The 72,089-nt window shown below is 32.9% G+C and overlaps 2 protein-coding genes and 1 non-coding gene across 3 annotated transcripts; 2 read left to right on the forward strand and 1 right to left on the reverse strand.

Moving 5' to 3' along the window:
* The first annotated feature begins 30,881 nt into the window (after positions 1-30,881).
* LOC139890782 (CHD3-type chromatin-remodeling factor PICKLE-like) lies at positions 30,882-33,731 on the forward strand. The gene is made up of 7 exons (XM_071873695.1): positions 30,882-31,388; positions 32,258-32,496; positions 32,581-32,676; positions 32,793-32,899; positions 32,997-33,171; positions 33,246-33,353; positions 33,455-33,731. The coding sequence occupies exons 1-5, from the start codon at positions 31,312-31,314 to the stop codon at positions 33,027-33,029; spliced, it is 552 nt and encodes a 183-aa protein (XP_071729796.1). The 5' UTR covers positions 30,882-31,311; the 3' UTR covers positions 33,030-33,171; positions 33,246-33,353; positions 33,455-33,731.
* Positions 33,732-37,627: 3,896 nt separating this feature from the next.
* LOC139890784 (zinc-finger homeodomain protein 3-like) lies at positions 37,628-38,789 on the reverse strand. The gene has a single exon (XM_071873697.1). It carries the CDS (start codon positions 38,787-38,789, stop codon positions 37,791-37,793), a length of 999 nt encoding a protein of 332 aa, XP_071729798.1. The 3' UTR covers positions 37,628-37,790.
* A 1,122-nt stretch (positions 38,790-39,911) lies between these two features.
* Positions 39,912-40,017, forward strand: LOC139895501 (U6 spliceosomal RNA). The gene has a single exon (XR_011775938.1). It is a non-coding gene; the product is annotated as a U6 spliceosomal RNA (small nuclear RNA).
* The last annotated feature ends 32,072 nt before the right edge of the window (positions 40,018-72,089 follow it).

The following is a 72,089-nucleotide window of genomic DNA, read 5'->3' on the forward strand; positions in this document are numbered from 1 at the left end:
GTTTTTAATTTATAAAGAAAGAAACGGATTCCTAATTTTGTTTTCTTACTAATAATTAATACTACTTGACAAATCTTAGTTACCTCATATCTAGGGCAGTAATAATGTTGATTAGGATGTTGATTTGATGTGTATATACCAATAGTAAATACGTATAGAAGCTGGGTATGATACGGGTACATATACCCTAGATATACGTATAGAAATCTTGAGGAAACGGAACGAGAATTCAAATATAGCTATCTTTTGTGAATATACTTATATTGTTTTATGTATTTAAGTCCTTAAAAAGTGATTAAATACATTATATATACGATACGTGTATAAGCATTATATATTATAAGTATATATATCAAAGAATGTTACGTATAATTATCGTTTTGAAAACTTAAGTTAGTAGTTTCAAAATATACTTATAACTCATTGTCATTAGTACACAATGAGATGTTAAACCATCCTTAGATCATGTTAAATATATATAAATACATATATATACACAAACGTATAATTATCGTATGTTATATAGTTCGTGATATCATCGATCATATTGGACGGTCAAACGTTGTGTAAAACTCTTTTCAAAAACACAAGTCTCAACAATTTAGATTGCTTATCATGTTGGTATGGTTTAATTTATGTAAATATTAATCTCATAAGTATAATTTGGTCAAAAAATTCCGGGTCATTACAAATTCTTATCTTAGCATATCTGTTATTGCGAACTTTGACTGATATCTTTTCAAAGATTCTTCGTAATTTACGGGATTTTGGTATTATATATACATATGTAAATTATGTATTGAAGAGTACCAAATCTAACTCCTATAATCTATTCCATACCAAAAATTCATTTTCCCCATTATACAAGATGGATTCCGCATCTAGTTCGAATTCTTCAGATTCTGACAGTTATGCCGATATGGATTTCCATTCGGGCTCTGAAAGCAGCGTCACCGGAATGGATCAACCAATTTCCCATCATCTATTCTAGATGAATTGGGGATGGGTTCGTAATATACTAAATCACTGGAGACAAGAAGAAGGTGATCCATTCCATCCACCAATTTGCCCTCTTGGCGATGAACCTGAAGCACTTACCGGCGAACCTATTCGAAACACTATTTTCTCTCTCATTTCTAGAGTATCTCGTCACGATTATATACTATCCCATATTACAAATCTTGTTCATTCGCTCGCTCCAACCGCCAATCATCCCGGTGTATTAGTAGAAGTTAACGAACTTCGCGCTCGTGTGACGGCTTTGGAGAACATGGTGCGAAGGTTGCAAACACCAGCAGCAGCACCAATAGCATAATCAACACCACTCAATAACATCAACAATACCATCATCACCACTAACAAACAACATCCGCATCACACGTCTCGACATCATAATCTGTCCCACAAACATCAACATCATACGCACCATAGATACCAAGGAGTGCCAACAATAATGAACGATGAAGTATTGATCCATAACTTCATTGATATTCTGCGAAGAATATGTGGTTTCAAAAAGTTTTAGAGATTTCTTATTCTAGCTCAAACCGAAAAGCAAATGAGATTAATATCATATTAACTCATTAAATTCATGATTTCATCTGAAGAAAATATATATGTATATATGTTTTCATAAAGATTGTAATTAAAAGTTCTTTTGTACAAAATATTAATGGTGAATTTTTTTTTTTTTAACGGGTAGGTAATACCCGAGGAATAATTAGATTTCATCTTAATAAGTTACATTGTACATTCGTCGAAGCTGATTCAACAGTCATTTACTATCCTACTTACAACCACCGATATACGTATCCGTTCACCGCAGAATAACCATTTTCATTCAATTTCATATTTGGATTTTGACTTCCCTGAATCCAACAAGTGGCATATGAAGAAAACATATGACAAAATAAAATCTGTTAGAAATAAACAAATTAACTATGAAAATTTTTGTTAAGAATCCACGCTAACTGTTCCAGCTAACTGTTCCTAGCTAACTGATTACATTTTATTTATCGCAGTTTATTTATCGCAATTTAATTATCGCACTTTTATTTATCGTCATTTAATTTCTGTAATTATTTTACGCACTTTAAATATCGGGACACGTATACAATGTTTTGACATATCATATCGACGCATCTATATATATTATTTGGAATCACCATAGACACTCTATATGTAGTAATGATCGAGTTCTCTATACAGGGTTGAGGTTGATTCTACAATAATATATATAGTTTGAGTTGTGATCGAGTCTGAGAGGTATACGGGTCACGACACGTATTAATTAATTCGTATATTATATATTAAACTATATATGAATTATTGGATTGTTACTGTGGACTATCGACTGTGGACTAATGACATTGGACAATTAAAATGAATTAAAATATTGATTATAACATATGAAACTAAACATTTCTTCAAGAATGCCACTTGATTTCATCTTAAACCTCATTGTATCTCGACGATTACAATCAGCGTTCAAATCTATCATGAATCTTAAAAACACCTCAATAGAGAGGATAAACCAACCGCACTTCATCTACGGAAGAAAAGATTGATGCATATAGTTATGCACTTGAAAAACCCTCGGAAACTGAGTAAACGTTTGACACGTATCTGTTCTAGTTCATTTGACATTTTTATTACCGAATATCGTTTTGCAATCCCTTTCCAAAGTAGCTAATTTTGTCACAGCTCCAGCAAGTCAACTCCGACTTTTCATCCGAAACAACTTTATTATAACCGCGATATATATGCGTACTCTTTATTGTTACTGGGGAACCTTTTATATTCCACAATATTACCATCAGTGATTAATCATTCTAAAAACATAATTCTCCTGAAACTACCTCGGTTTGATAACCGATGACCCAGATCAGTTAACTTTGAAAATGCTGACGAAGCAGCATGTTGTAGATGATCTTAATGGCCAAAAGTTTGATGATAAAGAAAGGAGTGTTAGGAACGCTCGATAGAAAATTTAGTCCCGAAAAGCGGATTATGTGAAACTATGAAGAAAGCCGTGGACAAATCACAAAGAATAAGTTTGCCTTCAAAGAATCTAAATGATTCTGTGCCTGCTGAAATCGTTAGCAAACATCTTATTTCTCATTCTAAACCTTCACAGACAAATCTTATTCATCATCCATTGATATTAGAAATTCTAAGATATTCTCGTATATTCTATTATAAATATCCTCCATATTTCTGGCGATATTTTCACAACTATTCTTATCTGAGATCATTTATCTCTCCGTAATATCTGCAACATAAAAGAAACTGTGTTAGTTTCTAAATTCTGAAACCTTCGAGTTTAAAATATGAATGTTTTGAAGTAGTGTTGGGAACTGAAGCATGGATTAGTATAATATAATGACACTTGATCAACGTCATTATATTACAGTAAGTCATGCTGAGTTTCTAATGAAGCATGATGATTCACAGTACCGTCATCATGTGCCATTTACACGACTCTTACATTCTATCTAATCTCTAAACATATCAAGAGAATATTTTTCTGGATGACTCGGTCTTCTCCAGGGTATTCTGGTAATTTAACAAATCAGAATCGTTCTATTACCATTTTCTTCTTAGAGCATTAGCTATGTTCATTCCGAATTTCATATCTACGAATTCCGGACCATTACTCGCTTGACTCGAAGTCGGGAAGAGAAAACGAAAGCATGAAGCTCCGAAAAATAATGAAGAATATAAACTTCGATAATAACCCCGAAATTACAAACCGTGTATATCGATGCAGATAGCAATATAGAGACACGGGAGAATTAGAAATACTATAAACACAAGAGTATAGTAGAAGTAAATAGATTCTTCTGGTGGTAGATGAAAAAGAAGAATGACAGATATAAAAGTTAGGAGAATATCAAGAATTAGGACTGGATTGAGCATATTGATGAATACTTTAAAATAAGAATCAAGGGAGAAAGAATAGAAGGTGTGAGTCGTGAAAAATAAGGAAACGAAGGGGTGAATTTATAGTGAAATATCCGACAGAGCAATCGAAACAGATTATTGCATATAATCAAAGAAGATCCTGATTTCCTTAATTACCAAAGAACCAAATCTTATTACGTAAGATTCTCTTTAAATACCTTAAATCCCGGAAATCAATCATAACTACGTCATCGGTTAAGACGAATATATTTTACTCATCTCACTCTTTTACGATAGTCTCATTTATATTCTTCGCATAATCGAATCGTTTTATCTACATTACTCAATGACGATAAAACTCCATTATCACCTTATATTTGTCATGAAAACCTTCTTATTGTTATCCATAACAACCTCTATCAAATTTCGGGGATGAAATTTCTATAACGGGTAGGTACTGTAATGACCCGGAATTTTCCGATCAAATTATACTTATGAGATTAATATTTACATAAATTAAACCATACCAACATGATAAGCAATTCAAATTGTTGAGACTTGTGTTTTTGAAAAGAGTTTTACACAACGTTTGACCGTCCAATATGACCGATGATATCACGAACTATATAACATATGATAATTATACGTTTGTGTATATATATATATATTTATATATATTTAACATGATCTAAGGATGGTTTAACATCTCATTGTGTACTAATGACAATGAGTTATAAGTATATTTTGAAACTACTAACTTAAGTTTTCAAAACGATAACTATACGTAACATTCTTTGATATATATACTTATAATCTATAATGCTTATACATGTATCGTTTATATAATGTATTTAATCACTTTTTAAGGACTTAAATACATAAAACAATATAAGTATATTCACAAAAGATAGCTATATTTGAATTCTCGTTCCGTTTCCTCAAGATTTCTATACGTATATCTAGGGTATATGTACCCGTATCATACACAGCTTCTATACGTATTTACTATTGGTATATACACATCAAATCAACATCCTAATCAACATTATTACTGCCCTAGATATGAGGTAACTAGAATTTATCAAGTAGTATGAATTATTAGTAAGAAAACAAAATTAGGAATCCTTTTCTTTCTTTATAAACTAAAAACATTTTTATAAATGAACACCATTTCTTCACTCCATTTTCTCATACCTACACCCTCATTTCTCTCTCAAAATACTCCTAACTTCATACTTGATCATCTCCAAGCATTTTCCCCATCATTTAGCTTCAATTACAAGCCTTAAACACCATAAGAAAACTCTTTCAAGAACATATCAAAATAACCAACCATTTGAAGAAGTTTACTTCCAACCTTTTGATCTAACTCCACCACTCTTTGATTCCAAGATTATTTCTTATCTTTTGTAGTAACTTTGTCCAAGTAACTTGAGGTAGTAACCTTGTTCATAATCTTATTCAATTCATATTCATATAGCTATCTTATTTTGTGGTATAAAATTTTAACAACAAGAACATAGTTTGAATGATTTCAAACTTGTTCGCAAACTAAATAGATCCTTCTAACTTGACTTTTAAAATACTTTAAGACCTGTAATATATCATAATGATATGCTAACCTAACAAGATATAACTTGGTTTTACAAAGAACATCTTAAAAACTGAATCTACGTCGTCAGAGTGCAACCGGGGGCTGTTTTAGGTTGGATAATTAAAAACCATCTTGAACTTTGAATTAGAAGTTCATGTTCTGGAAAAATGATATTTCTTATGAATATGTTAACACATAAAAATTTCATGGTTTAACTCAAAGTGTAAGTATTTTTATAAAAATGATCATTAAATGTTGTTTTTATGATGGAAAATGATCACTTTCATAAGTTTCACCAAAGTTTGACCTATAACCTATAATTTTGAATACAAACTAAGGTATTTTCAGTTCATATTCTTAAAATTTGACTCGATCCAAGGAAGTGGCAAGTTGAACCAACAAAAACGGAGTTGTAATGAAGAAACTACGACTAAAACAAGATTGAGTATCTGAAGCTAGTTTAGCTACGAAAATATTTGGAGAAAAAGTAAATTAATCATATTTTTTCTAATTAATATGATATTTTATATATAATTGCTTATGATTTGATTTTATATATTTCAGGACCACCCGTAAACAACACGAGAAGATTAATCATAAGACCTCATGATTGTACGCAACACGTCATTTGACAACATGGTACTTTATGTACGCAACACGTCATTTGACAACATGGTACCATGGGTCGATATTAATTCTGATCAATACAAATACGATGGGGTCTTTATTTATTTTATTTAAGCAACTAATTGTGGACCACTAACATCGGATTGCTAACTACGGACTAAGAAAAATATTAAAAGTATTAAAAGTTTATATATATGTAACGATTACTTAAAAAGAAAATATGTTGATATATTATATATATGGTTAGGTTCGTGATATCTATCGAAGACCAAGTCGAATTAAATACCTTCAAGGCAAAAGTGAGTTTCATTTGCTCCCTTTTTAATTGCTTATGCAATATATATTTTTGGGATGAGAATACATGCGCTGCTTTTATAAATGTTTACAAAATAGACACAAGTACTTAAAAATATATTCTACGTTGAGTTGTACCACTGGCATATTTCCCTGTAGCTTGGTAACTACTATTTACATGGGTATTGTAAACGTGAATCCTGTTGATAGATCTATCGGGCCTGACAACCCCAACCGGACTGGACGACCAGTATTCAACGGTTGCACAGTACTTCGTTTTGGTGACTACACTTGGTACGGTGTAGTGAGATTTCATAATAAAAGGAATATGCGACGTTGATTAAATGTTAAGTATGGTTACCAAGTGCTCAACCACTTAGAATGCTTTACATACACTTGCGAGTGTATTATATTTATGATTATGAAATCTTGTGGTCTATTAACATATTGAAATGATTGTTATGATAAACCTATGAACTCACCAACCTTTTGGTTGACACTTTAAAGCATGTTTATTCTCAGGTACGAATTAAGTCTTCCGCTGTGCATTTGCTCAATATAAGGACATTACTTGGAGCCGATCATCGCAATGGGACCAAATGTTGATGACTTCATCCAGGTGGATTAGGACGGGTCCTTTCAATTGCAAATTCATCAACCTAACCATGAACTATTATGAACCTATTGCTTATTTTATGTGGTTATGTTCGACCACCCAAAGAAAAGAAAATCGACATATGTTACTGCTTTCATCATCAACTTATTATCTCCATTGAAAACATCACTTTCGTAAACTATCATTATGAAAAGCATCGTTAATTTCTTGCTACTACTTGATAGTTTTTGCTATTGGTTGTTATTACTGCCGTCCTTCATTTCTACTTCATGCGTTATCTAAACTCACTTCTATCTTTATGGTTCGATATGCAACACAAAACAAAACCCATTTGTGGTTTTACTATTGCTCAACTGCTATTACTATTCAATACATGAAGATAAACACCATCGTTGAACCGTCCCACCACGAGCTTTCACCACCAAACCACACACATCAAACCTTGCTCGACTTTTATTTGTTTTTGTTTCAATAACTAAAACCACCCCAGGATCACTTTAAAACCCAAACACCAACACTTGTCTACGGTTAAGTGATCCTGTTTCAACTGCAACACCTTCGAATAGAATGTTGGACTGTTTGCAGCGCGTGTTTCTGTCTCACCCAATTAACAACTACGAACCCCACCATCATCAACATACTACTGCTACGTACGTATTTTTTTATTTTAAAGCCTGCAACTGTACGATTACCTTCATAATTACAGCTAGGATTACAAGGTCGTGGGCTTCGAACTATTTAGAATTGATGTAGACTGATAATATTAGAATAGATTAAAATTAGTGGAATGTAAAGTTGATTATGGGAAATAATAGAATTGTGCATAAAGTTAGAGTAGGCCACGATGTCTCATGCCGTTTACAAATAAACAAGGAATGCAAATAATTAGATAGTGGGCCGTGGATACTTAAAGCATTAATATAAAAAATAAATGGCCGAGTTGGTTATGGACTGTGGGACGAATAGGAAGACTATATTGATGAATATTGTAACGACCCGCACTTTTTCGATCGTTCTATACTTATAAGATTAATATTTACATAAATTAAACCTTACCAACATGATAAGCAATCCAAATTGTCGAGACTTATGTTTTTCGAAAAGAGTTTTACACAACGTTTGACCGTCTAGTTTGACCGATGATATCACGAACTATACAATATATGATAATTATACGTTTGTGTATATATATGTATATATACATATTTAACATGACCTAAGAATGTTTTAATATCTCATTTTGTATTAATAACAATAAGTTATAAGTATATTTTGAAACTACTAACTTAAGTTTTCAAAACGATAACCATACGTAACGTTATTTGACTTAAATACTTATGACCTATAATGTTTATACATATATCGTATAAGTAATGTATTTAATCACTTTTAAATACTTAAATACATAAAACAATATAAGTATATTTACAAAAGATAACTATATTTGAATCCTCGTTCCGTTTTCTCAAAGATTTCTATACGTATACCTAGGGTATATGTACCCGTATCATACGCAGCTTCTAGATGTATTTACTATTGGTATATACCAATAAAAATCTGCTCCTTAGCAGCCTTAAATGATTAAGAAACATGTGGAACTAACCATTTGTCAAGTAGCATGAATTATTTAGCAAGAAAACAAAGTTAGGTATCTTTTTTTTCCTTTATAACCTAAAAACGTTTTTATGCATGCACACCATTTCTTCACCCCATTTTCTCATACTTACACTCCCATTTCTCTCTCAAAATACTCTTAACTTCATACTTGATCATCTCCAAGCATTTTCCCCATCATTTAGCTTCAAAAACATCACTTAATCACCATAAGAAAACCCTTACAAAAACACTTCAAGAATCCTTCCAAGAACACAAACTTACTTCCAATCTTTCATCCAATTCCATCACCCTTTTAGTTCTAGGTTCTTACTCCTCTTTTACAGCAACCTTATCCAAGGAACTTGAGGTAGTAACTATGTTCATAACCTTATTCGATTCATATATATATAGCTATCTTATTTTGTGGTATAAAATTTTAACAACAAGAACATAGTTTGAAAGTTTTCAAACTTGTTTGCAAACTAAATAGATCCTTCTAACTTAACTTTTAAAATACTTCAATACCTATAATATAACTTAATTACATGCTAATTTAACAAGGTATAACTTGGTTTTTCAAAGAACACCTTAAAAACTGTTTTTACGACGTCGGAGTGCAACCGGGGACTGTTTTGGGTTGGATAATTAAAAACCATCTTAAACTTTGAATTGGAAGTTTATCTTCTGGAAAAATGATTTTTAATATGAATATGATAACACATAAAAATTTCATGATTTAATTCAAAGTATAAGTATTTTTAGAAAAATAATCATTTAAGGTTGTTTACATAAAGGAAAATGTTTAACTTCATAAGTTTCACTAAAGTTTCACCTATGCCGTGTGATTTTGAATACAAACCAAGGTATTTTCAGTTCATAGTCTTAAAGAGGAACTCGATCCAAGGAGATGGCAAGTTGAATCAACGAAAACGGATTTGTAACGAAGAAACTATGACCGAAACAAAATTGGTTATCCAAGACTTGTTTAACTTCGGGATTAATTGGGAAAAATTAAATAAAATCACATCTTTCTAAGATAACATGATATTTTATATATATGTACTTATAATTCAATTTTATATGGTTCAGGATCACCCATAAACAATACGAGAAGATTAATCATAAGATCCCATGTTTGTACGCAACACGTCATTTGACAACACCGGTACTTTATGTACGCAACACATCATTTGACAACACCGGTACCGTGGGTCAAGATTAATCTCGACCAATACATATACGATGGGGTTTTATTTATTTCGTTGGGGGTTTTATTTATTTCATTGCGGGTATATTAAACATCTACAAATGAACCATTAAAATTGAATTACTAACAACGAAATGCTAACTACGGACTAAGGAATTATTCAAAGTATTAAAAGTATAACAAGTATATATATGAGACGTTTGTTTAAAAAGAAAAGGTATTGATATATTATATATGGATAGGTTCGTGATATCAACCGGAAGACCAAGTCAAAAATATATATATCTTCAAGACGAACGTGAGTATATAGTCCCACTTTTAAACTCTAAATATTTCGGGATGAGAATACATGTATTTTATGTTTTACGTTATGGACACAAGTAACTGAAAAATATATTCTACGTTGAGTTGTACCACTGGCATACTTCCCTGTAGCTTGGTAACTAATATTTACAGCGGTATTGTAAACGCGAATCCTGTTGATAGATCTATCAGGCCTGACAACCCCAACCGGACTGGACGACCAGTATTCAACGGTTGCACAGTACTTCGTTTTGTGACTACACTTGGTACGGTGTAGTAAGATTTCATATTAAAGGGAATATGCGACGTGATTAAATGTTAAGTATGGTTACCAAGTGCTCAACCACTTAGAATATTTTTATTAAACTGTTTATATACGAAATCTTGTGGTCTATATATATATATTGCTGCCGGCACTAAACCTATATCTCACCAACTTTATGTTGACCTTTTAAAACATGTCTATTCTCAGGAGATTACTAAAGCTTCCGCTGCATAATGTTGAATTTGAGCAGGATCTTGCGTACGCATATTTGTGTCAAAAATAAAACTGCATACCCGAGGATCTGTGTTGTAAAATATGCTAGAAACCGTGTTGTTATCATTATATGTAAAGTTTGTAAGTCGAAGATTATCGCTAAACGATAATCATTTTTATGTTGTCCAAAGCTTGTAACAAAAATAAGAATCATGGTTTGTAATGTATAATATATGCAGTTTTTCTTTTAAAAATGTCGCATATAGAGGTCAATACCTCGCAATGAAATCATACGTTATTTAACACGTTCTTATGGTTAAGGACGGGTTATGACATGTGGTATCAGAGCGGTGGTCTTAGCGAACCAGGTTTGCATTAGTGTGTCTAACCGATAAGTCGTTAGGATACATTAGTAAGTCTGGACTTTGACCGGGTCTGATTTAAAAACCATTGCTTATCATTGTTGGTTAAAATTTATATGTAAATATTATGTAGTACTAATGGGTTAGTTGTTGTATGATAGATGTCGGGCTCAAAACTTGTTATCACATTCAGCGACTCCGAACCAGAATCTTCAGATGGTGTTCCAGTCATTAACCTATCCGATGACGAAAATGATATCTTTGGGGAAGACTCACAAATTCCGGATGAACCAACTATAGAGAACCCGGAAAGTGAACCCGAGGAGGAAAGTGAACCCGAGGAGGAAAGTGAACCCGAGGAGGAAAGTGAACCCGAGGAAGAAATACAGGAAATTACAAAAGACGAGTTCGAACTAGGAAAGAAACGAAAGGCTAATGAATTAGAAAATTCAAATCCCGAGTTTAGTAAGGATGATGTGGCACCAACTCCACTAGACACTACCACCCCTATTCCCGCTATTCCTATTCGTTCTATCCCGGCATCCAGTTCTTCAGCCCCACAGCCAAAATATAGGCAGACAGCCAGGATAAGCGTTAAGCGATTCTTTGAACCTAAACGTCCTAGAAAATAGACCAAACGATGCGCTGCCGTATTAAACCATGGGATCATATAATGTTTTGTATAATATTATTAGTGTGGTTTGCTTAATGTTCGATGTAAGATAAGCATATGTAAAATAGTGAAGTGTGAAATGCAATAATTTTCCATGGTTAAGTATTACTTAGATGGTAGTAATTGATTCTGTACTAAGCTATTAAGTATGGACATTAACGGGTAGGTACTACCCTAGATATAATTATAAAACGCTAATAAGAAGAAAAGGCTTTTATAATAATACCTGGTTCATATTATTAACAAGCTATAATGTACTATAAATACACACTACATCTATAATAATCCATGTGAATAATTATTTTCTTTCATTAGGAAATGGCGCAATTGAATCGAATGACGGAACAAGAAATCCAGGAACTCATCAATCAGCGAGTGAACGACAGAATGTTATGGGTCGAGGCTGCAAGAGGTGCTGCAGTTAACCCAAATCCTCGTGTGGGGTGCACTTACAAAACTTTTCAAGCTTGCAAGCCCTCATCATTCAGTAGAACAGAAGGACCGATCGGTTTAACCCGATGGATAGAAAAGATGGAGACTGTGTTTAAAATCAGTGGTTGTGTTGAAAAGGACATGACCAAGTATGCATCGTGCACTTTACAAGATAGTGCACTCACGTGGTGGAAAAATTATGTGAAGGCTGTAGGAGGAGATGTAGCTTATGATACTCCATGGAAAGAATTCAAAACAATGTTAATCAACGAATATTGTCCAAGGAACGAGGTTAGGAAGTTGGAAGATGAATTACGAAGTCTGAAGGTTGTTGGTACTGAAATCACCAACTACAATCAGCGATTCATGGAATTAGTTTTGCTATGTCCTGAATTGGTTCCAACCGAAGAACGGAAGATTGAAATGTACAAAGATGGTTTGCCCAAAAAGGTCAAGGCAAACGTTACAGCATCGAAACCTAAGACAATTCATGAAGCTATAACCATGGCAAACGAGCTAATGGATCAGGTCATCATGGATAAGAAAGTATCCAATACTGATGTGAAGGTATCAGGTAACAAAAGAAAGTGGAATGGAAATTATGATCGAGGTAACCAACAACAATCTTTTAAGAAACAAGAAACCATACAAGGTGCAGGTAGTGGTTCAAGCTTTGGTTACAAAGGACAAAATCCTTTATGCAACCGATGCCACAAACATCACTCTGGCTACTGTAATGTGGTATGCAACAAATGTAATCGAAAGGGTCATCTTGCTGAAGATTGTAGGGCTCTCGTTACAAATACAAATGGTACCAAGACTCTTGCCACCAATGCACATAGAACTGCTTTGGCTACCATTACTTGTTTTGGGTGTGGAAAACAAGGTCACTATAAGAGCCAGTGCCCGAATCCAGAGAAGAATATCGGACCTGCACGTGGGAGAGCATTTGTTATTAATGCTAGAGAGGCATGTGAAGACCCGGAGCTTGTTACGGGTACGTTTACCATTAATAACTTATCCGCATCTATTATATTTGATACTGGTGCTGATAGAAGTTACGTGTGTAGAGACTTTCACGCTAAATTGAATTGTTCATCATTACCTCTAGATGCTAAGTACATGATTGAGTTAGCTAATGGTAAACTAATTAAAGCCGATAAAATTTGCCGTGATTGTAAAATAAATTTAGCCGGAGAAACATTTAAGATTGATTTGATACCCGTAGAATTAGGAAGTTTTGATGTAATAGTCGGCATGGACTGGATGTCCAAAATAGGAGCCGAAGTTGTGTGCGCCAAGAAGGCAATTCGCATTCCTCGTAAGAATAAAACGCCAGTAATGATTTATGGAGAGAAGGGTAACTCAAAGCTAAAACTCATTAGTTATTTGAAAGCTCAAAAGTGCTTGAAGAAAGGGTGCTATGCTATCTTAGCACATGTTAATAAAGTCGAAAAGAAAGAAAAAGAGAAGTGCATCAATGACGTGCCTGTGGCAAGAGATTTTCCTGAAGTATTTCCGGAAGAGTTGCCGGGATTACCTCCATTTAGATCTGTAGAATTTCAAATAGATCTTGTACCAGGAGCTGCACCGGTTGCCCGTGCTCCATATATACTTGCACCGTCTGAGTTAAAAGAACTTCAGAGTCAGTTAAAAGAATTACTGGATCGTGGATTCATACGACCAAGTACTTCACCGTGGGGAGCTCCAATTTTATTCGTCAAGAAGAAAGACGGATCTTTCCGAATGTGTATAGATTATCGTGAATTAAATAAGTTAACTATCAAGAATCGGTATCCACTACCGAGAATTGACGACTTATTTGATCAACTCCAAGGATCATGTGTGTACTCGAAAATTGACCTAAGATCGGGCTATCATCAATTACGTGTCAAAGAAGAAGATATACCGAAAACTGCTTTTCGGACACGCTACGGTCATTACGAATTTTTGGTTATGCCGTTTGGATTGACGAATGCGCCAGCTGTATTCATGGACCTCATGAATCGAGTTTGTAGTCCATATTTAGATAAGTTTGTTATCGTTTTCATTGATGATATTCTTATCTATTCCAAGAGTGAGCAAGAGCATGAGCAGCATGTAAGGTTGATATTAGAGTTGTTAAGAAAAGAACAGCTATATGCTAAATTTTATAAATGTGCTTTCTGGTTGAAAGAAGTGCAATTTCTTGGCCACGTTGTTAGTAGCAAAGGAATTCAGGTCGATCCAGCAAAAATTGAAGCCATTGAAAAATGGGAGACTCCTAAAACACCAATGCAGATACGCCAATTTTTGGGTTTAGCCGGTTATTATAGAAGGTTTATTCAAGATTTTTCCCGAATAGCTAAGCCGTTGACAGCATTAACGCAAAAAGGGAAGAAATACGAATGGACCTCGGAGCAGGAGAACGCATTTCAATTACTGAAGAAGAAGTTAACTACGGCGCCTATTTTATCGTTACCTGAAGGGAACGATGATTTTGAAATATATTGTGACGCTTCGCGACAAGGTTTTGGTTGTGTTCTTATGCAACGAAAGAAAGTTATTGCATACGCATCTCGACAATTGAAGATTCACGAGCGGAATTATACGACGCATGATCTAGAACTGGGAGCAGTCGTGTTTGCGTTAAAGATATGGAGACACTACTTATATGGGGTTAGATGCACTGTGTTTACTGATCATAAAAGTCTTCAACATATTTTCGATCAGAAACAGCTGAACATGAGGCAACGTAGGTGGGTCGAGCTGATAAACGACTACGATTGTGAGATTCGCTATCATCCCAGGAAAGCGAATGTAGTGGCTGACGCATTAAGCAGAAAGGAACGAGAACCAATTCGAGTACGAGCGATGAACATAAAAATTCGCATGAATCTCAACTCACAAATCAAAGAAGTTCAACGAGAAGCACTTACTAAAGAAAATATAGGAAATGAAATAATGAAGAAGTATGAGAAGCAACTCGTTATGCGGGAAGATGGAATTCGATATTTTGCAAATCGTATTTGGGTACCGAAGTTGGGTGGATTAAGGAAGTTGATATTGAACGAGGCACATAAGACAAGATATTCGATACATCCTGGAGTTGGAAAGATGTACCAAGATCTTAAGACGCATTATTGGTGGCCTAATTTGAAGACAGACGTTGCAACATATGTTGGGGAATGTTTAACTTGTTCCAAAGTCAAAGCAGAACACCAGAAGCCGTCAGGGTTACTTCAACAACCAGAAATTCCAGAATGGAAATGGGACGGTATTACCATGGATTTCATCACGAAGTTACCAAAGACTGCCTGGGGATACGACACCATTTGGGTAATTGTTGATCGTCTTACCAAATCTGCACATTTCTTGCCTATAAAGGAAACAGATAGAATGGAGAAATTATTACGATTATATATAAAGGAAATAGTTTCAAGGCATGGAATACCTATTTCCATTATATCTGATCGTGATAGTAGATTTACCTCAAAGTTCTGGCAATCACTACAGGAGGCACTAGGAACTCGTTTGGATATGAGTACCGCATATCATCCGCAAACGGACGGGCAGAGTGAAAGAACAATTCAGACTCTTGAAGACATGCCCAGGGCATGTGTGATCGATTTTGGAAACGGATGGGATAAGTATCTACCATTAGCAGAATTCTCGTATAATAATAGTTATCATGCGAGCATTAAAGCTGCACCATTCGAAGCATTGTACGGAAGGAAGTGTAGATCTCCTATATGTTGGAATGAAGTAGGAGATCGACAATTAACTGGTCCCGAGATCATACATGAAACTACTGAAAAGATAGTACAAATCAAAGAGAGATTGAAAACAGCCCGTAGTCGCCAAAAGAGCTACGCCGATGTCCGAAGGAAACCATTAGAGTTTCAGATCGGTGACATGGTTATGCTAAAGGTGTCACCTTGGAAAGGTGTAATACGTTTCGGTAAAAGAGGTAAACTGAACCCAAGATATGTAGGCCCGTTCAAGATCATCGAACGCATTGGACCGGTAGCTTATCGACTCGAGTTACCGCAACAACTTGCCGGAGTACATAATACCTTTCACGTCTCGAACCTTAAGAAGTGTCTTACAAAGGAAGACCTCACCATTCCTCTTGAAGAAATCCATGTCGACGAGAAACTACAATTCATCGAAGAACCAATCGAAATCATGGATCGTGAAGTTAAACGGCTCAAGCAGAGCAACATACCGATCGTTAAGGTTCATTGGAATGCTCGAAGGGGTCCCGAGTTTACTTGGGAACGAGAGGATCAAATGAAACAAAAGTATCCACACTTGTTTCCCGATGACGCAAAATAGGTACAATTTTAAAATTTCGGGACGAAATTTATTTAACGGGGAGGTAATGTAACGACCCGCACTTTTTCGATCGTTCTATACTTATAAGATTAATATTTACATAAATTAAACCTTACCAACATGATAAGCAATCCAAATTGTCGAGACTTATGTTTTTCGAAAAGAGTTTTACACAACGTTTGACCGATGATATCACGAACTATACAATATATGATAATTATACGTTTGTGTATATATATGTATATATACATATTTAACATGACCTAAGAATGTTTTAATATCTCATTTTGTATTAATAACAATAAGTTATAAGTATATTTTGAAACTACTAACTTAAGTTTTCAAAACGATAACCATACGTAACGTTATTTGACTTAAATACTTATGACCTATAATGTTTATACATATATCGTATAAGTAATGTATTTAATCACTTTTAAATACTTAAATACATAAAACAATATAAGTATATTTACAAAAGATAACTATATTTGAATCCTCGTTCCGTTTTCTCAAAGATTTCTATACGTATACCTAGGGTATATGTACCCGTATCATACGCAGCTTCTAGATGTATTTACTATTGGTATATACCAATAAAAATCTGCTTCTTAGCAGCCTTAAATGATTAAGAAACATGTGGAACCAACCATTTGTCAAGTAGCATGAATTATTTAGCAAGAAAACAAAGTTAGGTATCTTTTTTTTCCTTTATAACCTAAAAACGTTTTTATGCATGCACACCATTTCTTCACCCCATTTTCTCATACTTACACTCCCATTTCTCTCTCAAAATACTCTTAACTTCATACTTGATCATCTCCAAGCATTTTCCCCATCATTTAGCTTCAAAAACATCACTTAATCACCATAAGAAAACCCTTACAAAAACACTTCAAGAATCCTTCCAAGAACACAAACTTACTTCCAATCTTTCATCCAATTCCATCACCCTTTTAGTTCTAGGTTCTTACTCCTCTTTTACAGTAACCTTGTCCAAGGAACTTGAGGTAGTAACTATGTTCATAACCTTATTCGATTCATATATATATAGCTATCTTATTTTGTGGTATAAAATTTTAACAACAAGAACATAGTTTGAAAGTTTTCAAACTTGTTTGCAAACTAAATAGATCCTTCTAACTTAACTTTTAAAATACTTCAAGACCTGTAATATAACTTAATTACATGCTAATTTAACAAGGTATAACTTGGTTTTTCAAAGAACACCTTAAAAACTGTTTTTACGACGTCGGAGTGCAACCGGGGACTGTTTTGGGTTGGATAATTAAAAACCATCTTAAACTTTGAATTGGAAGTTTATCTTCTGGAAAAATGATTTTTAATATGAATATGATAACACATAAAAATTTCATGATTTAATTCAAAGTATAAGTATTTTTAGAAAAATAATCATTTAAGGTTGTTTACATAAAGGAAAATGTTTAACTTCATAAGTTTCACTAAAGTTTCACCTATGCCGTGTGATTTTGAATACAAACCAAGGTATTTTCAGTTCATAGTCTTAAAGAGGAACTCGATCCAAGGAGATGGCAAGTTGAATCAACGAAAACGGATTTGTAACGAAGAAACTATGACCGAAACAAAATTGGTTATCCAAGACTTGTTTAACTTCGGGATTAATTGGGAAAAATTAAATAAAATCACATCTTTCTAAGATAACATGATATTTTATATATATGTACTTATAATTCAATTTTATATGGTTCAGGATCACCCATAAACAATACGAGAAGATTAATCATAAGATCCCATGTTTGTACGCAACACGTCATTTGACAACACCGGTACTTTATGTACGCAACACGTCATTTGACAACACCGGTACCGTGGGTCAAGATTAATCTTGACCAATACATATACGATGGGGTTTTATTTATTTCGTTGGGGGTTTTATTTATTTCATTGCGGGTATATTAAACATCTACAAATGAACCATTAAAATTGAATTACTAACAACGAAATGCTAACTACGGACTAAGGAATTATTCAAAGTATTAAAAGTATAACAAGTATATATATGAGACGTTTGTTTAAAAAGAAAAGGTATTGATATATTATATATGGATAGGTTCGTGATATCAACCGGAAGACCAAGTCAAAAATATATATATCTTCAAGACGAACGTGAGTATATAGTCCCACTTTTAAACTCTAAATATTTCGGGATGAGAATACATGTATTTTATGTTTTACGTTATGGACACAAGTAACTGAAAAATATATTCTACGTTGAGTTGTACCACTGGCATACTTCCCTGTAGCTTGGTAACTAATATTTACAGCGGTATTGTAAACGCGAATCCTGTTGATAGATCTATCGGGCCTGACAACCCCAACCGGACTGGACGACCAGTATTCAACGGTTGCACAGTACTTCGTTTTGTGACTACACTTGGTACGGTGTAGTAAGATTTCATATTAAAGGGAATATGCGACGTGATTAAATGTTAAGTATGGTTACCAAGTGCTCAACCACTTAGAATATTTTTATTAAACTGTTTATATACGAAATCTTGTGGTCTATATATATATATATTGCTGCCGGCACTAAACCTATATCTCACCAACTTTATGTTGACCTTTTAAAACATGTCTATTCTCAGGAGATTACTAAAGCTTCCGCTGCATAATGTTGAATTTGAGCAGGATCTTGCGTACGCATATTTGTGTCAAAAATAAAACTGCATACCCGAGGATCTGTGTTGTAAAATATGCTAGAAACCGTGTTGTTATCATTATATGTAAAGTTTGTAAGTCGAAGATTATCGCTAAACGATAATCATTTTTATGTTGTCCAAAGCTTGTAACAAAAATAAGAATCATGGTTTGTAATGTATAATATATGCAGTTTTTCTTTTAAAAATGTCGCATATAGAGGTCAATACCTCGCAATGAAATCATACGTTATTTAACACGTTCTTATGGTTAAGGACGGGTTATGACAAATATGATATCACGCGTATGATAAGGATAGAAAGGATGATGATGATTATGATTAGGTTATATTGGTGATGTGGTTAAGGTGATAATGGTATGATAAAAAATATGGTAATCGAGAAATGATCATAAAATGATGATGTTGTGATAATAAAAAGTGATCCATGAAATAAAGAAGATAAAAACACAAATATGGTTAAGTATATTTAAGGGACAAAATATTTGAGAAATGAAATGGCAGAGCTGTGGTTTGGGTGTGTAGTTATTGAATGAGAGGTCACGGGTTTGAGCCCGGGCTCGGGCATTTTTTTTAGAAAAAGAAGAAGAAGGATGCAGAAGTAAAGGTTAAAAACAATTTAAGTTGGGGGTTATTTCAGAATTGAAACACATAGCATAATGGTTAAGGATATTATCGGGTTAGCGGGACGTCGCGGGTTCAAACCCGGACTTGGGCATTTTTTTAAGAGTTACCTCTTTGAGGTAGTATTTCTATTATCATTTTTATTATTATTATTATTAGTATTATTTTTTTTATCAATATGTTTATTTTCAATATTAACAAATATCATTACTATTATTATTAAAGTATTATCATTATTATTACTATCATTAGTATTATCAATAAATATTGGTAGTATTATTACTATTAAAATTATTATTATTATTATCATTAGTAGTAAAAATTATTATTGTAGTTATTATTATTATCAGTATTATTATTATTATCATTATTACTAAAAGTATCATTATTTTTAAAGTTATCATTTTTATTAAAATTTGTGTTATTTTTATCATTATTATTATTAGTATTATTAATATTAATATATTCAATAATGATTTTCTATATAAAAATAAATATATCTACTTAAGTTATTAATGAAACATATAAATTATTAAAATAACAATTATATCACTAATAATACATAAATTTTTTCGATTACAATTATATGTGTTAATATATATATAAATGATATAGGTTCGTGAATCCGGGGCCAACCTTGCATTGTTCAGTATCGTCATATGAATTTTTTTACTATAAAATATCGTATTGTGAGTTCATTTGATTCCCTTTTACTCTTTACATTTTTGGAAGTGAGAATACATGCGCTGTTTTTACAACTGCTTTATTAAATGCTTTTGAAATATATTTTGAACTGAGAATACATGCGCAATTTTTATAAATATTTTACGAAATAGACACAAGTAATTGAAACTACATTATATGGGTGAATGATCGAAGCCGAATATGCCCCTTTCGCTTGGTAACCTAAGAATTAGTAAACCGATCTACTAATTGACGCGAATCCTAAAGATAGATCTATTGGGCCTAACGAACCCCATCCAAAGTACCGGATGCTTTATTACTTCGATGTTGTTTTATCATGTCCGAAGGATTTCCCGGAATGATAGGGGATATTCTTATATGCATCTTGTTAATGTCGGTTACCAGGTGTTCACCATATGAATGATTATTTTTGTCTCTATGCATGGGACGTATATTTATGAGAAATAGAAATGAAAATCTTGTGGTCTATTAAAATGATGAAATGATTATTTATGATAAACTAATGAACTCACCAACCTTTTGGTTGACACTTGAAAGCATGTTTATTCTCAGGTATGAAAGAAATCTTCCGCTGTGCATTTGCTCATTTTAGAGACATTATTTGGAGTCATTCATGACATATTTCAAAAGACGTTGCATTCGAGTCGTTGAGTTCATCAAGATTGTTATTAAGTCAATTATAGTTGGATATATTATGAAATGGTATGCATGCCGTCAACTTTCAATGTAATGAAAGTTTGTCTTTTAAAAACGGATGCAATGTTTGTAAAATGTATCATATAGAGGTCAAGTAACTCGCGATGTAATCAACTATTGTGAATCGTTTATAATGTATATGAACGGGTCCTTTCAGTTGGTATCAGAGCGGTGGTCTTAGCGAACCAGGTCTGCATTAGTGTGTCTAACTGATAAGTCGTTAGGATGCATTAGTGAGTCTGGACTTCGACCATGTCTGCATGTCAAAAGTTTTGCTTATCATTTAGTGTCGAAAATTATTTGCTTATCATCCTTAAAGTCTAGACACGTCTTACTGCCTCTATTGCATAGACAGTGTATAGATAAATTCATATCTTAGCGTATCTGTTATTGTTACCTTTGTCTGACAGCTTCCGTAGATTCCTCCGTAACTTATGGGATTTTAGTATTATATATGCATATGTAAACTATGTATTGCAGGGTACTAATCTACATCCTATAATCTATTTCTTATCGAAAATCCTTCATCTGATCGTACGAGATGAATCCCTCAATCAGTTCGAGTCCCTCAGATTTCGATAGCTATTCTGATAGTTATTCCGACAGCTATTCCGACATGGATGTTCACCTAAGCTCCGGAAGCAGCGTCACCAGAATGAATCAACCAATCAGCCATCCCCAATTCATCTGATGAGTTTGTAGTCGACTTAACCAATGGAAACGAGAAGAAGGCGATCCTTTCCACCAACCAAATTGCTCTCTTGACGAAGAACCCGAAGCACTTACCGGCGAACCAGTCCGAAACACTATTTTCACCCTCATTTCTCGAATATCTCGCCACCATTATATTCTAGCTAAAATTCTAAACCTTATTCATTCGCTTGTTTCGACCGACAATCATCCCGGAATAATAGAAGAAGTCAACGAACTTCACGCTCGAGTAATCAATTTGGAGAATATGGTGCAAAATTTACTAGCTTCAGCAACATCACCGGCACCAACAGTACCATCAGTAACAGCACCAGTACCATCAACAATCCATGCCTCAACACCTCATTCTGTACCTCGAGTATAATCATCATTCTACGTATCGTCTTACATCAATTATCTTCGTCCTTCATGGCGATTATGTAATCTCTAATATTTTAGAGATTATGTACTCTAGTTCTATCCGTAAATCAGATGAGTTTAATATCATATTAACTCATTAAATCCATGATTACATCTGAAGAAAATATATATGTATATATGTTTTCATAAAGATTGTAATTAAAATTCTTTTGTACGAACTGTTAATGGTGAAAATATTTTAACGGGTAGGTAATACCCGAGGAATATTTAGATTTCACATTAATAAGTACACTGTACATTCTTTCAAATCTTATTCAACAGTCATTTACTATCCTATTTACAACCACCGATATACGTATCCGTTCACCGCAGAATAACCCTTTTCATCCAATTTCATATTTGGATTTTGATCTATCAGAAATCCAACAAGTGGCATAATGAAGAAAATATTGGACAAAAATAAAATTTGTTAGAAACAAACAAATTAACCATGAGAAAATTTTGTTAAGAATCCACGCTAACAAAATCCTAGCTAACTGTTAATTCCTTATTACATTTTATTATCGCAATTTAATTATCGCAGTTTATTTATCGTAATTTATATTCTCGCAATTTTATTTATCGTCATTTAATTTCTGTTATTTATTTTACGCACTTTAAATATCGGGACACGTATACAAGGTTTTGACATATCATATCGACGCATCTATATTTATTATTTGGAATAACCATAGACACTCTATATGCAGTAATGATAGAGTTAGCTATACAGGGTTGAGGTTGATTCTACAATAATATATATACTTTGAGTTGTGATCGAGTCTGAGACATGTATACGGGTCACGATACGTATTAATTAATTCGAATATTATAAACTGTATATGAATTAATGAATTAGTAACCGTGGACTGCTAACTGTGGACTACCAATATTGGACAATTAAAATGAATTAAAATATTGATTATAACATATGAAACTAAACAATTCTTCAAGTTGCCACTTGATTTCATCTTAAACCTCATTTGTATCTTGATGATTACAATCCGCGTTCAAACCTTTCATGATTCTTGAAAACACCTCAACCGAGAGTATGAACCAACCGCACTTCATCTACGGAAGAAAATATTAATGCATATAGTTATACACCTGAAAACTCTCGAAACCTGAGTAAACGTTTAACATGTGTCTGTGTTAGCTTCTTTGGCGTTGTTATTACCGAAAATCACTTTGAAATCCCTTTCCAAAGTAACCAATTTTGTCACAGCTCCAGCAAATCAACTTCGACTTTTCATTCGGAACAACCTTATTATAATCTTGATATATATGAGTGCTCTTTTATTGTTATCGGGGAACCTTTTATATTCCACCATATTACCATCATCGATTAATCATCTAAAAACACAATTCTTTTGAACACACCTCGGATTGATAACCGATGATTCAGATATGGTAGCATTAAATGCAGAAGAAACAGCAAATTGTAGATGGTCTAAATGGCCAAAAGTTTGATAATAAAGAATGGAAGGTTGGGAACGATTAATAGAAAATTTAGTACCGAAAAGCGGATTATGCGAAACCATGAAGAAAGCGGTGGACAAAACACAAAGTCTAACTCTGCCTTCAAAGAATCCAAATAATTCAATATCTGCTGAAGTCATTAACGAATACCTTGCTCCTGACTCTAAATCCTTACGGACAAATCTTCATCATCATTCACCGATATTAGAAATTCAAAGATATCATCGTATCTTTCATTATAAAAATCCTCGATATTTCTGAAGATATTTTCAAAACTATTCTTATCTGAAATCATTTATCTCTTCGCGCTATCAGTATTACATCATATAAGAAACCGTTAGTTTCTATATTCTGTAAACATTCGAGTTTAATTCATGAATGATTTTGAAGTAGTGTTGGGAACTGAAGCATGAGTTAATATAATATAATGACACTTGATCAACGTGATTATATTACAGTAAGTCATGCTGAGTTTCTAATGAAACATGATGATTCACAGACTATAACGTCATCATGTGCCATGTTACACGATTCTTACATTCTATCTAATCTATAAACATATCAAGAACATATCTTCTTGATAGTCCTATCTTTCCCTTGAATTCTGGTAATCTGACAAGTCAGATTGTGCTATTACCGTTTCTTTCTTAAAATATTAGTCATGTTCATTCGAAACTTCATATCTACGAATTCTGGACCATTATTCGCTTAACTTAAAATCGGGAAGAGAAAACAAAAGTATTAATTGAGGGAGAAAGAATGGAAAGTGTGAACTGTGGAGATAGGAAAGGAAGGGAGTGGATTTATAGTGAAATATCTGACAGAGCAATCGAAATAGATTATCGCATTTAACCATAGAGGATCCTAATTTCCTTAATTATCAAAGAACCAAATCTTATTACGAATATTTTCTCTAAATCCCTTAAAATCCAAAAATCAACCGTGACTACGTCACCGGTTAAGACAAACCTGCATTTACTCATTTCATTCTTTTGTGATAGCTTCACTCGCACACTTCACATAAATGAATTGTTTGATATATATTATTCACTGATGATAAAAAAAACTCTAATTTCTAGCTCGTATGCGTCATGAAAACATAATTATTGTCAGCCATGACCATCCCAATCAAATTTCGGGACGAAATTTCTTTAACGGGTAGGTACTGTGACGACCCGGAGATTTCCGACCAAATTTAAACTTAATCTTTATATGATTTCGACACGATAAGCAAAGTCTGTTAGGTTGAGTCTCAAAAATTTTGAACTGTTTCATATATTCAATTGACCTTCAACCATTTCCAACGATTTACGAACGATTGTTTGTAAATAAATAAATAAATATATATATATATATATAAAGGTATATAAATAATAATTTGATATATGTAATTAAACGTAGATTCATAAATAGACTAAGTAAATAATAGGCTTATAAAAAAAATTACAATTACTTTCTTATTTTGAGATTTATTACTCCGTACATCTGACTTGGGATTGAGCGCTAATAACATGGACTATCCGCGCAATTTTCTTTAATAAGAATTACTCTGTATATAATAACATTGGGTTGATTGAATATGTAATGACGTCATAAGTAAAAATAAATAAATAAATAAAAAATAATATATTATTAAATGATTGATGTTAGATTTGAAAAGAATAAAGGACTCTATGACTATAAACGTGCCGTCCATTTTTTTAGAAGCAAATTATTACTCCTCTTTAAGTCTAATCTCTATCTTTACTGCTTCTTTTCCATGTTACTAAAAATTATCAATGATTCACTTTGATATTCATTATTCATAAATAAATAAAATAAGTAGGTAAAATTCTTTGTACTAAATCCAATACATATATTTAATAAAGTTCTCTATAAAATATATATATGTATAATATCATTGTTAAATAAAACCGTCGGTAGAAAGAAAATAAAAAGAGTGATGGCTTAATTGTTTTGACATGTTTAAATGTAGGATTCCATTTGTCAAAGAAAATGAGCTGGATCCTTGTCATTTACACATTGCAAATCGTATTACTAAATTTTGTTGTGTGGTCATGGGGCCAAAATGTTCCTCATATATGTATATCATGCAAGCAGAGGAATTGAATATCTCAATCTCTCTCTCTTCTTTTATGATAATCCCTTCAACCTCCATTGCTATTACACGTTTCTTTTACTACTGATCGTCCCATTTGCTACAGCCTAAGACCACCACAAAATTACCAACTTGTTTCCATTTACTGCTGTCCGGTTTACACTCCAAACTCACCCAAGTCGCTACCTTGTGCTGCTATTATTCACTGTTTCTAATCAGCCCATAAAAGCCACCCATTTAACCATTTGAAACGCCACCCCCTAACCTGCGTTTTCTTTTTCTGCTTCTTCTTCTTCTTGTCGAGCTCCACACCCAACTATAACCATTTCATTAAATTGTTTGAGACAGCTATTACTTGTCCTCGTTACTATTGCAAATTCGTCAACCTAACCATGAACTATTATGAACCTATTGCTTATTTTATGTGGTTATGTTTAACCACCCAAAGAAAAGAAAACCGACATATGCTACTGCTTTCATCATCAACTTATTATCTCCATTGAAAACATCACTTTCGTAAACTATCATTATGAAAAGCATCGTTAATTACTTGCTACTACTCGATAGTTTTTGCTATTGGGTGTTATTACTGCCGTCCTTCATTTCTACTTCATGCGTTATCCAAACTCACTTCTATCTTTATGGTTCGATATGCAACACAAAACAAAACCCATTTGTGGTTTTACTATTGCTCAACTGCTATTACTATTCAATACATGAAGATAAACACCATCGTTGAACCGTCCCACCACGAGCTTTCACCACCAAACCACACACATCAAACCTTGCTCGACTTTTATTTGTTTTTGTTTCGATAACTAAAACCATTCCAGGATCACTTTAAAACCCAAACACCAACACTTGTCTACGGTTAAGTGATCCTGCTTAAACTGCAACACCTTCGAATAGAATGCTGGACTGTTTGCAGCGCGTGTTTCTGTCTCACCCAATTAACAACTACGAACCCCACCATCATCAACATACTGCTGCTACGTACGTATTTTTTTTCTTTTAAAGCCTGCAACTGTACGATTACCTTCGTAATTACAGCTAGGATTACAAGGTCGTGGGCTTCGAACTATTTAGAATTGATGTAGACTGATAATATTAGAATGGATTAAAATTAGTGGAATGTAAAGTTGATTATGGGAAATAATAGAATTGTGCATAAAGTTAGAGTAGGCCACGATGTCTCATGCCGTTTACAAATAAACAAGGAATGCAAATAATTAGATAGTGGGCCGTGGATACTTAAAGCATTAATATAAAAAATAAATGGTTGAGTTGGTTATGGACTGTGGGACGAATAGGAAGACTATATTGATGAATATGATATCACGCGTATGATAAGGATAGAAAGGATGATGATGATTGCGATTAGGTTATATTGGTGATGTAGTTAAGGTGATAATGGTATGATAAAAAATATGGTAATCGAGAAATGATCATAAAATGATGATGTTGTGATAATAAAAAGTGATCCATGAAATAAAGAAGATAAAAACACAAATATGGTTAAGTATATTTAAGGGACAAAATATTTGAGAAATGAAATGGCAGAGCTGTGGTTTGGGTGTGTAGTTATTGAATGAGAGGTCACGGGTTTGAGCCCGGGCTCGGGCATTTTTTTTAGAAAAAGAAGAAGAAGGATGCAGAAGTAAAGGTTAAAAACAATTTAAGTTGGGGGGTTATTTCAGAATTGAAACACATAGCGTAATGGTTAAGGATATTATCGGGTTAGCGGGACGTCGCGGGTTCAAACCCGGACTTGGGCATTTTTTAAGAGTTACCTCTTTGAGGTAGTATTTCTATTATCATTTTTATTATTATTAGTATTATTATTTTTTATCAATATGTTTATTTTCAATATTAACAAATATCATTACTATTATTATTAAAGTATTATCATTATTATTACTATCATTAGTATTATCATTAAATATTGGTAGTATTATTATTATTAAAATTATTATTATTATTATTATCATTAGTAGTAAAAATTATTATTGTAGTTATTATTATTATCAGTATTATTATTATTATCATTATTACTAAAAGTATCATTATTTTTAAAGTTATCATTTTTATTAAAATTTGTGTTATTTTTATCATTATTATTATTAGTATTATTAATATTAATATATTCAATAAAGATTTTCTATATAAAAATAAATATATCTACTTAAGTTATTAATGAAACATATAAATTATTAAAATAACAATTATATCACTAATAATACATAAATTTTTTCGATTACAATTATATGTGTTAATATATATATAAATGATATAGGTTCGTGAATCCGAGGCCAACCTTGCATTGTTCAGTATCGTCGTATGAATATTTTAACTACAAAATATCGTATTGTGAGTTCATTTAATTTCCTTTTACTCTTTACATTTTTGGGATTGAGAATACATGCGCTGTTTTTACAACTGCTTTATTAAATGCTTTTAAAATATATTTTGAACTGAGAATACATGCGCAATTTTTATAAATGTTTTACGAAATAGACACAAGTAATTGGAACTACATTATATGGGTGAATGATCGAAGCCGAATATGCCCCTTTTGCTTGGTAACCTAAGAATTAGTAAACCGATCTACTAATTGACGCGAATCCTAAAGATAGATCTATTGGGCCTAACGAACCCCATCTAAAGTACCTGATGCTTTAGTACTTCGATGTTGTTTTATCATGTCCGAAGGATTTCCTGGAATGATAGGGGATATTCTTATATGCATCTTGTTAATATCGGTTACCAGGTGTTCACTATATGAATGATTATTGTTGTCTCTATGCATGGGACGTATATTTATGAGAAATGAAAATGAAAATCTTGTGGTCTATTAAAATGATGAAATGATTATTTATGATAAACTAATGAACTCACCAACCTTTTGATTGACACTTGAAAGCATGTTTATTCTCAGGTATGAAAGAAATCTTCCGCTGTGCATTTGCTCATTTTAGAGACATTACTTGGAGTCATTCATGACATATTTCAAAAGACGTTGCATTCGAGTCGTTGAGTTCATCAAGATTGTTATTAAGTCAATTATAGTTGGATATATTATGAAATGATATGCATGCCGTCAACTTTCAATGTAATGAAAGTTTGTCTTTTAAAAATGAATGCAATGTTTGTAAAATGTATCATATAGTGGTCAAGTAACTCGCGATATAATCAACTATTGTGAATCGTTTATAATGTATATGAACGAGTCGTTTCAGTTATGACTTTGTTTCCAGATTTTCCAAGGGTTGTATTTGGCTAGCTCTTGAAGGTAATGAGAGTAAATTTCCATTTATGACATTTTTTTATTGTTTTATTGGTTGTTTTTTTTTTTTTTTTTTTTTTGTTTTTGTTTGAAGTTTGTTTGTTCATGCTGAGATGATATAAATTTGTTTGGTTTGTTTTTCGTTCAGGTTGTTTGGATTCTGTTGCACTCTTTTGGTATGCATTTCCAGCCATTTTTTGAGGTTTCTCAGTGTAAGTAGCAAAATAGGCGGGTCAGAGGTAGGTTAGTCGGGTTGACACATAACACATTTTTCCCAAATGAAGATGTAATTACCAAAATTATATATTTTAAATGATAATCTGATTATTTGAATAAATATAACTCTGAATTTAAGCACTAGAACACACTTTGGGTGACTTTAGACCAGTTTCAGCAGTTTTTTTAATCTGATTGGCCTGTAGGAGATATAACACAGCCAAAATTGACCCACTAATAAGGTCATGGGTCGAGATTACATCCTGTGATTTTACCACTCCGTTGTTTTTGGGTTTCAACCGAATATTACAGCTGCCAAAGGAAGTTTAGAATGCGTACTCTTACTCTTGGATTGTGGTGCAGATCCAAATCAAAAAGGTATTTTATTATTCCTTTTGTATCTATCATTTATGTATTTATATATCCTAAATACTAATTCTAATAAAGCGTTTTGCTTTTCTTGCAGATCAATTAGGTAGTAAAAAAGGAGCTCTAATACACTTTTATAGGTGAAAATTATCAATATTTATATATCATTTATGTATTATTAGTATTTATATTTATATTTATATTATTATTATTTTTCGTATTCATTTTCTTGCAGATCATTTATGTCTCAGGTAAACTCTATATATTTCACTTTTATTCTTTCTGATGACTTATATTTGGTGGTATGCATTTCGAAAGTGCAACTGATTAATGAGCGGATTAAATTAACTTTATTAAGTTTCCGCCTTGCTTATTTTATTTATTTATATAATTACTATTTGATTTGATGTATATGTGATGTTTTTAAGAATTTATTGTTGATTATATAAGGTCATGTAATAGAAAATGTGTTGTAGATGTTATGCTAACGGGTCAAACAATCGCCTTACACTATAAATTTAATTAACTGCTTTTATGTTGATTGGTTTATTGTTGCTCAGTCTCAAATTGTGCAAACAAATGTTCCCACAGCTACTCATATAACAAGGGCCATGGTATGTTTTTTTTTAATTGTCATACATTTTCAATGATTATGACACAAAGTTTATTTGGCTGGGCCAATGACTGGTCACATGGTTTAGGAGGAGGTAAAATGCAATGAAAAACTATCAGGCACCGAAAGTGGTGATTTTGATGAGTCTTTTAAGCTGGATATTTTCTCTATTGTAGGTTGTAGACATACCTATGGAGATATTGAATGTCAAAGAAGAGGTGGACACCAAATTTTTTAGTGAGCCCCATAATTGGACCAATCCTGAAGGAAGGAATTGTAAGTATCTCATAGCTTACTTCATTGCATTAATAGCTTAAATTTTTTCTTTCTTTAAGATTCTCATTTTATTTGTTAATACACTTTTCTATCTAACGCTGCAGGTACCAGCCCGGCCTCAGTCATGTTACGATGAGCCTGATAACCAGGATTGGCGTAGAAGGCCCCTGTTGAGGAGAGAATGATTAATCGCAAAGCGTGACAATTGTGATTATAGCCGGTTAGATAATATGCAAGAACCAAATTCACAATATGATGACCACAAGACTTACCTAACCTTTGTGGGGGGGGGGGGGGGGGGGGGGGGGGGAGGTATGCTGTTTAATGGGTTTTATAGGACTTCTATTGTAACTGTCTTTTACTAATCAACGAATGGGTGTAAGTTTGAAATCTATTATAATAGTATGTCAATCTCTTTTAAACGTGTACAAGAGCTTAATATTTATGGTCATTTTACACGTTTCAGGCGTGTATAATATAATGCTCATGAATTTACTTGGTCAATCGAGTATACTACATTTGGTGATGGATTTTAATATTTCGTTTATATCTTGAGGAAGGTTAGCTCACTGTTGTAATTCTAAGTATATGTCAGAGGTTGTAATATGGGCAAGTTGGGCGGGTGCGGTGAATATTGAAAGAAGATACATCTAATGTGTGCGGTGAATATGGCAATCTACTCACTTTCAAGCAACTGCCCCGTTTAAGGACAAAAGTTAATAACTTGAGCAAGCATACACCAATGGGAAACAACTCAGAAAATGATTTTGTAGCAATTAGGTCAGAATATACAATGGTTAGCCGTATTCTAACTTCCAGGTGAACTTTTTAATATATATATATATATATATATATATATATATATATATATATATATAGTGGTAGAATCAAGAGGGAAGTAACCAATCGGGGGGAAGCAATTTTTTTTTTTTTTTTCGTTTTTTGAAAAAACTTTGTTCACGAACATTATAGATGAGATTAAAATATGAACATTTAGTAGAGACACTTTGTGATAAATGTTTTTATTTTGGCGGGAAAATGCTCGAAGAAGTAATATATAACAATTATCGTGTTTTTCGAGCGTATGTTGAGTTTTAGCTATTGGGGTTTAGATATTAGGGTTTAAATATTAGGGTTTATAGGGTTTAGATATTAGGGTTTAGAAATTTAGGGTTTAGGGTTTAGATTTAGGGTTTAGATTTAGGATTTAGATTGAGTTTTTAACACGAACGGTTTAGAGTTTAGAGTTTAGGGTTTAGGGTTTAGGGTTTAGGGTTTGGTGTTTTGGGTTTATGGAATAAACCCAAAACACCAAATCCTAAACCCTAAACCCTAAACTCTAAATCGGGCTAAATTTTACTTCACAAAACATGAAAAAAAAACTTTCATATTCTTCACGAACAATATTATCTTGAATGTTATTTTTGTCGATCGTTTTCCCGCCTAAATAATAACATTCATCACGAAGTGTCTCTTCTAAATGTTCATATTTTCGTGTGATCTTGATGCCGAAAAAAAAAAATTCCAAAAAAACGAAAAAAAAAAAATTTGCTTCCCCCCGATTGGTTACTTCCCCATTGATCCTGCCCCTATATATATATATATATATATATATATATATATATATATATAGTTACGTTTTTTTTAACTGCTACTGAATTATGAATGTATGAAATCTGTTGAATTAGGCAAGACGATGATGATGAGCATTTAGTAAAATGGGTAGGTCTTAACTACAATGAATGTTATTGGGAATTGAAGTCGGATATTTCATCCTTTCAACAACAAATTGAAAATTTTAATACACTTCACTCTAAACATCGCAAGCTAAGGAGACAAAAAAGCAATATTCGTGATACTGCTGACCCAAAAAAGAAGTTAAAAGAAGTTCAGCAATTTGAAAAAAGCCCAGACTTTCTACCTGGAGGTATGCAAAGTATTTCATTTTCGTGATTATGTTACTATATAATTTTTTTTTAACTTTTGTTAAATGTTTATGGTATAATCTTAGGTGAGCTTCACCCGTATCAGCTTGAAGGATTGTACTTCTTACGTTTTTCTTGGTCCAAACAAACACATGTGATACTTGCGGACAAGATGGGTCTTGGTATGTATTTCCTGTTATTCAGTTTTTTTAAGTGTATAATCGTATGATAGTTTAATTAGATAATTGTAATGTTTAATGTTAACACAGGAAAAATGATAAACATATTGCCTTTGCAGCTTCTTTATATGAAGAGAATGTCTCCCCACATTTAGTAGTGACACCACTTTCCACTTTGCGGAATTGGGATCGTGAATTTGCCATGTGGGCACCTCATATGAATGTCGTATGTCACATGATCTTTCAAAATTTTAAACAGATAGTTATGTCATTTTTTTTTTGTTTTATTTTTTTTATTAGAATGAATGAGTTTGCCACTGCAGGTTCGTATGTTGGTACGCTTGCTGCTATCATAAAAACAATATGATTTTTTCCCCCAAGGTCTTCTAAAAAGGACAAGAATAAATTTCATGTACTATTGACATCTTTTGAAATGATCAACATCAATAACGAGTCGTTGATAACGAGTCGTTGCAGGCAATAAGCTGGGAGACCATGGTACTTCTTTGACTTTTAAGTTAATGTTCAGAGCACTTTTATTTTTGTTTACTGAATCTTTTCAAATTGTGTAGATAGTGGATGAAGGCCATCGCCTTAGCAATAAAGATTTAAAGTTGTTTTCTGCATTGAAACAATTCGACACCGGAGACCGTTCATTATTAACCGGAACCTCTTTTCAGGTTTGTTATAGTGTAGTGTCATTCATGTTGGTCAAGGTTTGTGAGCATAATGGAACTTAATGGTCTTAACCCAAATGCTGAGTCTGCATCAAATTGTGCAGCTTACACGAGTAAGGGAAAAGAGCATCCTTATACTAATGACAGCAATTTCACTTATAATGGTGACCAACTTTCTACAAAGTTGAATCCTAAGTAGAAAAAAACATTTGCACAAGCAACAAGTTGGAAGACACACTGATTTTAAATGTCTTTTCCATCTTTAATCTATGTAAATGAAATCTAGAAATAATGGATTCTTACCAAAAAGGTGTGAGCTTTATACATACATTTAAATTTGTTTATAGGGTGCACATAATTTATGAAGCTACTGAGTTTATTCTGAAGGTAAAATGTGTTATCATTGTCTATTTGCATTAGTTTATTCGTGATAATTTATCTATAAAAATAATTTCCCTTCTACAATTATTGTTGTATGGTATTTTTTTTTTAACTAATCGAAGTTAAAATACATGTTTACAGGAATTAAAGAAAGAGAATATAAATATTGGTGACATTCCGACTTATTTAGTTTTTTATGTACTATATATTACACATTTTTTTCAATATATTAATTGACTATATGTTGATTGTTTATTTATTTATTTATTCGTATAAAGATCCACTAAAGTTTTCAAAATTTTATTCGACTTGGTTCGAAGAACGTCAACAGCTTTTTTAATCTGTATAAAGAGATGTTATCTTTCTCACGTAGGTTGATCAATTGTGTCAAAGAATTTTAACGTATATGCGAACGATATTGAAAGAAAAACACGTTGTTTCAGTAACGAAATGACTACTTCAAATGTTCTCTTACATTGGATGATCTGAGGAAAATCGAAATTGGTTATAGACTTACTATCAAATGATAATTTAAAACTGTACCAATTTATGATATTTGGTGTTACAATTTATTTTTACCCACTGCAACTTTTGATTTATTTTATGTTTATAATAATAATCTTCTTTTACATCTCAAATTTTGGTTTAAACACTATTCACTTTGCAATCAAGTGTTTATTATACGTAGTTTCTAACAATTTCTTACAAGACTAAACCCATAATTTTTTATACTTGAAAAGTTTATTGCATAAACCCGCGATTCCGCAGGTCTTAAGCTAGTATATATATAATAAAGGGTCAAAACATGTAAATTTGTAAAATTAGCTAGTAAGTTGATGGATCAATTATATTTTTTTTTTTCCTTGCACATGAACCAAATAAACTTAAACTAAACCCAAATAAAAGTATGTGTTTCCCTCTTGAACCAAACAAACAAACAACTCAATTAGACTTTCAGTATTTTTACCATACCTCTAGCATAGTGATTGAGGTTTAAGTCTAAATGTTACTAGCAACATATATTGGAGTAATAGTCATGTAATAAGTAGGTTGTGTAGGTAGTAACGGAACTTAACTTTTTAGTTGGAAGTGGCTCAGACTGTCAACGCAGTGAAATTCAAACCGAGCACCTGAAGTATGACCTATTTTCATGTTTGGGCTTTAAATCAAAGATTTTTTTTGAAGTTCAGTCAATATAATAATTTGTTACTCCATTTACAAATGAAAATCTAGGCGGGGGCAATGACCCCCTATCTTATAGATCTTCTGTCAATGCTTGTACAAAGTAAATATTCGCCTTCTTGGAGATAATATAAAAATGAAAAACCTCATATTTTTTTTTAGACTTTAAATATTTGATCTTGTTAGTGTCAAACAATTATTCGGTATAGTTATTGAGGTGGGTATGATCGACATCCGTAGCCCATGGGACATATATACAATTTCGTGTTGAAACAGTTGTTGTTACTGTTACAACAAGGTACGCATTTTGATAAGAGTCACGTGTCATCATCCACAGATGTGCCGTTGGTACACTTGAGATCCAACCTCCCATTTTCCAACATTCATTATTTTCCTCTTAAGTCCAGTTTTTTAATTAACTTTTGGTAACCATTTAAATATCTAAGTGAATTTCTGAAATCTTGCTTGGCCATGAACAGTCCCACTTCATTCCAACATTACCGATAACTTAACCTTTTTATCGTGTTAAAAAAAAAAAAAAAAAAAAACTTTTTACCGTGTTCCAAAAATTGTCGTTAACTTGTAAAATTAACAAGTGATTACTATTTTTGTCATGTTAACTATATTATTGTAATTTCTTGCCTTTAAAGGAGTCCTTAATTCTCGAGTTAAATTCGACATTACTGTTGACCAATCAACAATTAGAACAGGTAACGTGTTTAAAATACACAATTGTACTGTAGGAGGTAGCACTAGTATGAATTAGGTAAGGTAAATAAAAGTGGTAAAAACACCAATAATATACTGTAATAATAGTACGTCATCCAAAGTTTTCCATGTGAACTCCTCTTACACGAATTTGGGGAAATTACTTCTGCTAGACCTTATATTTTGTATTGCATTTTGAAATGTAAGCTTAACAAACTAATATATGTACTCATGATATCTTGTTTTGTTGTTTTGTTCAACTTGATTTCCTTTTTCAACCAAATCAAGATACAGATAGTATAGAGTATGTATTATAATATATATTTTGAACCAAATCAAGATAGAGATAGATATGGAGTATATATTATAATATATATTCAATTTCGTTGTCTGTAATATTTGGTTTTTAAAAAATCGTATTTCTCAAATACTTTAGGGGTATGTTATGTAACTTATAATTAATAATTTCTATCATGTCGCTTTCATGTAAATAGTAAATTAATTAATTTCGTTTCATTTACTATTCATATGAATAGTAAATGAATTAATTTCGATTTACTATTTTGTTACTTGAGTAATATATATACATCATATATATATATATATATATATATATATATATATATATATATATATATATATATATATATATATATTATTCGACGTCTCGGTGTATATGTGTGTGACCCGAAGGCTCAAATGAAGTTGACAATATAGTTATATGTTGTACCTTGCACATTAATCCTACAGACTCCCACTTGTGCATGACACAACACCAAGTAACTATACAAACAATGGTAAGCGTCTAGCAACACGTCATTGTCCCCAAATTCACGTGAGGGTAGTTTCTCGAAACTGTTTATGGTAAGTGTTAAATGTAATTCGTTCTTTTGTGTCAGATACTTTAGTTAAACTTGAGATATGGATCATCGGTCTTTCTCATTTGTTTAACAATTTTGTTTCTCGATCTTAGAACTGAATTAGATCACCAAATTAATTAAGTATGATATCAAAAGAGAACCCAATAATAATTAAAAAAAAAAAAAAAAAAACTAAAAAGAGAACCCAATCATATAAATAAAGGGTATTATGTGATTTAAAATTTCATAACTATAACCTTTTATTAGTTATTTATTTTTTAGAGCTTATTTTTAATAGATTCTTACATATTTGCATATTAGAGAAGAGTTGTACCTTGAGCTTTAAAAAAATACTCTGTATGTGTTTAAAATCCTAGAAACATATATACATCCTTAACAAAAGTACTTATTCTACACTACATATTTCTAATAAGTTTGTAGGATATACAAATTGAGAAGGATATTAGAAAGATACCTGGGCCCAACAAGTTTAAATGGTTCTAATTATATGATTCACAAAATGGGAGTGAGAGCATATTAAATGGTTTACCAACACTCACAAGAATATTAAAAGTGCTGGTCTGGGGCCCAACACTATAACTCAGTAAAACTCACTCTCTCGAATTCGAATCCAAACATGATGTTTACTTCTGTTTTGAATTATTTTTATTTCATCATATATAATATACATATATACATATACATCATATTAATATACTCGTATATATAAATATAAATATATTACGGAGTACAATTCTTAGGTGACTTTCACAAATCATATTTCCAAAGTCTAATTATCCTAACCAAGCATATACTTCACACCTTTAGATCGATGGTAGCTTTTGTTAGCTTTAACCACAGAGCAATATGTCCTATGTGACGAAACAAGTTTTAATTCACATCTTTAACATAAGACATGCATATAAAATCAAATAATATTATATGTTAAAATTATATTCAACCAATATTCTAGAACAACAAAACAAGGGAATCATAAAAAGGAGTAATAAAGGGGAAAAAAGATACAAATGAATTTAGAAAGACAAAAACTTTTGATATTACGGAGTAATATTTTCTCCATAAAAATGGAATCCTCTACACCAATAATCCATTCTTCATTAACTAATCATATGACCAAATCCCTCTTTCCACATCACATAAACTCCTACCATGCATATTTATCATAATAACTAGTTGACCCTTTACTAAATCATAATCCATGACATTAAAGGGACCTTAATTAATTAATTACTAAATAACCAAAAATAATAATAATGTAAATAAACTCCCCTAGCTACTTAATTATTTTCTAATTAGGGTCTTGAGTTTGAGTTGGATTAATGGGCATAGTAGAGTTGTTGTTATTGTTATTTTTAGAAAGATTTTGCTTGTTGTTATGCATCCAAACCTTGAGCACTCTTCTTTTGATCCCAATTTCTTGACAAAATTCTTGTACCACTGATTCCTCTTGTCTTTGTATCTTCCATCCAACTTTTTCAGCAAACTCCACCATTTTCTCCTTTTGTTCTTGTGTAAATTTGGTCCTAAACCTCTTTTTCACCACTTGTTGTAGCGGTACAGGTGGAGGTGGTGGTGGATATCTGTTCAGGTAACCACCACCGCCACCACCACCACCACCACCACCACCATTATCATCTTGATCATCAGATTCTGATGGAAAAGAACCCATTCCCATTTCCATATTATATGACATTATCATTTGTGGAGGTACTCTAGAAGGTACAAGTGCTCCTGCATTATTATTAGTAATGTGATTATGGTTGTTGTACCCTAAAGATTCTGCTCCAACAACAACACCCTTTTGCAATATAAGGTTTCTACCATTTCCAAGATCAAATCTTTTGAGATGGGTAGGGGTAGAATGGTAATTATTGTACTCATAAGAGTGTGAATGTGGGTCACCTTCAATCTCTTTTCTATGGAAGTTTCTATGGCAGTTGCAAACTGAGCAAATGAGACCATCTTCACCACTAGGCATAAACTCACCACATCCATCTGTTGCTTTTCCACCAATAGACGCTGCATGATTCTTGAGACATTCTTTGTACTTTACAACTTTTATCATCATCATTCTCTTGTTGTCTTCCATGGATGATGAAGGTGGTGGTGGTATGGTGGTGGATACATGATCTATGTGTGGTGGTTTGTGGTGGTGATGATGATGGTGTAGTGACAATGGTACAATGTGATTATGGTGTCCATATGTGCTGTTGATTGGAAGTGGCATCTCTTCATCTTCATCATCTTCTTGTTGTTGTTGATGATGATGATGATGTTGAAATTCCATTTCTACCCTTGGATGGTTTTCTTGCATCTAAAAGACTAAAAGTACTAAAGTATATAAATTGTTAAAAATGGAGAGAGTTTTGTAGGTGAGTGTAGGACTAAACATGAGTTTATGTGGGAAATGAAGGCAAGGAGAGATGGGATACATAAAAAAGGGAAAAGCTCATTGCTTTGCTTGCAATATCAGCCATCAAGTTTAGGCTACTGTTTATCCACACCTTTAATTGTTAAATCAAGAGTCTTTTAATGTTTTTTCTACATATAAATTAAAGCAAGTTTTCTAAAAAAAAAAAAAAAAAGAACACCTCTGAAGTTGAGAATGAATTTTTGTGAAAATGGTAGTAAGGCAATTAGTGTATGAAAAAAGCATAAATAAATTAACTATAAGTGTAATTTGTTAGAAAGAGATTGAGTTAATGATACTGTCTAGCTTGATACATAATAAGTTAAAAATGGGACGTTGAACGTGTTAGTTACTAAGTGGAAATGGACTCGAGTTGACCATAACCGAAAATAAGTTCAAATGAGTAAAATTTTGCCATTATCCAATTAGCTAACTTTGTTTGTATAAAGGTGGAATATAAAGGTTCAATATATAATTATTATGTTTAAACTTGTAGTAATTGTATATTGTATAGTGTTTATAATAACAAAACTTGAAATGATAATCCAAATTTATCTACCTTAATTGATAGAAAGAAGTTGGTCGGTCTTAACAATGTTGACATTTTATGATCATAGGGTTTACGAAATTGATAGATTAATAATACTGTGATAGAAAACAAAATTAATTTTTACTATAATACAATCTTCACGCCTATTAAGGTTTACAATAATGAATATTTATAGAACATGCATGTCTTGCAGAGAAAAGCTAAACTACAACAATAAGAAAAGTATATCTCCAGTCTACCGATATTTACTTGTACAACCTGTAACGTATCATGGCCATTACTTGCTGATGATATGTTAACAAAGGTGTTTTGATTTTATTAAAGTTTTTGTAGGTAACTTAAAGAAACAAAACCAAGATTGCGGCATTTTAATGAACATTTATAAAAATCGAAAGCTCATTTTTCTTAATTATAGGTATACCTCCGACAGTCTGTATTATACTCCGTAAGTCTCTTTAGGGACATCCGATCATAAAATTGAAATGATACAGAAACGATTAGTATCACTCCTGTTCAAAGATAACACGCGTAAATCGAGAAACGTTCAAATAAAAATAATACTTCTGACAATGTGTGTTTATAATTTTCTTTCTTCTCGTAGATAATAAACATTTCATTATGATCCTTATTGTAAACGTACATGAAAAACTTAGTATCTAAGAGGTTACGAGTTCAAGTATCACTTGACACAATTTGCGAGAGTTATGAGTTTCAGTGTCATTTGAGAAAGTAAGTATAAATAATATATATATATCATCGATGGTTGAATATATCAACTATATTGAGTTGTAAAGTTATTTTGTAGTTGTATATACCACCTACATTGAATTGTAAGATTATATTTTTTTTTTTTAGAATTTGAAAAAATATGAGTAATAATTAACCACACCACATATTTTATAATAAAAATAAGACGAAAAAGAGAAACTTATTAGACCACTTTCAACTAAAATTGAACTTTCTCTCGAAATTAGCTACCACATTAGAATCTAGAGTCGTCTCGATAAAATTATGGGTCATGTTCAACATATATAAACTAGGCCTTTTGTATAATAAATTTTTTCATATATAGTGAATAAATGAATAATAAATTTAATAATACTTATAATCTCATAAGTACTAGCGACTTTCAAAATAAGGATTGCAAAAAACCTAATACAAAACAAGTTATATTTAATGGGCTTTAATGGACTACTCACTATACTTGATATATATTGGATTTTTTTTGGGCCCCTATGAATTATGGGCTCTGTTTCATGACACATTTAGAACATGTTCAAATCCGCACCTGTTAGAATCACGTCAGCACATTTACAAGCTTCCTCTTAGAACTAAACGAGAACTAAATCAATGACATATATCCTCAAAAAAATTAAGAACGCATTATATCAATTATTAAACCAATATATAGGTATTAATGCAAATTGTACAAGCCATTTATTCTCATCATTTGTTCTAAAAATTGTTATTTTAGCATGAAACTAAGAACTGAAAAATGAGGGTGAGTGAGGACGCTTGAGGATTGAGTTGCCATGCTGCCATCCTTAGTTCCTGTCGACTAAGTTGTGTACAAATACAAGCTCCCACATTGAAAGTTGATCGAAACACCTTTTGTCAATTATATAGTGGAGTGTTCTTGTCCAAGATGAACATGTTCAAGTTTCACTATAGTTCTTACTCCACTATTACAATAACAACATCAACACCAACACCAACAAAACTCAATTTCACAAAAGTAGGGTATGATTGAGGTAATATGTAGACAATTTTTCCCTATATGAGAATAAAGAGAAGTCATTTATCTACCCAGAGTGAAACACTCCAAAAGTATAGAAAGTTCCTGCTCTCAATGTTCTATGGATAGAGAGATTGCTTTCGAATGGACCTCCGGTCGATAAGTAGATTGAAAAAATGTGAGACGTCATGAAAATAGTATAATTAAATTTTCATTAGTTTTAAACCTGCATGAATTTCTTACTCCATTATTATCGCACACAATTCAATATAATATTTAATAAAAATACAATATTTTTTTCTTCGAAAAAACTGGTCTTTCATTAAACAATGAAAGAACTAATCAAACTGATACAAAGAAAAGTTGTGGTACACGACGCCACTAGACAACGAACTTATCCAAACAGACAAACCAAGAGAAACTAACTTAAGGCGAGACGAGCCGAACCAACAAGTGCAACCGGACAATAAACTAACCAAACCACAAGAACAAAGGGGGAACACTGATAAGAATAAACAAGGGATGAATTAAAGTTCTAGACCGAACCAAATTAACTAAAAAGGGAAAGAAGCTAACATCAAACAATGAACAACCACGATCGAAACCCATCTCAAATACACCCTCTAACATCCGCGGCAAGTGAGTCCTTTTTCTTGTCCGGACACATATAATTCGTTTTATTTATATGGAAGTAATCCTTACATAACTAATTTTTAGCGCGTACACAATTATGATATGCTTTGTGGTATTAAATACGATAAAACATATTAAAACATGTTTAATTGTGCAGGGCTAAAAAAATATGTACGGATCATCACCTTTTAATTATATAGGTGTAAAAGCTTGAAGCCTAATGTTAATTGAATTGTCATGTCGGTAATTTTTTTAAAATTGAAATTTTAACTGGATTAAATGTATTCGGTAGTAGACTCTGATTTAATAATACATATATTACACCATAAACATAAAACTGGTAAACTGTATTAAGTTTAAGAGGTCATTTATTTATCGATATTTTACTAGCTTATGTAAGGTCACTCCCTATAGCTTGTTAATATGCATGTGAAAACTCGCCACTCACTCGCAACCACAAGCAGCCATTTGCCAATTTGATCATTAGTGACTACTGCAACGGACCTCTCACAGTTTGAGGTGGGACCACATACCTTTTTAACTTGTACCTTATGTTTAATTAATTGTACATGTATATATTTAGGGGTATGACTATGGGTAAACTTTAATGTATGATAGGGAGAGATTAGTAAAAGGAATGTTAAATGTGTTTGCGCTGATGTAGCGTGATGTGAATGAGAGAAGTTCTGGTAAAGAAATGAACGATAAGGAGTGGTCTAAATAGTCAGGTGATTAAAGCCGCTACCTACCCACGTTAGATTCTTGTAATTGTGCAGTGTGAGTATAATTCTTTTTTTCTTTATGAAACATATTTTCTTAAAGCTCTCGTTAATTAACAAAATCCCTTTTATGCTTTTTATTCGTTTTTCCGAACATAGTTAAACCTTTCAATTCATTCACATTATCACCTAATACACCCTGTAAAGACTAAAGGCTCATAGTATAGCAGTATGAGAAGAATCTTCGACAAAGAGGTTAATTGAGGGTTTAAGCATCACTTGGAATCATGAAATATATATATTCGCGATTATTGTGTGTTAGATTGTAGATTCCACCTTATAAAAAAATACAATACTTTTTTTTGAAAAATTGGTCAAAATGCTCATATTTTCAAAAGTATTTAACAATATGCCATTAAAAATCGTAATTGTAAAAATGCTCACTGATCACGCACCACACAGCACGTATCATGCTTGTAGCTTGGTGCGTATGTGTGTTGCTGAGATAATAACTAAGATAACCTTTTTTCATCACGAACACACACCACACACCAAGCACCACACACGGTGTGTGGTGCTTGGTGCTTGGTGCGCAAAAACTTTGAATGAACGTATTTTTCAATTCGTAGCTTTGATTTAGTCACCATTTTTTTAAATGCGTTTTTTTAAAGACTTGTATATTGGAACGCTTATGAAGTGACGAACATACTTTTGAAATTAGACCTGATGTGATATTACAATTCTTTTTAAGTTAACCTAGAAAATGCTCAATTTGCCAAATGTGACGTTTATTTAAATTGATTGAGGGGTTTCGTTTACTTTTAATCAAGATTGGTGACAAATTTAAATGATCACAAATTAGAATGTTCTATAGCAAGTTATGAGTAGTCAAAGTATGTAAAAAAGCGAAATTAACGAAAACGTCAAAACTGAAGGTCTGATGCTGAATTTCGAAAAAAACTTGTGAAAAATCGCCTTCGACGTTTGCCAACAGATAGATCTTGATAAAATATTAAGATACACGATTTTAAAAGAAAAGGTGACTAAATTGGAGTTACGAGTCAAAATATACAACCATTCAAAGTTCTTGCCTCTCTTTTATAGCTTCCAGCCTCATCCTTTGGACTTGGATTCTCCGTTGAATCTGTTCGTGCTATTGCAAGCTTACCCTCTTATGATTTTCAGTTAGCCTAACCTGGCTACTTGCGTAAGTGAACATAATGTTGTTGGCATGTTCGAGGTACGTACACATGTAAAATACTTTTCTTTTTTGCGTAGGCGAAGTGAGTTAGATGTTTCAAGGTAGGGCTAAGCGATCCATAAGTGATCCAAGCTGGAAGTGAATCGGAATTCGTAAGCTAAGTGAATGGGGTGCAATAACTGATTGAAAAGTGAAGATAGGCACACAGTTCAATGATCTGCAAGAGTGGTAGAGGCCCAACAAGTACCAATTACCACGCACCAAGCGCCATGCACCGTGCGTAGTGCTTGGTGCATGGTTAATGTTTGCGACAAAAAATGGCTATCTCGATCGTTATCTCAGAAACACGCAAACGCACCAAGCTACATGATGCGTGGTGAGTGATGCTTGGATATGAGGTATTTTTCTAATTACGATAACTTGAGGGCATATATTTAACTTTTAGAAATGGGGCATTCTGACCAATTTCCCTCCTTTTTTTTTGCTGACTAGCTATACTACTTTCGAATATTAGGTGGTGTTTGTTTTTCAGATTGCAAATCTTATTATGTATTATGTCTGCACGTCCGGAGACGTTTTGACTGCAGACAGTTTGTTTTTGTGAAGACATAAGATAAAATAACGTGTTATTCTGTCTGCAAACTCGTAGACTTAGAAATATGCTTGTAGGTAACATAAAAATAAACGTGCTTCAATATTCAACAAACAGACTTTTAGGTAACATCTTCTCAATAGACATGGTATATACAAACATCACCTTAGTTAAGATTTTAAAACAGTTTGAACCTAAGACATTCATGAGATTAACAATGTCGTCAGCCATGACACCCAGTTAATTTGTTAATGGCCCATAAAGTCATAGTAACAGTTGGCTAATCCATGTCATACTTGCATATATTTGTCAATAAAATTAGTAAATTTAAACGGTCTTTTATCTTGTTTATTTTTAACATTAAACACATCTGAATTCATAATCTCAAAGTTGATGAGTTTCTAATTCTTAATAATTGTTATATAACTAGTCAAATGACCCGTGGAACCACGAGTTTGTTTTAATGAAACAGTTTAACAATAAGTTTTAGATATTTAGTGAACTTAAATACTAAATTCATTTAGTTTAATGACTCTAGGAACCACGGATTCTGACTTAGAAACTTATCGTTATTTTTACAAACATATTGATATATTTAACTTGGTTAGAATAAATGAACCACATTTATTTTCCCATGATCTTCTTCCAATTTTCATCACAATTACTATTTTCTTTGTCATAAAAGCCTACATTACAACATTTAATTGAGACATGTATTTCGTATACATATGTAACGTAATTAATCCCGTAAAGAGAACTCATATTTGAATAATAATAATAATATAATAATAATAAAGTTTGTTTAAAATTGAGTATTTATATTTTTAATAATTATTATTAGTAATACCAAATGACTCATTATTATTTTTAAAAAAAAATAAAATTTAAAATACAATTATTATATGAAGGTTGTACAATCTGCTTCAAAGTTTGTATATGTGTTCATGGAGTGTTTTGTAAAAGATTGTACAATTTATTTTAAAGTGTGTACATATGGTCATGAGGATGTTTTATCATAAGGTTGTACATAATGCTTCAAATATCGTACATATGTTAATGGAGGTGTTTTACCATAAAGTTGTATATATTACTTCAAATATTGTACATATGAACATGAGGGTATTTTATTATAAAATTGTTCATAATATTTCATATATTATACAAAAAATGAACATGTTAATATTTTTATTAAATATAATTAATTATTTTAATGACATCAGTTTAACGACCCGTCAAAGTACACTTGACGACCATCGTTATCTTGGTCCCACAGCTTGATCATAACTCTATATGAATTTAATAAATAACCTTGCACTCTTTGTTTAAAAATGATTTCCTATAAAGGAAATCTACCAAAATATGTAAGTTTAGAAAAATCATACATTATTACTTACCCAAAAGTTGATCAAAACAAAGTCAACAACATCCACTATTAAATATATCAAAATAGAATGCAAGTTATTGTTTAACAAAAGTTGCCATCATAAATATGCAGACTCTCTAAGCACAACGGAAGCAATCAATCATGAACCTGAGAATAAAACATGCGAGTAACTGTCAACAAAATGTTGAGTGAATTATAGGTTTAATATTGCGAATAATATTTAATTTAAACCATAAAAATTTATGTTTGAAAACATAAAAACTCCTTTTTGGACCACAAAATTATATGCTAGAAAACATATAAAAATATTATTCCATTTTCTGTGAGCCACCTGGTAACTACTTAACCATTTATTTACCATTGCCAAACACAATAAATAATATACACCGAACAAGTGTATCTTCAACTAAATACGAAGTACTAAACATTCCGATTATAAATTGCTAGCGCGACTAGCTCGATATGGGGTTGTCAAACCTGATAGATCTATCCGTATGATTCGCGTTCACCAGTAGAAACTAGTGATTACAGTTACCAGATTAGGGAATATTTTTGTTCAACTCACAATGAATAATTTAAACCAACTTCCACATGTGTCCAAAATATAAAATAAATTGCATGCATTCTCATCCCAAAAGATTTAAAATAGAAAAATGGGACTATAACTCACCTTAATTGCAAACGAAGTAACCACCCAAATAAGCGAACAACAATCGAAGTAAAGTGATCAGGAATGATCACAACGCCGACCTATAAATAAAGCAGGTCGATATAAATAACTAACTTAGGTCAAGTCTTAGTATGATAGCTATTGTACATATTGCAAGTAGACATAGAACAATACTCAACATGCATCGATTTGATCGGAACATCGTACGGACACACACTTTCTATTTTTAGAAAGTTTCTATTTTTAGCAGGTTTCCATTTTTGGAAAAATTTCTACTTTTGGAAAGTTTCTATTTTTAGAAAGTTTTTATTTTTGGAAAGTTTCTATTTTAGGAAAGTTTCTATTTTTGGAAAGTTTCCAAATTTAGAAAGTTTCTATTTTTAGAAAGTTTTAAGTTAGGAAAGTTTCCTTATTTAGAAAGTCAACAAAAGTCAACTGAAAGTCAAAGTCAACCGAAAGTCAACTCAAAAGTCAACCTCAGCCAAACATAGTCAACATTAATTTTAAAAGTATAAGTTATAATAATAATATAAGTTATAATATTAATTAAAGTTAAATATGTATAATTATGTCATAACATAAGTTTAATTAAATTAAAATGAATTATTAAAGTTAACATAAGTTTAAATGATATATTTAATATAACATAAGTATTTAATTAATTAATTAAATATTAGTTATAATATAAGTATTATTAATTAATAATAAAATTTAAATCATATCATAAGTATTATTAATTAATAATGAATTATTAATCATATCATAAGTTTCTAATTATAATTATTAAATTATAAGTATTTAATAATTAAATTATAATTAAATAATAACTAAGCCTTATAATAATTAAATAATTAATTAATCCTTATTATAAGTCTTATTATAATAATTTCATAATATAAGTTTAATACTTATCATAAGTATTTTCCATTAATAATAAAAGAATTATTAATCATAAGTTTAATTAAAAGTTTAATTAAATCATAAGTAATAATTAAATGATATAATAAATATATATCATAAGTCTTAAATTATAATAATTACTTTTTATATCACAAGTAATTTAATGATAATGAAAATCATTATTTATATCATAAGTTTTATTTAATAACCATAAGTTTTAATCAAAAGTTCATCGAGTCATAACTTGAGCCCCGGGAATCAGTTTTCGGCGAGCCTTATATATATATTTGCCTAACCAACCCACCCGACACATTAGTGTGCTCAAGAACATCCCAAGAACAGTCACCAAGTCATGACTTACAGATCTTAATTAGTTTGGACCTTTAATCCGCTCAAAAACGTGTTTTAGTCATAACGGGTGATCCGTGGCTCGGATTTCGATGACCCAAACATGAAAGTTCATCCCATCATCAATTATAACACACTATTACACCCTAAGGACTCTAAAAATGGTCACAAAGTCGGACCAAACCTGGTTCAATTCGTTTTCATAGTTTAATCTCCACATAACACCATTTTAATCATATCTTAAGCTCCGGGAATCGAAATGACATGAATCCGGAGTCTAAAATTAATGTCTTGATGAGAGGAACTCATCTAGATACTTTAATTTCACTTTTATATCAGTTACACAATCAGAAATGAACAAAAATGCTGCTGTCCCAAATTAATCAAACCGAAAGCATATATAATCGAGCAATTCTACGCATACAATCATCAATACAATAACATGTGAAAGGACCCGTTCATATACATTATAAATGATTCACAATAGTTGATTACATCGGAGGGTATTTGACCTCTATATGATACGTTTTACAAACATTGCATTCGTTTTTAAAAGACAAACTTTCTTTACATCTAAAATTGACGGCATGCATACCATTTCATATTACATCCAACTATAATTGACTTAATATTAATCTTGATGAACTCAACGACTCGAATGCAACGTATTTCAAAGTATGTCATGAATGACTCCAAGTAATATCCTTAAAATGAGCTAATGCACAGCGGAAGATTTCTTTAATACCTGAGAATAAACATGCTTTAAAGTGTCAACCAAAAGGTTGGTGAGTTTATTAGTTTATCATAATCAATCATTTCTGTAATAGTAGCAGACCACAAGATTTCATATACATAAACGTTTTAATAAAAATATTCTAAGTGGTTGAGCACTTGGTAACCATACTTAACATTTAATCAACGTCGCATATTCTCTTTATTATGAAATCTCACTACACTGTACCAAGTGTAGTCACTGAAATGAAGTACTGTGCAACCGTTGAATACTGGTCGTCCAGTCCGGTTGGGGTTGTCAGGCCCGATAGATCTATCAACAGGATTCGCGTTTACAATACCGCATGTAAATGGTAGTTACCAATCTATTAGGGAAAAATATGCAAAGTGGTACAACTCAACGTAGAATATGTTTTTAGTACTTGTGTCCATTTCGTAAAACATTTATAAAACAATGCATGTATTCTCAGCCCAAAAATATATATAAAAAGGGAGTAATGGAACTCACAATACTGTATTTCGTAGCAATTATGTATATGACGGCACTGAACAAGTGCAGGGTTTGTCTCGGATTCACGAACCTATATTAAGTATATATATTTATATGTTGGTCAATATCTGTCTAACAATTTAGGTCAAGTCGTAGTGTATCACTATCCTAATGCTCGAGACCGACATGCAAAAGTCAACAAAAGTCAACTTGACCCAAAATGACTTCCAAAATCTATACATGTTTATTATATAACTTATATATAGTTGTTTTATATATTTAAATATATTTATCAGATCTTATTATACTAAATAATACAAGTCATTTATTAATAAATAAAAATTTATATTTAAATTCATATATGATAAAAATATACTTTTATATATCTCAAGTAATAAAATTTATAAAATTCACTTAATATCATAAAAATATAGTGGTATGTATTATTAATATAATTATATTACGTGTGGTAAAAATATCTTTGTACGCATATTTATTTGATAAAATTATATTGATAATAATAATAATGATGAAAATAATAAAATGATAGTTTTAATAAAAATATTAATTTTTAGTAATAAAGATAATTTTAGTAATAACATCAACTGATAACAATTATAATAATCGTTTTAATAATAATATTCAAATTAATAATAATTCAGTTGATCATATCTTTTAATCCGTTCATCGAACCCACACGATTTCTAAATGAAAAGTTATTAATTTTTCTTTAGCTTTTCAACGACATGCATATCATATACCTTATCTCAGTAGCATATGTATCAAATTCGTGATTTATCATAAACTATTTAATGACGAAACTAAGCATACAAACATACATAATCATATATACTCGAGCACTAGTCAGTGATACACTATTAATATATAAAAGATAAGATATGAATGCTCATGTATCAATATTGTGATTCAATATTGCAGGAAAGTACGTAGACGCAACGAAAATGATAAACGTTAGGTTGACCTCACGAGCAATACCCTCGAACAATACCCATAACCTCCATAGCTATAACCCATAATTTCCTTAGCTCTATCCCGTTTGAAAACTTATTTTGAAATCGTCTGAATATAACTCCGTCGTAGTATTTTATGTATACTAATAATATCTTGAAATAATACTAAGTAAATATATATATGTAATTCGATTGAGAGAGTTTAGAGAAATATATTTTCAAGTTTCTATGAAATAATGAAACCTATTGAATTATATTTATAATAGATTTTTGAATTATTAAAGTATGAATTATTAAAGTGAATTATTAAAGTATGAATTATTAAAGTATGAATTATTAAAGTGAATTATTAAAGTATGAATTATTAAAGTGAATTATTAAAGTTAAAGTAAAGTAAAAGTAAAGTAAAGGTAAAGTTAAAGTATAGTAAAAGTATAAAACTATGTACGTATAATACTCGTATAAATATATTTAATATTAATTTAAATCGTTATATCATAAAACATTTTAGAAAAGTAGAATTATATATATTCATAATAGGTTTCAAGTTTTTAAATTACAATCTGTTGGTGAAGCATGAGATAAAGTCCAAAGGTTTAATAAACGTATGAAATCATCTTAATAAAAAATGTCGAGTTACTTAACTTGTCGATATCCAACATCTAAGTTATTTACACTCCACGTTCTTACTTATAGACCACTTTACCATTTTCCGAATATTGTCAAAAAGAATAGATTTCTTAAATCACAGTGGACCTCATAACATTGGCCCGTAATCATATCATAATGTATCTGATAATTCAATCATTTGATATTATCTCTTAATTCTGTCGATAAATATATCGAAACAAATACATTCATGTAAAGTATCATATATCTAATACTTTGTTAATGTTTTCAGTTAATATTATATATTATATATACATATCTATATACACATAATTGTTCGTGAATCGTCGAACACGGTCAAAGGGTAATTGATTACATGAATGTAGTTCCAAACTTTTTGAGATTCAACATTACAAATTCTGCTTATCGTGTCGGAAACATATAAAGGTTAGGATTAAATTTGGTCAGAAATTTCCGGGTCGTCACAGTACCTACCCGTTAAAGAAATTTCGTCCCGAAATTTGATCGAGGTCGTCATGTGTAATGACCCGGACTTTTTCGATCGATCTATACTTATAAGATTAATATTTACATAAATTAAACCTTACCAACATGATAAGCAATCCAAATTGTTGAGATTTATGTTTTTGAAAAGAGTTTTACACAACGTTTGACCGTCTAGTTTGACCGATGATATCACGAACTATATAATATATGATAATTATACGTTTGTGTATATATATGTATATATACATATTTAACATGATCTAAGGATGTTTTAATATCTCATTTTGTATTAATAACAATAAGTTATAAGTATATTTTGAAACTACTAATTTAAGTTTTCAAAACAATAACCATACGTAACGTTATTTGACATAAAAACTTATGACCTATAATGTTTATACATATATCGTATATGTAATGTATTTAACCACTTTTTAAGGACTTAAATACATAAAACAATATAAGTATATTCACAAAATATAACTATATTTGAATCCTCGTTCCGTTTTCACAAGATTTCTATACGTATATTTAGAGTATATGTACTCGTATCATACCTAGCTTCTATATGTATTTACTATTGGTATATACACATCAAATCACCACCAACCAGCCCTTGTTCAATGCCTTATGTATAAGGTAATTACTTTGTATGATTGCTTGACTAAATACATAAGATTACAAGCTTGAAATTTGTCCATGTCCCCCCCCTTGATCACGTTTTTAAGGAGTAAGAAGTACTCCATTTTTGATTCACTTTTACTTCAAATCTTTAGCTAAAAACACACACACTCTCAAGAGCCTTAAACTCCATAACCATTCAGCAAGAAACCATGAAAATCTAGCCATAGAAACAAGCCTTAAACACCATAAGAAAACCTTTACAAAAACACTTCAAGAATCCTTTCCAAGAACACAAACTTACTTCCAATCTTTCATCCAATTCCATCACCCTTTTGGTTCTAGGTTCTTACTCCTCTTTTACAGCAATCTTGTCCAAGTAACTTGAGGTAGTAACTTTGTTCATAACCTTATTCGATTCATATATATATAGCTATCTTATTTTATGGTATAAAATTTTAACAACATGAACATAGTTTGAATGTTTTCAAACTTGTTTGCAAACTAAATAGATCCTTCTAACTTAACTTTTAAAATACTTCAAGACATGTAATATATCATAAATATATGCTAATTTAACAAGGTATAACTTGGTTTTTCAAAGAACACCTTAAAAACTGTTTTTACGACGTCGGAGTGCAACCGGGGGCGGTTTTGGGTTGGATAATTAAAAACTATTTTGAACCTTGAATTGGAGGTTTATTTTCTGGAAAAATGATATTTACTATGAATATGATAACACATAAAAATTTCATGATTTAACTCAAAGTATAAGTATTTTTAGAAAAATAATCATTTAATGTTGTTTACATAAGGGAAAATGATTAACTTCATAAGTTTCACCAAAGTTTGACCTATGACCTGTGATTTCGAATACAAACTAAGGTATTTACAGTTTATAGTCTTAAATAAGAACTCGATCCAAGGAAGTGGCAAGTTGAACCAACGAAAACGGAGTTGTAACGAAGAAACTATGACCAAAACAAGATCGGATATCCAAAACTAGTTTAGCCACGAAAATAATTGGAGAAAAATTAAATGAATCACATCTTTCTAAAATAACATGATATTTTATATATATGTACTCATAATTTAATTTTATATATTTCAGGACCACCCGTAAACAATACGAGAAGATTAATCATAAGATCCCATGATTGTACGCAACACGTCATTTGACAACACCGGTACTTTATGTACGCAACACGTCATTTGACAACACCGGTACCGTGGGTCAAGATTAATCCCGACCAATACAAATACGATGGGTTTTTATTTATTTCGATGGGGGTTTTATTTATTAAACACCTAAATATGAACCATTAAAATTGAATTACTAACATCGGACTGCTAACTACGGACTAAGAAATTATTAAAACTATTAAAAGTATAATAAGTATATATATGTGACGATTGTTTAAAATGGAAATATATTGATAAACTATATATGGATAGGTTCGTGATATCAACCGGAGACCAAGTCAAAATATATATATATCTTCAAGGCAAAAGTGAGTATATAGTCCCACTTTTAAACTCTAAATATTTCGGGATGAGAATACATGTATTTTATGTTTTACGATATGGACATAAGTAACTGAAAAATATATTCTACGTTGAGTTGTACCACTGGCATACTTCCCTGTAGCTTGGTAACTATTATTTACAGCGGTATTGTAAACGCGAATCCTGTTGATAGATCTATCGGGCCTGACAACCCCAACCGGACTGGACGCCCAGTATTCAACGGTTGCACAGTACTTCGTTTCGTGACTACACTTGGTACGGTGTAGTAAGATTTCATAATAAAGGGAATATGCGACGTGATTAAATGTTAAGTATGGTTACCTAGTGCTCAACCACTTAGAATATTTTTATTAAAATGTTTATATATGAAATCTTGTGGTCTATATATATATATTGCTGCCGGCATTAAACCTATATCTCACCAACTTTATGTTGACGTTTTAAGCATGTTCATTCTCAGGTGATAATTAGAAGCTTCCGCTGCAACATGTTGAATTTAAGCAAGATCTTGAGTATGCATATTTGTGTCAAAAATAAAACTGCATATCGGAGGATTTGTAATGTAAAATATGTTGGAAATCGTATTGTTATCATCACATGTAAAGTTTGTAAGTCTAAGATTATCGCTAAACGATAATCATCTTTATATTGTCTAAAACTTGTATTAAAATAAGAGTTATGGTTTGTAATGTAAAATAAATGCAGTTGTTCTTTTAAAAATGTCGCATATAGAGGTCAATACCTCGCAATGAAATCATACGTTATCTAACTCGTTCTTATGGTTAAGGACGGGTTATGACATGTGGTATCAGAGCGGTGGTCTTAGCGAACCAGGTTTGCATTAGTGTGTCTAACTGATAAGTCGTTAGGATACATTAGTAAGTCTGGACTTTGACCGGGTCTGAATTAAAAACCATTGCTTATCATTGTTGGTTAAAATTTATATGTAAATATTATGTAGTACTAATGGGTTAGTTGTTGTGTGATAGATGTCGGGCTCAAAACTTGTTATCACATTCAGCGACTCCGAACCAGAATCTTCAGATGGTGTTCCAGTGATTAACCTATCCGATGACGAAAATAATATCTTTGGGGAAGACTCACAAATTCCGGATGAACCGACTATAGAGAACCCGGAAAGTGAACCCGAGGAGGAAAGTGAACCCGAGGAGGAAAGTGAACCCGAGGAAGAAATACAGGAAATTACAAAAGACAAGTTCGAACTAGGAAAGAAACGAAAGGCTAATGAATTAGAAAATTCAAATCCTGAGTTTAGTAAGGATGATGTGGCACCAACTCCACTAGACACTACCACCCCTATTCCCGCTATTCCTATTCGTTCTATCCCGGCATCTAGTTCTTCAGCCCCACAGCCAAAATATAGGCAGACAGCTAGGATAAGCGTTAGGCCATTCTTTGAACCTAAACGTCCTAGAAAATAGACCAAACGATGCGCTGCCGTATTAAACCATGGGATCATATAATGTTTTGTATAATATTATTAGTGTGGTTTGCTTAATGTTCGATGTAAGATAAGCATATGTAAAATAGTGAAGTATGAAATGCAATAATTTTCCATGGTTAAGTATTATTTAGATTGTAGTAATTGGTTCTGTACTAAGCTATTAAGTATGAACATTAACGGGTAGGTACTACCCTAGATATAATTATAAAATGCTAATAAGAAGAAAAGGCTTTTATAATAATACCTGGTTCATATTGTTAACAAGCTATAATGTACTATAAATACACACTACATCTATAATATTCCATGTGAATAATTATATTCTTTCATTAGGAAATGGCGCGATTGAATCGAATGACGGAACAAGAAGTCGAGGAATTCATCAACCAGCGAGTGAACAACAGAATGTTATGGGTCGAAGCTGCAAGAGCTGCTGCAGTTAACCCAAATCCTCGTGTAGGATGTACCTACAAGACTTTTCAAGCTTGCAAGCCCTCATCATTCAGTGGAACGGAAGGACCGATCGGTTTAACCCGGTGGATAGAAAAGATGGAGACTGTGTTTAAAATTAGTGGTTGTGTTGAAAAGGACATGACCAAGTATGCATCGTGCACTTTACAAGATAGTGCACTCACGTGGTGGAAAAATTATGTGAAGGCTGTAGGAGGAGATGTAGCTTATGATACCCCATGGGAAGAATTCAAAATAATGTTAATCAACGAGTATTGTCCAAGGAACGAGGTTAGGAAGTTGGAAGATGAATTACGAAGCCTGAAGGTTGTTGGTACTGAAATCACCAACTACAATCAGCGATTCATGGAATTAGTTTTGCTATGTCCTGAATTGGTTCTAACCGAAGAACGGAAGATTGAAATGTACAAAGATGGTTTGCCCAAAAAGGTCAAGGCAAATGTTACAGCATCGAAACCTAAGACAATTCATGAAGCTATAACCATGGCAAACGAGCTAATGGATCAGGTCATCATGGATAAGAAAGTATTCAATACTGATGTGAAGGTATCAGGTAACAAAAGAAAGTGGAATGGAAATTATGATCGAGGTAACCAACAACAATCTTTTAAGAAACAAGAAATCACGCAAGGTGCGGGTAGTGGTTTAAGCTTTGGTTACAAAGGACAAAATCCTTTATGTAACCGATGCCACAAACATCACTCTGGCTACTGTAATGTGGTATGCAACAAATGTAATCGAAAGGGTCATCTTGCTGAAGATTGTAGGGCTCTCGTTACAAATACAAATGGTACCAAGACTCCTGCCACCAATGCAAATAGAACTGCTTTGGCTACCATTACTTGTTATGGGTGTGGAAAACAAGGTCACTATAAGAGCCAGTGTCCGAATCCAGAGAAGAATAATGGATCTGCACGTGGAAGAGCATTTGTTATTAATGCTAGAGAGGCGTGTGAAGACCCGGAGCTTGTTACGGGTACGTTTACCATTAATAACTTATCCGCATCTATTATATTTGATACTGGTGCCGATAGAAGTTACGTGAGTAGAGGCTTTTACGCTAAATTGAATTGTTCATCATTACCTCTAGATGCTAAGTACATGATTGAGTTAGCTAATGGTAAACTAATTAAAGCCGATAAAATTTGTCGTGATTGTAAAATAAATTTAGCCGGAGAAACGTTTAAAATTGACTTGATACCCGTAGAATTAGGAAGTTTTGATGTAATAGTCGGCATGGACTGGATGTCCAAAGTAGGAGCTGAAGTTGTGTGTGCCAAGAAGGCAATTCGCATTCCTTGTAAGGATAAAATGCCGGTGATGATTTATGGAGAGAAGGGTAACTCAAAGCTAAAACTCATTAGCTGTTTGAAAGCTAAGAAGTGTTTAGAAAAGGGATGTTATGCTATTCTAGCACATGTTAATAAAGTTGAAAAGAAAGAAAAAGAGAAGTGCATCAACGACGTGCCTGTGGCAAGAGATTTTCCTGAAGTTTTTCCGGAAGAGTTGCCGGGATTACCTCCATTTAGATCTGTAGAATTTCAAATAGATTTAGTACCAGGAGCTGCACCAGTTGCCCGTGCTCCATATAGACTTGCACTGTCCGAGTTAAAAGAACTTCAGAGTCAGTTAAAAGAATTACTGGATCGTGGATTCATACGACCAAGTACTTCACCGTGGGGAGCTCCGATTCTATTTGTTAAAAAGAAAGATGGATCTTTTAGGATGTGTATAGATTATCGTGAATTAAATAAGTTAACTATCAAGAATCGGTATCCACTACCGAGAATTGACGACTTATTTGATCAACTCCAAGGATCATGTGTGTACTCGAAAATTGACCTAAGATCGGGCTATCATCAATTACGTGTCAAAGAAGAAGGTATACCGAAAACTGCTTTTCGGACACGTTACGGTCATTACGAATTTTTGGTCATGCCGTTTGGATTGACGAATGCGCCAGCTGTATTCATGGACCTCATGAATCGAGTTTGTAGTCCATATTTAGATAAGTTTGTTATTGTTTTCATTGATGACATTCTTATCTATTCCAAGAGTGAGCAAGAGCATGAGCAGCATTTAAGGTTGATATTAGAGTTGTTGAGAAAAGAACAGCTATATGCTAAATTTTATAAGTGTGCTTTTTGGTTGAAAGAAGTGCAATTTCTTGGTCACGTTATTAGTAGCAAAGGAATTCAGGTTGATCCAGCTAAAATTGAGGCCATTGAAAAATGGGAGACTCCTAAAACACTAATGCAGATACGCCAATTTTTGGGTTTAGCCGGTTATTATAGAAGGTTTATTCAAGATTTTTCCCGAATAGCTAAGCCGTTGACAGCATTAACGCAAAAATGGAAGAAATACGAATGGACCTCGGAGCAGGAGAACGCATTTCAATTACTGAAGAAGAAGTTAACTACGGCGCCTATTTTATCGTTACCTGAAGGGAACGATGATTTTGAAATATATTGTGACGCTTCGCGACAAGGTTTTGGTTGTGTTCTTATGCAACGAAAGAAAGTTATTGCATACGCATCCCGACAATTGAAGATTCACGAGTGGAATTATACGACACACGATCTAGAACTGGGAGCAGTCGTGTTTGCGTTGAAGATATGGAGACACTACTTATATGGGGTTAGATGCACTGTGTTTACTGATCATAAAAGTCTTCAACATATTTTTGATCAGAAACAGTTGAACATGAGGCAACGTAGGTGGGTCGAGCTGATAAATGACTATGATTGTGAAATTCGTTATCATCCCGGGAAGGCGAACGTGGTGGCCGATGCTTTAAGCAGAAAGGAACGAGAACCAATTCGAGTTCGAGCGATGAACATAAAAATTTGCATGAATCTCAACTCACAAATCAAAGAGGCTCAATGAGAAGCACTTACTAAAGAAAATATAGGAAATGAAATAATGAAGAAGTATGAGAAGCAACTCGTTATGCGGGAAGATGGAACTCGATATTTTGCAAATCGAATTTGGGTACCGAAGTTGGGTGGATTAAGGAAGTTGATATTGAACGAGGCACATAAGACAAGATACTCGATACATCCTGGAGTTGGAAAGATGTATCAAGATCTTAAGACACATTATTGGTGGCCTAATTTAAAGACAGACATTGCAACATATGTTGGGGAATGTTTAACTTGTTCCAAAGTCAAAGCAGAATACCAGAAGCCGTCAGGGTTACTTCAACAACCAGAAATTCCAGAATGGAAATGGGACGGTATTACCATGGATTTCATCACGAAGTTACCAAAGACTGCCTGGGGATACGACACCATTTGGGTAATTGTTGATCGTCTTACCAAATCTGCACATTTCTTGCCTATAAAGGAAACAGATAGAATGGAGAAATTATTACGATTATATATAAAGGAAATAGTTTCAAGGCATGGAATACCTATTTCCATTATATCTGATCGTGATAGTAGATTTACCTCAAAGTTCTGGCAATCACTACAGGAGGCACTAGGAACTCATTTGGATATGAGTACCGCATATCATCCGCAAACCGACGGGCAGAGTGAAAGAACAATTCAGACTCTTGAAGACATGCTCAGGGCATGTGTGATCGATTTTGGAAACGGATGGGATAAATATCTACCATTAGCAGAATTCTCGTATAATAATAGTTATCATGCGAGCATTAAAGCTGCGCCATTCGAAGCATTGTACGGAAGGAAGTGTAGATCTCCTATTTGTTGGAATGAAGTAGGAGATCGACAATTAACTGGTCCCGAGATCATACACGAAACGACTGAGAAGATAGTACAAATCAAGGAGAGATTGAAAACAGCCCGTAGTCGCCAAAAGAGCTACGCCGATGTCCGAAGGAAACCATTAGAGTTTCAGATCGGTGACATGGTTATGCTAAAGGTGTCACCTTGGAAAGGTGTAATACGTTTTGGAAAAAGGGGTAAACTAAACCCAAGGTATGTAGGCCCGTTCAAAATTATCGAACGCATCGGACCGGTAGCTTATCGACTCGAGTTACCGCAACAACTCGCCAGAGTACATAATACATTTCACGTCTCGAACCTTAAAAAGTGTCTTGCAAAGGAAGACCTCACCATTCCTCTTGAAGAAATTCAAGTTGACGAGAAACTACAATTCATAGAAGAACCAATCGAGATCATGGACCGTGAAGTTAAACGGCTCAAGCAGAGCAACATACCGATCGTTAAAGTTTGTTGGAATGCACGAAGAGGTCCCGAATTTACTTGGGAGTGAGAGGATCAAATGAAACAAAAATACCCGCATTTGTTTCCCGATGACGCAAAATAGGTACGATTTTAAAATTTCGGGACGAAATTTATTTAACGGGTAGGTACTGTAATGACCCGGACTTTTTCGATCGATCTATACTTATAAGATTAATATTTACATAAATTAAACCTTACCAACATGATAAGCAATCCAAATTGTTGAGATTTATGTTTTTGAAAAGAGTTTTACACAACGTTTGACCGATGATATCACGAACTATATAATATATGATAATTATACGTTTGTGTATATATATGTATATATACATATTTAACATGATCTAAGGATGTTTTAATATCTCATTTTGTATTAATAACAATAAGTTATAAGTATATTTTGAAACTACTAATTTAAGTTTTCAAAACAATAACCATACGTAACGTTATTTGACATAAAAACTTATGACCTATAATGTTTATACATATATCGTATATGTAATGTATTTAACCACTTTTTAAGGACTTAAATACATAAAACAATATAAGTATATTCACAAAATATAACTATATTTGAATCCTCGTTCCGTTTTCACAAGATTTCTATACGTATATTTAGAGTATATGTACTCGTATCATACCTAGCTTCTATACGTATTTACTATTGGTATATACACATCAAATCACCACCAACCAGCCCTTGTTCAATGCCTTATGTATAAGGTAATTACTTTGTATGATTGCTTGACTAAATACATAAGATTACAAGCTTGAAATTTGTCCATGTCCCCCCCCCCCCCTTGATCACGTTTTTAAGGAGTAAGAAGTACTCCATTTTTGATTCACTTTTACTTCAAATCTTTAGCTAAAAACACACACACACTCTCAAGAGTCTTAAACTCCATAACCATTCAGCAAGAAACCATGAAGATCTAGCCATAGAAACAAGCCTTAAACACCATAAGAAAACCTTTACAAAAACACTTCAAGAATCCTTTCCAAGAACACAAACTTACTTCCAATCTTTCATCCAATTCCATCACCCTTTTGGTTCTAGGTTCTTACTCCTCTTTTACAGCAATCTTGTCCAAGTAACTTGAGGTAGTAACTTTGTTCATAACCTTATTCGATTCATATATATATATAGCTATCTTATTTTATGGTATAAAATTTTAACAACATGAACATAGTTTGAATGTTTTCAAACTTGTTTGCAAACTAAATAGATCCTTCTAACTTAACTTTTAAAATACTTCAAGACATGTAATATATCATAAATATATGCTAATTTAACAAGGTATAACTTGGTTTTTCAAAGAACACCTTAAAAACTGTTTTTACGACGTCGGAGTGCAACCGGGGGCAATTTTGGGTTGGATAATTAAAAACTATTTTGAACCTTGAATTGGAGGTTTATTTTCTGGAAAAATGATATTTACTATGAATGTGATAACACATAAAAATTTCATGATTTAACTCAAAGTATAAGTATTTTTAGAAAAATAATCATTTAATGTTGTTTACATAAGGGAAAATGATTAACTTCATAAGTTTCACCAAAGTTTGACCTATGACCTGTGATTTCGAATACAAACTAAGGTATTTACAGTTTATAGTCTTAAATAAGAACTCGATCCAAGGAAGTGGCAAGTTGAACCAACGAAAACGGAGTTGTAACGAAGAAACTATGACCAAAACAAGATCGGATATCCAAAACTAGTTTAGCCACGAAAATAATTGGAGAAAAATTAAATGAATCACATCTTTCTAAAATAACATGATATTTTATATATATGTACTCATAATTTAATTTTATATATTTCAGGACCACCCGTAAACAATACGAGAAGATTAATCATAAGATCCCATGATTGTACGCAACACGTCATTTGACAACACCGGTACTTTATGTACGCAACACGTCATTTGACAACACCGGTACCGTGGGTCAAGATTAATCCCGACCAATACAAATACGATGGGGTTTTATTTATTTCGATGGGGGTTTTATTTATTAAACACCTAAATATGAACCATTAAAATTGAATTACTAACATCGGACTGCTAACTACGGACTAAGAAATTATTAAAACTATTAAAAGTATAATAAGTATATATATGTGACGATTGTTTAAAATGGAAATATATTGATAAACTATATATGGATAGGTTCGTGATATCAACCGGAGACCAAGTCAAAATATATATATATCTTCAAGGCAAAAGTGAGTATATAGTCCCACTTTTAAACTCTAAATATTTCGGGATGAGAATACATGTATTTTATGTTTTACGATATGGACACAAGTAACTGAAAAATATATTCTACGTTGAGTTGTACCACTGGCATACTTCCCTGTAGCTTGGTAACTATTATTTACAGCGGTATTGTAAACGCGAATCCTGTTGATAGATCTATCGGGCCTGACAACCCCAACCGGACTGGACGACCAGTATTCAACGGTTGCACAGTACTTCGTTTCGTGACTACACTTGGTATGGTGTAGTAAGATTTCATAATAAAGGGAATATGCGACGTGATTAAATGTTAAGTATGGTTACCTAGTGCTCAACCACTTAGAATATTTTTATTAAAATGTTTATATATGAAATCTTGTGGTCTATATATATATATATATTGCTGCCGGCATTAAACCTATATCTCACCAACTTTATGTTGACGTTTTAAGCATGTTCATTCTCAGGTGATAATTAGAAGCTTCCGCTGCAACATGTTGAATTTAAGCAAGATCTTGAGTATGCATATTTGTGTCAAAAATAAAACTGCATATCGGAGGATTTGTAATGTAAAATATGTTGGAAATCGTATTGTTATCATCACATGTAAAGTTTGTAAGTCTAAGATTATCGCTAAACGATAATCATCTTTATATTGTCTAAAACTTGTATTAAAATAAGAGTTATGGTTTGTAATGTAAAATAAATGCAGTTGTTCTTTTAAAAATGTCGCATATAGAGGTCAATACCTCGCAATGAAATCATACGTTATCTAACTCGTTCTTATGGTTAAGGACGGGTTATGACATCATGGCTAACCATAAAAATGTTTTCATGATGGATATGTGTTGATAGATAGGATTTTATTACCATAGAGTAATATGGATAAAATGATCCGATTACTCGAAACGTATGAGTGAAGCTATCACAAAATAGTGGAATGAGGAAAATAAGTTTCGTCATAATTTTTGACGTAGTCATGGTTGAATTCCGGAATTCAAGGGATTCAAAAAAAAATATCTTGGAAATCTATAAGATCTGTTTCTTCGAGATTTAAGGAAATTAGGATCTCTTTAATTAAATACGATGATCTGTCCCGATTACTACGTCTGATATTTCCCTTATATATTTACCTTTTCCATTCCATTAGTTTTTAGCACTTCTATACTCAATTCCAATTTCAAAAGATTGCGAAAATGCTTAATCCAGTTCTAATCCTTGTCCTTATCCTTACTATCACAACAATCATTCTCCTTTTCCAACTTCCACCGGAGGAATCTGTTTTCTTCTACTTCGCCCTTGGGGTTATAGTGTTTTTAATTCTCCCGTGTCTTTATGTTGCGATAAACATTGATATACACGGTTTGTAATTTATGTGTTGTTATTGGACTTTATATTCTCCCTTACATTTCGGAGTTTCATACTTTTGTTGTCTCTTCCCGGCTTTAAGTTAAGCGAATAATGGTCCAGAATTAGTTGGTATGAAGTGTTGGATGAACATAGTTAATGTTCTAAGAAGGAAATCGTAATGGTACGATCTTGATTTGGCAAATTACCAGAATATCTGAAAAGATAGAACTATCAAGAAGATATGTTCTTAATATGTTTGGAGATTTGGTAGAATGTAAGAGTCGTGTAAATGGCACATGATGACGGTATGTTCTGTGAATCATCACGTTCCATTAGAAACTCAGCATGAATTACTGTAATATAATCACGTTGATCAAGTGTCATTATATTATACTAACTTATGCTTCAGTTCCCAACACTACTTCAAAACATTCATATTTGAATTTTTTTCAGAATTTAGAAACTAACACAGTTTCTTTTATGTTGCAGATATTATGGAGAGATAAATGATCTCAGATAAGAATAGTTGTGAAAATATCTCCAGAAATATGGAGAATATGTATAATGAGAGATACGAAGATATCTTATAATATTTAAGATAAGATGATGATGAAGAATAAGGTCCGCAAAGGTTTAGAGTCAGGAGCAAGGTATTCGTTAATGACTTCGTCAGAAACAGAATCATCAAGATTCTTTAAATACAGACTTTGGTCCTTGTATTTGTCCTTGGTCTCCTTCACGGTCTGCTCAATCCATTGTTCAGTACCAACTCTTCTCTTTTTCTGGACTTTACCAACACATTATTCTTTGTCATCAAACTTTTGACTGTTAAAGTCGTTTACAGTTTCTGCTACTTCATTAGCATTTCGAGAACTAATTCACAGTTTGAGATGTTTTTCAGAAACTTCACATTCGAAGTGTGTAAGTTTAGGAGATAGACGTTATATGTATATATAACTATTGAAGTAGAAACGCTGCGAGATTTCAAAATACTGATTACCGATTTTCAGTAATTGGTATGGCAATTCTTGTTGCAAGATGCGGATGAGTAAGAGATGGAGTTTCAATGAATAAGTATAGTGACTTTTCGGAGAGGTTTACGTCGAAGGTTAATGAAGTTTTTGATAAGTTTACTGCTAATGTGGTTAGATATGAAAGGTTCCCCAGTAATGATGGTGAAAGGGCAGCGTATCTATCGAAGTTATAATAAAATTAATTTTACTGAAAATTCAAAGTTGACTTGTTGGAGCCGTGACAAAACTAGCTACTTTGAAAAGAATCGTAAGGTTGTTTTTGCTAATAAATGCTAAAGAATTCAACGCGAGTACGTGTTAAACTATGACTTTGGGTTCGAGAGTTTTTCAGGTACAAGACTTCGGGTAATGTGTGATTGGATCATCATCTCGATTGTTCCTTATTTGAAGTGTCTTTCGAAATTTCGAAGCGTTTTAAATGCAGCTTGTCATTGTCAATATCCAAAGGATAAATTCGTCATAAATCTCGATTGATTCTCGTATCCTTTTGAGTGTTACAATTAAAAGTGATGTTCTCTCACAGTTTTGAACTCAAAGTATAGCTTTGAAAAAATGTAAGGATCTAAGAGTGATGGTTTTGCTTATATCTCGAGTTGCATTCTGAGATTTCAAAAATCAGAATAGGTGATTGAATTTGAATGAGTATGGTTGTTTTGATTTCTTATAAAAGAAGGTATACTGTTGTGAAAATAGGGAGTATAGTTGATGATTTACTGAATTAGAATTGAAGAATGTAATATATTAATTGTGCATTTATATATCTCTCGGGTATTACCTACCCGTTAAAAAAAATGTCACAAATAATATTTTGAACAAGAATTTTTCATTACAGTCTTTATGAAAATATATGTATGTATATTTTCTTCAGATGTAATACAGATTTAATGAGTTAATATCATATTAAGCTCATTTGATTTTCGGCTTGGATTAGTAAAGAATAATCTCTAAAGCATTAGAGATTACATAATCTTCGTGGAGTATTTCGCTAATGTAATCAATACTTCAATATTTATTCTTATAGATATTTCCTTAGTGAATTATGCTGATGCTCATAGAACTCTTGCTAACTTCACAAGATACGAATGTTGTTTTCCAGTAAGTTTCGAGTACATTGAAGATGAAAGTGTAAAATTAAACATGTTATTGAATGATACACTTGGTTTATTATTAAACCGAATTCATTTAATTGAATCAAAGATTGTAGTTACAATGGTTAGGTTGTTAACGAAGTATGTACATCATAGCATATTAGTAATATGAATTTAACTGAGTAGTATCTACCCTTTTTCAATTCATATTCAATAGCTTAGTACGAAAGATTTTTATAGTTTCAGCATTCACATATATATATATATATATATATATATATATATATATATATATATATATATATATATATATATATATATATATATATATATATATATATATATATATATATATATAATTTCTTCAAAAGAATGAGTTAATACTTCATAACTCTTTGATACAAAATACTCGTTGTTGATCAATGATGACGTCTACGGCGATTCTTGAACTGACGGAACTTGTGATGTTATAGGTGCTGCTAGTGCTGATGATGCTGACAGTACTGACGGTGATGGTGGTGCTGACGATATTGTTGATGCTGATGATACTGCCGGTAACTGCTGGTGATGCTGCTGAAGCTTGTGGTATTGAGGCTTGCGATGTGGATGTTACTGGCTGTATTGGTTATGCTGCTGGTGCTGCTGATGGTGTTTGTAATCCTTGCACCATGTGTTCCAAAGCCACTACTCGGGCGCAAAGTTCGTTAATTTCTGCTAGTACACCGGGATGATTGGCGGTTGGAACGAGCGGATGAATAAGATTCACAATATGAGATAGTATATAATCATGACGATATACTCTAGAAATGAGTGAGAAAATGATGTCTCGCACAGGTTCGCCGGTAAGTGCTTCAGGTTCATCGCCAAGAGGGCAATGTGGTGGATGGAAGGGATCACCTTCTTCTTGTCTCCAATGGTTGAGTTGACTACGGACCCTTCCCCAATTCATCCAAAATAGATGATGGGAAATTGGTTAATCCATTCTGGTGATGCTACTTTCGGAGCTCAGGTAGATATCCATATCGAAATTGTAACGACCCGGCTTTTTCGACTTGCTTTTGTGCCTTGTGTTTTTGCAAAACTACGTATTTGTGCGTACTGTGTTACTTTATACTCTGGAAACTTGATTTACGTGGTTTACTTCCATTTATATGTTAAAACATGCCTTAGAGTACGTAGGATACATAACTTGATCATTGGAAGCCTTTATAACCGTTAGTGTTATTTGACGTTTCGAATAAACCGCGAACTTGCGCGCACGTTTAACTTTTGTCATAATCGGAATATTATGACTGCGAAATATTAATTATTATTTTATAATAATAATTACCTGGGTTTTTGGATGCTTAATTACGCGTAGTAATTTAATTATGCACAATAGTTAGTCTTGTTGGACTTTCTACCTTGTTGGGCTCAAGCCCACCCTACTCTAGCTAGTGATCCAATTAATTAGCCCTTGTCCATGTCATCAATCCTTGTCAAATTCCTTGCTTATAAATACTAGCCCTTGTCCATGTCATCAATCCTTGTCAAATTCATTGCTTATAAATACTAGCCGTTGTCCATGTCATCAATCCTTGTCAAATTCCTTGCTTATAAATACTAGCCCTTGTCCATGTCATCAATCCTTGTCAAATTCCTTGCTTATAAATACTAGCCATTTACCTCTCATTCAAATCACTTGCTCATTTGGTTTTCACACACACTTGTTCTTTCTTTCTTCCCTTTCTAGTATTGCTTGTAAGTCTTCTTTTTCTTCTTTTTTTCCTTTCATTTTCGTGGCCATCATCATCATATTATGGAGATCAAAGTTCCTTTTAGCTTTGATCTTGCTTATATCTTGTTGATTCAAGTATGAATCTTTCAAGAACATGGAAGATTCAAGCTTTCTAGCTTTGAATCTTCACCAACTTTGTAGATTCATGTTTCTTTTACTTTAATCTTGTTATTTTTTTATAAAGATTCAAACTTTTGTTTGTTATCTCCATATATCTTAAAGATCCAAGCTTTATGCTTCAAGATCTTCAAGAACACTAAAGGTTCAAGCTTTCTAGCTTTGTGACCTTATAAATTGTGTGAAAGGGATCCAAGCTCTCTAGCTTAGGGTTCCATCACCTCTTTTGACTTGGATCATGTTCATACTTGTTTGATTGATGTAAAGTTTGTAACTTTGTTTGTAAATAGGACTTGTAATTGTGTTAAGACTAAGGATATGATGTAACCTTGGTTCATCATCCATCTAAGACTCTTAAATGAGTTGTGTTACCACTTGGTCTTAATATATTGTGTATTGATGGTAGAATCTTGGTCAAAAGTGATGCTAAACCATCAACGAGTTGTACACTTGAAGCTACAAGCATCAAGGATGAGAACCGTGATGAGCATCAAGCACCAAGAACCTCACCGGAGCACTTGTCCACTGATTTTCGTATCTGATCAGACCACCTGGGCTACTGGAAAGCTGATTTTCAGTTAGTTCGGTTTGATTAGATGATTTTCTGTTTAGGCCTCGTCTTAATCCGAGTTACGGTTTAGGATTTATGGCCCTCCGAGAGTCACTACACCCTATTAACGTTGTGCTGAAATTTCTGACCTACTCGCACTTAAACCGTCGCCACGGTCAAACGAAGACGAGTTAGGTTCTGAAAATTGGTCAGCGGTTAGGGGACTCACATACGGAGCCATAGCCACTGATTATTCGATTTACGTAGAGGTCGCAGCAGCTGACCGAAGTCAGCCTATTGTTTCGATCTCTATTCTTGTCGAACATACTTAGCTTTTATGATGATGAATGATGATGATGATGACACTTAAACTTATTTTATGCACTATTAGAATTTATAAAAACAACCTACTGACCTAGTAACCCTTGATTTAGGTTGACGACCTTTCGGACCGACTTACTACTTGCGTACTTTCATTACCGACTTTACCGCTTTTATCACTGTGAGTTATAGCATTCCCTTTTTACTTTAACTTATTTTGGGAACTGAGAATACATACGGATTTTATGTTTTACATACTAGGCACGAGTACTTAAACTTATATATGTGTGGGTTATACAACGGCATAAACATTCCCTTTAGCTCGGTAACGTTTAATCATTGGTTTTTGAACCATGAACGCGAATCTTAGATATGGATCCATAGGGTTTGACATCCCCACTCGGGCTAGTCGCGCTAGCATTTAACGAGTGTTTAATACTTCGTAGACATACGCACTTGCCAAGTGTACTTTCAGGGGGTATAAACGTTAAGTTAGTTATCGAGTGCCCATGGTTATACATATACTTTATCATACTGATTTGAATTACTGATTTGAAACGCTTGTTTGAAGCACTGAAATCTCGTGGCCTACATTACATTACTGAATACAAACAAACTATAGCTCACCAACATTCGTGTTGACTTTTTAAGCATGTATTTCTCAGGTGTTTAGACGTTGTTGCTTCTGCTGTTAGCCTTGCTGTTCTAGTCTCGGTGTATAGACTTGCTGTTACAGACTTGCTGTGTTAGACTTCCGCTGCATTACTTAGAGATGTCTCAAGCATGAAACTTTTACTTTGCATTCCCAACTTATGTTATTTTCAAAACAATAGCTTTGTAATGACCTTAGTATCATGTACTCATGTTAATGTTTCCTATTCATCTTTTGTAAAACGTTATCTGTTCATGAATGCAAAACTGGTTTTCAAACAGCATATAGTGTTTGACCTTGTAATGATCCTGTTGTTGATGTACCGTACACGATGATTTTGTACGGGGCGTCACAGTTGGTATCAGAGCATTGGTTGTAGGGAATTAGGTTGCATTAGTGATTCTAGGACCGACCCGAGTAGGATTCACTAATAGGACTAATCTACAACTTGCTAGTTTACTTGTTTCTGCGGAACCTGCTGCATGCTACTGTGTTATATTACTACATGTTACTGCTTACTACGACTGCATGCCACTGCTTACTTTTACTACCGTATGAACTTGCTGCATGCTACCGTTTCCTTTTACTGCTATGTAAACTCGCTGCATGCTTTTGCTTATTCTAGCTACTGCATGCTACTATCTGCTTTTGATTGCATGTTACTTCTGTTTAGTACTGTTAATATTGCCATGCTATATACTGCTGTAAACGAGCTAGGTTGCTGTAGTGCCTGGTTACGTGCTTGCTTCATGCCTGCTATTCGCTGCACCGACTTGGAAAAACTTACCTTTCCTAGTTCAGATGTTCTTCTGAACCCATTTCCCATACGTCTAACCCTAAGGATTAGTATTGTAATCCACCTGTTACTACTGTTCCACCGTTCCAGAGATCGAAACGATTCTTCACGCAATCTAGGAGGAGTACCCCTCGGATTACACGCTCACTAAAGTCGATCCTTGGAGGAGGAGATATTGGAGGATTTGTCAGAGTAACAACACCCCGAGCTCACTCTAAATAGCCACGTACGATGTGTGAACATTCGAAGGTTGTTCAGTTCCTGCAAGATGGCTCGTATCTCGTACGCTTTCATGACCGTCACTTATCTCTTTCGTTCTTCACCACTGCTCGACGATCTGACGACATTTCTGGATTTAGTACCCTAACACTCTTAGGCATTGGGGAAGTCGGGAGGACATCTCCTTTCACAAGGTCAGAGTGCCTTCTACTGATGCTCAACCATACCCAAAGACTTGGGAGTCGCCTCAAGACATATCGTACTACTACTTGCTACACATATAACTCGACGCGAGACCTAGATTGAATTTCTAGAAAGGAACCTAACGATGTTACCTGAACCTGAACATTTTGAAGAAATTTCAGGACATTTAGGCATTGGTGCATGACCTACGGAACTTACGCACCCACACCGAGAAACCGTGAGATTAATTATGTAGATTTTGTTTTGAGATAGCATAGATAAAGCACCGTTGGATGAAATTAAGTAGAACTAAAAGTGATCACGTTACATTGACCATATGGAGTGATATTGGAATGAACGTACGATTTAGTACAATATAATGACGCCAGGCCAGCGTAATTATATTGAAGTGAATCATGCAGAAGTCCCAATGTTACTACATAAGGAATATGAAGCGATTCAAAGGAAATTTTGGTAGAAACCACTTGAGTATACGCATTATGGTCTGATAAAGGCAGCAATAACCACTTGGTCTAGATACTGTACGAGAAGGGCCTGGACTGCAGAATTGATAACTCGAAATTTTTTATAGATATAGACACCCTAGATACTTAAGGAAAAAGTTCTCAAATAGGAAAAAAAAAACTTTGGACTCACATACGATAGAGCAATCGTTATCTCAGCTATGGAGACTCGCATGGATCCTGATTTTAGTTAGGGTACGTTTCTTCACAACGATTTATCGTCTCGGAATTGTTTAATACTAGAGTGATAGAAACCTTATATCTAAGAATCCTAGTGTGATGACTAATAAGCCATTAACAATCATGAGAGTTAAGTATTCTATAGGACAAGCTAATGGTAAGTTGGCAGAGATAGAGGAGTAATTTAAGATAGTACCTTAAAAATTAACAGGTGGGTCATTTGGAAATGACCTCATGCCAACAAAACTTGGAAATTTTATAGTAGTAGTTGGAAAGGATTAGTTACCTGCGCACAAGAAGATGTTATTTGAGAAGGTTGATAAAAATTTTCACGGCAGTATAATAAGATTTGGTTGGAATGGACCTTAAAATTAACCTAATACTCATCGAGTTAGAAAGCTTTGAGGAAATAGTTGGAACGGACTGACTTTCAAGGACGAAAGTGAAAGTTATTTATAGTAAGAAGATTATTCTTATACCTCGCGAGAATGGTGAGCCAAAAGCCATCCGGATTACTTTAACAACCCGAGATCCCACAATGGAAATGGGAAGGGATGACGATGGATTTCATTCTGAAACTACCGAAAACAGTCGGCAATTATGACACTATCGGGGTTATCGTTGATCGCCTCACCAAATCTGCTCACTTTCTAGCCATGAAAGAAACTGATACAATGGACAACGATACATAAAGGAAATTATATCCCGTCACTTCAGCAATTCAAATTCTATACTACCCAAGAATCGTATTTGATACTCATTCTTATGCAACACTGAATCCTAACTTATTCCGAGAGAATTCTTAATTAATGATAATCACACCATCACCCTTCTTACTTCGATATTAGTCATACCAGTTCGGAATTTCCAAAATCAATGGGTAGTTAATCCCCGTCCACATACTCTCCCTTTCGTTTCTCACTTATAAGCAACAACTTTATACTTAAGCATTTTTGGTCGAAGGACTTATGCCCTACTAATAGTCATCAACCACATTAAAATTCAACAGTTTTCATTACCTCGTAACATTTTTGCTCAAATATCACCCGAGATTTTCAAAAGTCTTTTACTCGATTCTCATCAATCTTTTTTCAACTTGTAACCTCCGAAATATGAAAATTTTGTTTGCCAAAATTTTACTTACACTATTTTACTGTGCGATCCTCTCAAAACTTAATAAAAATAAATTTATTTTATTTGCCATTCGTGCAAATTTTTGAAATCGTATACGTTATATAAAATAAAGTAAATAATTACTTCTTTTTGACAAATACATATGAAATTTTACTTTCACTTTTACAAATCAAATCTTTTATTCAAAGGATATTTTACCTTGACTGGTACGTGTTGTACATAACCCTAGTTTGCTAAGAACTTAATTTCTTTTCTTACATCGTCACCTTAAATGAATTCTATAAAATTTTCGTTGCTTGTCAATATAAAATTTTTCGTTGCTTATTCTTATCCAAGTCATCATGAAGACAGAAAACTGTCAAAACTAAGAGATTCATGTGTGTGTATGTGATGAAGGCACTTACTACCACGTCATGCAGAGCCTTCGGGCATCCACAAACACTTAAACCATTCAAAATTACTGCGTTACCCCAGGGATCTTATTCTTCACATCTGTCGGAGCGATGCTATATCTTACATAACTCAAAGTCCTGACCTATTCCAAGGAAATTCTCATCTAGCGATATTAACATCATTAGTATTCCGACTTTAATATTAGCCATAACCTGTGTGGCATTCTGCAAAGTCAAGAAGCGATTAACTTCTCATCATCATGCTCTATCCTTCATACCTCAC

The sequence above is a fragment of the Rutidosis leptorrhynchoides genome, chromosome 2 (assembly GCF_046630445.1).
Source record: "Rutidosis leptorrhynchoides isolate AG116_Rl617_1_P2 chromosome 2, CSIRO_AGI_Rlap_v1, whole genome shotgun sequence".
Lineage (NCBI taxonomy): Eukaryota > Viridiplantae > Streptophyta > Magnoliopsida > Asterales > Asteraceae > Rutidosis > Rutidosis leptorrhynchoides.

Coding starts and splice junctions, on each gene's coding strand:
- LOC139890784 (XM_071873697.1), bottom strand. CDS start 38,789: ATGGAATTTCAACATCATCATCATCATCAACAACAACAAGAAGATGAT.
- LOC139890782 (XM_071873695.1), top strand. CDS start 31,312: ATGGGAAACAACTCAGAAAATGATTTTGTAGCAATTAGGTCAGAATAT. Junction 31,389..32,257: donor AGCCGTATTCTAACTTCCAG/GTGAACTTTTTA, acceptor CTGTTGAATTAG/GCAAGACGATGATGATGAGC. Junction 32,497..32,580: donor CCCAGACTTTCTACCTGGAG/GTATGCAAAGTA, acceptor GTATAATCTTAG/GTGAGCTTCACCCGTATCAG.